At 41.2% G+C, this 72089-nt stretch overlaps 1 protein-coding gene across 2 annotated transcripts; it reads right to left on the bottom strand.

Moving 5' to 3' along the window:
- Positions 1-32625: 32625 nt before the first annotated feature.
- Positions 32626-43321, bottom strand: b3galt2 (UDP-Gal:betaGlcNAc beta 1,3-galactosyltransferase, polypeptide 2). Of its 2 annotated transcripts, none has more exons than XM_070960709.1 (2): positions 42373-43321; positions 32626-35035 (listed from the first exon to the last, which is right to left on the bottom strand). In XM_070960709.1, exon 2 carries the CDS (start codon positions 34681-34683, stop codon positions 33355-33357), a length of 1329 nt encoding a protein of 442 aa, XP_070816810.1. In that variant the 5' UTR covers positions 34684-35035; positions 42373-43321; the 3' UTR covers positions 32626-33354. The 2 variants fall into 2 exon arrangements, with proteins under 2 accessions (XP_070816810.1, XP_070816811.1); XM_070960710.1 differs by having other exon boundaries at positions 42957-43176.
- Between the last annotated feature and the right edge of the window lie 28768 nt (positions 43322-72089).

The following is a 72089-nucleotide window of genomic DNA, read 5'->3' as shown; positions in this document are numbered from 1 at the left end:
AAATGTTTGACAGATGAATTAATTCTTTTGAAATATCACACACTTTAATTCACCAATAAGAAATGTGAGAGGAAGTGGTTTCCATTTGACACGGGAGAGCTATTTGTGTCTACCTGCGCTCTATCTGAGCCAAAGTCAAACGAGGTGTGTTTTGTGTAATTTCGCTTTCACACTGAAGAGGGCAGAGTTGCTTTGTTGTACTGCTCAACAACCCAAACGCAATGACAAAGCCTGACACTGAATATTTTACAGGATTTAATCAACAGAGAAGTGAAACACTTTGCAGGAGGAACAACTGGCACTTTTGATCCTGTTGTATTTATCTATCCTGTTCATACTTCCAGTCAACAATTATTTGCTTTGCTTTAATGTTCCCTGTCAGATGCAGTATGCACAAACTGGGCAGAAACAGGACAATCGCTAATGTGGTTGTGTAGTGCACAGTGGTACCGCACATCAGGTGGAAAATGTAGCATTTATCTGTAATAATCCTCGACCCCTGAGGCTCAGTGGGCCAAGGTAGATAAGTAAACGGCCTGTCGCTGCCACTGTTCCTGTGTGGGTGGCCTGCAGCAATCACAGATGACGCCCTGTTGGCTGTGGAAGCTGGCGATCCATCTTCCCCCAACTCTCCCTTCTTCTTCTTCTTCTTTCTCTCTTATCTTTTTTTAAGAATCCTTCCTTCAGTGCAGTTTTATCAGCCAGCTTCAGAACCTCCAAGCAGAGCGCCAGGTCTCTATGTGTTGCTTTATCGGGAGCAGGAATTACGTTGACCTTGCGGCAACTTAAACACTTTATCAGAAGCACAATAATCTTCTCTGCCGGAAAGCGCATCAGCAGAAAAAAAATAAACGAGTTGCGGGCTAGCGGGTATCCAGGTCGGCGCTGTGGGGTTACAGTGCTGCTGGCCTGAAGTCAAAGACAGCGAGGATTCAGCATGCTGAGCTTCATTGTCCTCAAAGAAAGAAAAACAAAAAATGTGCTTTGTATAAGCAGCTATTCCATTCATCCATAGCTGCTTACAGAGGAAGAAACACATTCATTATTAATGTGCTCCATATGTAAGGAATCAGGTACTGGATATGTTCTGTCATTACTATTCATACTATTTATTCCCTTTGAAGCAAGTGTGTGTCTGACAGTAAGTCCTTTCATGTTGCCACAGAGCTGCACCTGTGTTATTTTTACATGTGGTGTTGAGGCAGGCTGATTTTCAACTACAGGATTTTAATTGTTTGATCAGAATGAATGGTCGGCACTGTCTGTTCCTATGCACATGGATGATTGACAGATTTTCTTTTTCACAACTACAGTTTTCTACAAAAGATGATGCATTTGTTACAAATTCTCTATGAAAATAAGCTGTTCCCCGTTGCATCCCTGAAATGAGTCTCCAGGAATGACAATTCACTTATGACTTTCGTCTTCATGGCTGATACTTCTCTTATCTGCAGACTCTGTTTATTAATGTCCTATCCCACCATTTTGTTGACTGTATTCACACTGCATCCGAAAGTCTATGCAACAATTTTTCTACCCAGGTGGCACACATCTGATGTTGCGGAAGCAGGATGTGTTGCATAAATTAAAAAAAAAAAAAGAAGAAGAAGTGACTCTGGACGAGCCAGCATTTGCATGGAGGACGTGATATGGAAAGACAAGCTGCCTTGATCATTTGACACCGCAGACTGCTGCCGAAATGGAAAACAATCAATCATTAAAAGTATTAAAAAATGTCTCTTTGTCTATTTCTTTTAGAATGACTTCTCTTTTATCTACCATCAGTGGATGTAGGAGACACCAGGAGCACTGCTACAGTATAATCACTTCTTTCTTTCTTTCTTTCTTTCTTTCTTTCTTTCTTTCTTTCTTTCTTTCTTTCTTTCTTTCTTTCTTTCTTCTGTGTGCTGCAACTGTGTGCTGGTATATTGTAGATAATGGATGGGTGGATGGAAACTGGAGATATTTGCTACTATTTTAGACATTTCCCTGTTTAATATAAACTGCATATATGGGTTGTGTTGCTGCAGGTAAAATTAATAAGTCAATTTAGGATGTGGTACCTCATCTGTGGGCAGTGCTCATGAATGTTAACCCAGGCAGATGATTGCTAATTTAACAAATAGTGGAAAAAACTGTGGGGTGCAGACACCTCATTACTGTTCAAACTTAAAACCACAAATTATGCAGTTGTGGAAACAAGTCAGAAAAGAGATTTCTAAACAAAAAAATCAACGCGATATGTAAAGTATGTCTACAGTTTGTAGGGACTGCGTGATGTCATTTTGGTTTTAGGCATGGTAATCAGCAATATTGCAATATACTGTACTCAAACAGAATAAAAAGGAAACTAGTGAATGATTCTCACCCAACAAACCACAGCTTCATGTTGCAATAACCTTCATTACTGTAATAACGGTCTATGGCCGGAGGGGTACGCCTTTGATTTTGTGCCACCTTGGTTTTCTTTGACTGCACATTATTTTCTTTAAAAAATGAAGTTGTTCTTGAAATGGGCCTGACTCATTTATGAATAAGGTGCACTGGATTTTTTTTTTAATGGAACGGCTTAATGTATTTTAATGCATATTTTAAAGAGGCACTCCAGCAATTTAGTAGTGAGCTTTCATAAAGGTATGAGACTCGCAAGACACAGATAATCAAAAGAATAAAAACTGGAGTAGAGGGCAGACACCCAGACTCTTAGTCCTTATGGGGTCAAGGCCCCAACAATGTTAGATCCCACCACTCCCATGCATGCACGCCAATGCATCTCAATAGCATAGCTTCTATAGACCCTCCCCGCCTCCCACCCATCTGCTTCAAACTTTAAGAGGAGCTAACACAAATGATTCTTTTGTTGCTGTAGACATAATCACATACTGTAGATTCTGGTTAACATATGAGGTTAAAACAGGTGTGTTTTTCCGACAGTTTTCAGTTAAAATGAATTCTCTACTGCTTCCCTGACAGTACCATAACAGGCAGGGCTCCAAGATCTACTATTTACATTGACCCCTCCAACTGTGGTAGCAGCTGTCCTGCAAAGTTTAAACAGCCAAGCTAACTGTAGCCTCAGTTTGTGCATCTTGCACTTAGCTGCTGGTAGCGTTAGCAATCCTTCACAAATGCCTAGACCTAGCAGTGCTAATCAATCGTACACATACTGGTAGTCTGCTGTTGCTTTTGTGTTTCAGGCACAAGCTCATTACACAGTGCAACAATAATCTTACATGAATTAAGGTGTTTACATCATAGTTTCCCAACTACCCACTTTTACGTGTCCACATGGAGTTTTGAAAAATCTGCACCTCAGAGGATGTTTTCAAAAATCTCTGTTATGGTGCTCTAAAAGTCTTCTGTGACAGTAAACACAATGCATGGCCTCAGCAATGACTGTTCTATATCAAGAGCTTAACAAGATATTCAGGGCTGATGAACAGTTACATTAACTGTGATAAATCACAGAGGCTATGGTATTGTACTGGCACACCCCTACCAGAGAGCCTCTTTTAAGTAGACGAGATATTGGACATGTACCCAGACAATAACTATCTCAAAGGGGCATCATTTAGCCTCTAGTGACTGTAGACATCACTACATTAATGATTTCAGACTTAACAAAGATCCTCCAGAGCAACCGGAGAGTCTTCATGATGTGCAACCAGAGCTTGAAGTTAAAATCTGTGAAGTGTTCCTTTAACAAAACACGAAAAAGATGCCTTGTACCAGAGATGCAATTTCAAATTGTGGATTTTAAAGTCAGCACATGCACGTTGACTAACACTTCATCCAGCACCAACAGTTAACCACACACTCGGCAGTGCGCAGCATTTTGAAAGAAGGCATGAAAGCCTGAAGTGTGACAGTGTCGCCTTTCAGACATGTCCAAACACAAATCATTCTACATGCTGTTTTCTTTGATCCTTCCCTTGGCGCATTAGCGTGCGCCTCTCTGTGTGTATATGAGCTGTTTTCTCACCCACCATGCCTTCACTTTCCATCCTTCACCGCTTCTTCTTCTCCATCATTAATATTCTCGCTCTCACACAGGGGATCAATCACTGGTTGCCATGGCGATGAAACCACCCATGCAGGTGTGCGTGTTAGCGTGACTCCCCCAGTGTGTGTATGTTTGTGTATTTGCTGTACACTGACTGTACCTGCTTCTCCGCCAGTCAGAGCGGTGAGGCCTCCGCCGGTGATGCTGCTCTCCTGCACTGCCCTTGCATTCAGAGTGGCTTTGACAGCTGTCTCGTCGAGATGCTCTCACCTGCCACACTTGGCCTCCTCTCAGCTCTGTGCAGAATAATGACCAAATTCAAAAGGAGAAAAAATACACACAGTGCTGTCAGGCTTGTTTTGTTTTTTCCAGTTAAAGGCACTCTTTGTGTGAAGGCTATTTATTGAAATATCTCTAAAATGCTAACAGGGCTTGAATAAAAGAAGGTCTGCAGTCGAGGAGTCTGTTATCATAAAACTACATTTTGAAGGAAGCGCAATGGGAGGGCCACCGTGGTTCTTTCAATATGTAGAATTTAGGTTGAACACTACAAAAAGCAGCTTGGAGGTTATTAATCTCTCTCCCAAAGGTACTGAGCTAATAATCACACAGCCCCTGTGTGGCCAGGTTGTTTTGAGAGAATGATGAGAGAATAATCTATTTTCCAGCTGAACTGATGCATTTTAGGAGCAATATGACTCTCATAGTATTCAGTGTTTTCATCATCCTCTCTGCCTCTTTCATCCCTTCTCTCAACTTGCTCTCCTCCCCTTGCCATGTCTTCCTCCAGATTTCACACCTTTACTTATCTCTCCCCTCCCACATGCTTTTTTCCTGCTCGCTTTGTCACTTCCTGCACCCCCCCCCCCCCCCCCCCCCCCCCACACACACACACACACACACACACACACACACACTTCTCTTTCTGTCCTGCTCAGCTCCTTGATTTCTTTGCTTTTCCACTTCTAACTTTCCCAGCCATGACAGATCCAGTGAATTTATTGAAAGGTAGACTGGATAATTACAGTAAATCAGGGATGATGGTGCATCCTTTTCAAACAGTTGAGTTTGTTGACCATCACATGCAAAAGTTGACCTTGTGAAGGAAAGGTTTCTGTGCATGGTAATGAGAATGAGTGTACAATAAGAGATAAAGGGGCTGGCAGAGACAGACTGCATCATATTCATCAGGCCTCAGGATGCACTACACCAACTGGGTTCCAAGTAAATTAATCATGATTTGTAATTGCAGGGAGCGCCCGAGGAGTGTGGTCATCGAGCAGTCAGAGGGATGTCAGAGGAGGAAGAAGAGTCTAAGAAATACCAGCCAAATATAAAGTAACACCAGGAAGCAATATGACTGAAAACAACAGTGGAAAACTGAGTGAAAGCTGCAGCATGACCCAACTTAATCTTTCCACATCTTTGGGTCGAGTAACTTCATTTGAAAAAATGGACCACGTGAAGCATCTTGTCAGTAGATAAACCAGAGATTAAAATCACATTAATTCTCTTCTTGACGCCTGTGGTTCTGCCATCATTTATTCATCGTCTGCTGAAAGAATGCATTTTTCAGAATTTGTGGTCAACAGAGGATTGAAAGAAGAGGAATTAATATCCCACAGCCTGCCCCAAAATAACATGACAAAAACAAACACACATACACACATAAGGTCTTCCATCAAAGGCAGCATTCTGATTTTATTTTGCATTTTGTCTGAAGACGTCTTCTTTTTGATATAATATGGAGCTTTGGAGAATCCTTCTGAGTTCTTAATGAAAATCAAGGAAGGAGGTTTGGGGAAAAGGCATAAAACAAGAGAGGAAATATAAATAAATAAAAACAAAAAACTCCCCGGCTGCAGGCGTAGGCTTCTGTTCCTCCAGACAAGTGCGATTGATGCCCCCTCCCTCCAGAGGGTAATATCGCCCAGACCAGGAACCAGCCAACCTTGAATTCCTGCATCACTTCTGAAAGTTGTGCCTTTGCTGTAGCAGCAGCTGCTGCAGTTGCACTTCATAAAATGTTTCAATGGATGGATAGCCAGTGAAGGATGTACTGAATAAAGAGTCTTTAGAGGTTGAACAGGCTGTTCTGCTACACATCAAAATCTCTCAAAACTCTCAGCCAATGAAGTGTTGAGTCTGTTTACCCAAACGCTACATGTCTATTATTTCTGCAAATCTCAACATGGAAAGCTCTTCCACAATATAGACTTAAATACACTTTGGTAAACAGTACTTTCTGGCAAGGCCATCAGGATTTGTATTTAGTTTTGCTATGTAATTTGTTACTTGCAAGTGAAAAACATCTGCTGATGGAGTGAAATAATTTCATGTTTTCTAATGCTTTTTGACCTATTTAGAGAATTTCCTTGAAATAAGTGCCTGTGTCTCTAAGTAGTGCAGCTCTCTCCACTGGCATCAAGATAACAGGGCTTCTTCAAGTCATTTCTTGAGATCAGAAAGTGGCAGATATAGATCACAGCTATAGTGTATCTAGGGCTTGTGTGGATACCAAGTTAATATTATAAGGAGAAGTGATGTGCAAAGTGTATTTTTTCTGTTCAGGGTTTCATGTGAAAGATTAAATATAATGATTACAGTTTTTTACATTTTTATGGCTTTAGCTACAGTTTAAATGAGCAAACTAAGAAAGAATGCTCATATTCCTAAATCAGGGCTCTAACTTGTAATTATTTTCATTACTGATTATTCTGTTGTGTGTGTTTTTTTTTTTAAATAATTTATTAATCACTTTGCCAAGAAAATGTCAGAAAATGTGACAACTTATCGTCACCCTGGCATCAAATGCTTGTCCTTTTGTCCGACTACCTGTCCAGAACTCAAGGACACTTAATTTAGAATGAATTAAGACTAAGAGAATCAACAGATTCTTACATTTGTGAAGCTATAGCCAGAGGTGGCACGGTGGAAGAAGTGGTAACACTGTCGCCTCACAGCTAGAAGGTCCCGGTTCGAATCCCACTGTGGCCGCTGGTGGCGTGTCCTCCACCATGCCTTCAGTGCCTGCTGCTGGAGGAAAAAAGGGCCTTTCTGTGTGGAGTTTGCATGTTCTCCCCCTGCTCACCCTTAAAAAAACCCCACTAAAAACATGCAAGAAGATCACCACCTTGGATGGCAGCCCACCGCTCCTGGTCTGCCGTGGAAGAGGGACGACCAGGATGGGATAAATACGGAGGACAAGTTTCACCAAAATTGCATGGCGTGTGTGTGCATGTGCATGTAACACTCCAATTCTTCTTCGTCTTCTTCTAGAATGGTTGGTGAATGTTGTTTGACAAAGTGATTTGTCAGGGTCCTAAATGCACAACACCAAACCATCAGCAGTAAGGAGGTTCAAGTCAGTTGCCTTGACCACATGCAAAGGTGGAATTATAGCTGAGCGTTAAGGGGTTAGAGCCAAGATTCAAAACCTATACCCACAGCTAAATGCATCTCCTCAGAAGTGTAGCCACATGTTGGAGCTACAGTTGCAAATGTGGAAACAGCAAACACTGGTCAGCTTTTCTGGCAGAGAGTTTCTGATGACACTGAACATGACTGAGAGTGAAGACAGAGATGGAAAAAAGACTCAGAAATCTGTTCTGTAACACACATCTTACAAAGACACATCCACCACTGCTCCCACTGATTGCCGCTGTGTATCAAAGTGAATGAGAGAACTTAAACATAGAAACTGCACGCCGGTAACCTCCTATTCAGTAATGAGACAAGGCCAGGTAGAAGTTACCTGGATGTAACTCCAGTTCTATAATGACGACAGGAGCCCACCGTCACTTAATATTACATCATGAAAGAATGTCGACTCCGTCAATCTCATTGCATTGTTACAGTGATCTTATCAGCAGATGAAACGTGACACTGTCCAAAAAAATCCAAAAACTGTCATTAATCTCTTGTGTGAGCTATAAACCAAGCTTAACTCCATTTAGCTGTACAAGGCTGAGGAGTAGACTGTAGTATTTCATGAATTTAAAGCTTATAGCCACATCAGGCAATTTGCAATGCAAAGCAGCATTAAGAGGAAGCTGTTAAGAAATTTTCATCCTCATTACCTAGAAATTATGTGAGGTAACGTCAGTAAACTGCACACAGCACACAGATAATTACCATCGCAGCTGGTTTGTGATGCTTGATGATAAAGGATAACATAAGCATGATTACGTAAAGATCCCATTTTCTGCTATGGCTGTGCTCAGAACTGGCTTATGCATACTGGCTTAATGAGACAACATGGAACGTTTTTCTTAAATGCAGCCTCACTTTGGGCATCTCGTGGAAAACAGGGAGTGACTTTGCAGTCCTGCCTGGAGTAGGAAGGTCACTCGACCATTGGGGGACCAGGTAGAACAGGTTTGGAGCCACCATTGGGAAAGGAAAGCTGCCAGTTATAACAGAGGGAAGAGAGGTGGTGTGTCAGGCTTGACCGACGCCTGGACAATACAAGGTTACACTTCCATTAGCACCAGGGTTTTGAATTTGATATGAGTAGCCACAGGGAAGAGAGAGTACAGGAAGAAAAAAAACTGCATCAGGACTTACAGCTGCCATTTTAAGGAATTACAATCAGAAACTCAACACTCAGGACTCAAGTAAAAGACTGCAAAAAAGAGAAAATATGAAGAAGGTCTATCTTCTTACCAGTTTTTATGTTAAAGCCTTTCACTTGTTTCAAGCTTGTCCTTCATTATTTTAATAAAACATACTGACACTTTATTACTGGTTCTGAGTAAATTAATGCTTGAAAGTATAATTTCCAGAAATATATAGCCGTTTGATCAACACTGACAAGTACAGCAGCTTTGTCAAAGTCAGGTTTCTTTTGGTATGCAGACAAATGTACTTGCTTTTAGTCTGGTCGCACTTCTTTTAAGATATCTTTGAGTTCTTTGACACTAAATATTTTTACTGGTTTTACAAATTTTGGTAAGGGAAATTTTTCCTGTTCTGTTGACAGATGATTTTGCTCAATTTAAGTCATATTTCCCTATTGCTGTTCATTTTTGAGAGCTGAGTTGTTGCAGTGTATTTGAGATACTTAACTGTTTTATTTCTATTTCATGCTATACTTCTACTCTAATACGTTTCAGAGGGGAATGTACTCCACGTACATAGCGTACATAGCATGCTCTGTGATCTGTGCTAAGTGGTATTTTTAGCCACTAGCATAGCATAAGCAGCTGAATGATAATTGGTCTTTTAACTTATGTTCTTGTGTTTCAGAATGAATGATGATAGTAAAACCAAGTCAGGCTTGTGGAAACTAACCTGGGAAAAAGATTTAGCTTTAAGTACTTGCTAGCAAAGACAAATATCTGTGTAGGTGAATCTATAGAGAGCTGAAGTCATGATGTCATGACGAAGAAGCTTGTTCCCGGGATTTACATGACAAATCAGCGACAGCACTTGCTATTAGAAACTTAAACTCTTGCAATTTTAATGGCTGAGCAGCAATTACTTCATGAGCATTCAAAAACCTACAACTCCCATGAATATTTACAAGCTACTTATATGATTGTAACCTGGTTTAATCTATGTTCATAAAATTCACCAAAGCTCTCCACTGAAGAAATTTTGCATTGTTTTCTTTTTAATCGCTTCTAGTCTGTGTTTAGACCACAGAGGTTTAGGACTTATGGGAAATGCTGTTCACTAAAGGCTACCAAAAAAATGAAGTCTTGAACAACATGTTTTAGTTCATGTAACAGGCCTATGTTAGCCAGGAAAGCTGTGAAAGGAGATTCATACATATACACACAACACGGTACATTTGAGCGTCTATTCTTTATGACAACTGTCAAGCTGATCAGATGACCAGTGAATTTGACTGTAAATCAAAGTTATTGCTCTTTGGTATAAATATGATACAAGAGGCACACACCGCAAACTCTTAATGCAGCAAGTCTTGATGTGTGTGAGTCACTGAATCAGTATGAAGAAGGATGTTGAAGCATTGGCAGTGGTCTACATGGAAAACACAGGAAATGAAGCTTCCTGCTGGCCCGGCGAGGACAATGGCTCCTTGGCAAAGTCGGTGAGAGTATTACTTACCATCAGCACACTTTTAGAGGACATCTTATGTATCCTGATGTCTTTTTGATGTTCCATCTTGTGATGTGTTGTTGTGGTTTTTGTTTTTATTGATTTGACCACAGAAGAATGTTCTACAGCTCTGTAGTGATTGTTGCAGAATCAATAAACATTTTGAAAATGTTCTCAATAATGGTTGCTTTTATTGTTGAATGTGGCCTTTAATCTGGAAGAAAATGCTCAAAATGCAGATGTTCATTTAAACATTTTAATGGAATACTGAGACAGTGGAGAACTGATGTCTGCTATTCATATCACTGACGCAGAATCTCTTACAGTGGTCATAATAGCAAGGTCCAGTTAACTGAGTTTTCAAACATAAACCAACGCCCCCCTTTGGGCTGCATGTTTTTAACACTGCTAGACCACTGCAACTGCCTTGCAGACTACAGCTGACATGACTCATCCCCTCATTACTGAATACCAGGTCTCTGTGTCAAACAAGTCAAGATGTAGACTGATCCCTGTGTGTGACAACAAAATGCAGGCTCTGTACTGTAGTGATCTTTTACAAGCATCACTGCAGCTCAACTCCTTCTTGATCAACTGTGTGTTAGACAGAGAAAGATCTGTTTGTGGTGGAAGAATCAATAAAAAGATTCAATGTGTAGGATTTAGGAGGATCTATTGGCAGAATATCCCTAATTATTTTCATTACTGTGAACCTGAAAACAAGAATCTCTGTGTTTTCCTTACCTTAGACTGAGTTCTTCATATATGCATTGAGTCTTGCATCGGCATGTTTCTATGGTAGCCCAGAACAGACAAATGAAACACTAGCTCAGAAGAGTGTCTTCCACATTTATTGCATTTTTAGCAGCCACTGTAGGCTGTCCGTATGCTTCAAATGGGACAGTGAGGGGACTAATGTACAGTTGGTCGCAACCTGCAATCTCACCGCGAGATGCCACAAAATCCTGCACAGTGGTCCTTTAAAAACACCCATGCAAGGAACAGCTGGGTTTGTTTGGCAAAACTTGTCTGTGACAAGAAGAAAAGACCTTCATGTGGAATTTCAGAAAAGGCAAAAACAGCAGTAATACAACAAAATAATGAAAAGTATCCATAATCATTATAAGGTTTGAAAACCAAACAGAACTGCCTTCCAAAAAAGTAACACTGCTGAATGACAGGATTTGTTTATTGGCTTTTTCACTTTTATTGACCCATTTTCAGTGGGCTTGTTCCAGCTCTTTGTGGTATAATCAGTGTTTGTTCATGTATTTAAACCCTTTGAATGCACAAGTACCTCTTCCTCTTCCCCAACAGGTCCCACAGGGTTAACTAATCTAACAGCTTGTCCAAACGTGTTTATTTACTTAATACACAATGGTCCACTGGCTCAGTCAGGTTTCACATTTATTTATATGCTGCATTCCCCAAACCATTTTTAAAAGTTTTGTTTGTGTGAGTGTTTTGACCTCCATCTGGCCCAGCTTGAAGCTAATCAAGTTGATTATCTCCTGAGAATTTCTCCTTGATGTGATTAAGACTTGGTCAGAGAATAGAACTTTCATTATTATTTGACATGCAAATGGAAAATGTTAAAAAAACAAAACAAAAAAACAAACAAAAAAAACAGTTGGATCGAAATGTGAGCAAGTTTGCACAATACCAGCACCCTGGAACATATGTTGTGGTAAAGTTTTATTAGCTTTGTTGTGAATAATTTTATTTTGCAATAACAAGGATTTGAAAAAAAAAAAAAAAAAGTACTTCACAGAGTTTTTTATGCTTTGACACAAAGGACCCACATTCTTTATGTAACAATTTGGTTTTTGGCTTGATTTTGGCCCCTCTGGCCTTTTCAGTTAACTTGTGGCCTTTGGTTTCATGTAGTACATTTTACATGTTACATCATGGATTTAGAATATTACCACTGAATGTCAGTGTACCTGACCCTTATAGAAGAGCCGTAGCATTTGCAAGTCTTGGCTCACAAATTAGTACTTAGAGAGTGAAGTCCTGTACACTGTGGAGACCAGAAATATCTCTACCATAAGAGGAGAAAGATATATGCTTTGCAGGACAGGTGCATAAAATTGCCATCATATATTGCTCATGTAAAATAACTAAAGAAACTGACAGCCTGAAATACAAAAAGAACTTCTGTTGCAGTTGGCAATCAGCCAGGCATTTCTTAGCTGATTGCTGGTGTTGCATTTTGAATGTATGGGTATGTGTATGTGTATACATGCATGCATAGATACACATCTATCACACTTAGGATATGACATATTAAATATCACATATCACTTATGTCATAGTGCATTGTATGATGTGCGGGTGTATGTGGATCTTGCATACTATATGTATGTGTATATGAATAGATACTTGTATTTACATACTATTTGAATTAAGTTACCAGATAAAATTTGGTTTGTCTGGTAACTTAAAGGTGTGCAACTTCTGTTTCTTTGCACTAAACTCAATGTAGAGCTGAGGCTGATGGGAATGTCATCGGTTTTGGAGGTATTTGGTCATAAATCAAGCACTGAACAATGATAATTTTAACCTGATGGTGGCACTAGATGAAAAGTCATGGAATCACTGAATCTTTTACAATTAATCCTGAGACGAACATGAATGTTTAGACCACATTTTGTGACAATCCAAAGAAATGTTATGAGATATTTCATTAAAAATCAGAAGGATCAACCTCATGGTGGCCTCAGAAAGAAGTTTCATCATCAACTTTCTGTAACTGATAAGCCGAGGCTAACAGCTCAGTGGACCCAGGCAGTGTGCTCCGTGTAGGTGCTGTTCCTCATGTGATACTTTCAAGTGTACATTTAAGGAATGTTGTGGGAAGAAAGCCTCAGTGCTCAGCGCACATGAACAATGTGAATGTTGACTTTTATTATCAGCGTCTGTGACAAGAGGAAAAGACCTTCATGTGGAATTTCAGAAAAGGCAAAAACAGCAGTAATACAACAAAATAATGAAAAGTATCCATAATCATTATAAGGTGGACTACATTTTAACCTGTGAAAACCAAACAGAACTGCCTTCCAAAAAAGTAACACTGCTGAATGACGGGATTTGTTTATTGGCTTTTTCACTTTTATTGACCCATTTTCAGTGTGCTTGTTCCAGCTACTGGTTCAGCTGGCAAATAGGGTTACCGCCATCAGTCCTAGACTACCAGGATTTATCCAGATTCTTTCAATTATTCAATTTTTTTTTTTTTTTTGGTTTTATTATTATTGTTAGTCGTAGCAGTAGTCTTTTTCTGACCATTTATTTCCAGCATTACTGCTTAGAACGTGCATATGCAGAAAGATATCTTGACTTCAAAATATGTTGAATTGTAGTCTATTTTATGTTCCAGACCATACAACTGCCAAGAAATCATTATGTTCAGGCCATTAGCTTTTACATTATGCATTTATTTTATTTATTCTTGTTTTTTTTTTGGCAATTATTCAACTGCTCTATCATCTCTGTGTGATTACTGGATCATTCATCTGAGCAGTTATTCAACTGTGCATTTAACTCTGTACATCTCCTTTTTATTTAAATTCTTTGGAAACATTATTGTAATGTAACAGCTGCTCACTGCTAAACAGAGCTTATACTCTTCAAAACTCAAAACCGACTATTGTGCCGGGGGGGGGGGGGGTAAATAATTATAATTATAAATAATTTCTAAATTAAAATCTGGTAATTCTATGTGGTGACACACAAGTTGGAACAGTGAAGGTGTACAACAAGAAAACAGCTATTTGATTTGAGCAAACAAAGTTATGTTTACTGTCAAATGTCAAGTCCATTGCCTAATGAAACACTTTCAAATACAATCAAAATTTGTGTCTTTTGCAAATATTTAAGGTGACACTTTATCACTCCGTCACCCTTTTACTGCATAATCTAGTTACAGCAGGTGTCCTTGACACTGAATATTATGAGAATGTTGGTCTGTCACAGTAGAAAAAATATACACAAAAGCTCCTTTCCTCTGTCTTTGTTCACATTTTTTTTCTTTTTTTTTGGTAGCTCAAGAATTGAGAAGATTGAGAATTAAGATCATTTCAAGAGTTTTAATGTTATAACACACAGCTCCTATGAACAACAGTCAGTCACTCTTGTGTGATGACATGAGTTTCAGTACTACAGAAAAACATGCTTTGTTCTACTTAAAGATGAATGTTAATAGGTTTTACATAAGATGCAACTTTGGTCCTAGTTTTTTTCTGTGTGCTTAAGCATTAAAGTTTTTCACTTATGTAAAATGAAACTTTGTCAGAAAAAAGGAGCGTTTGGCATGTTGTCACCTCAATATTGTGTTTTCCTATTATTGCCTTGTGTTATGAGCATTCATCTGAAACAACAATGGCGGACTACTGGTTAGTTTATATTTGGTCAGCACTGCTAGACCATGTGCCAGAAAGGTATTAAATAACTACAAAAGAAAGTATTATTTCCAAATTCCAATGTTGACAGCTATGCAAATCACTTGCTATCACTGAGTCCCATGTCATTGTTTACTTTCATCTCCATGAATTCTTTGAGACAAACTGACAATTTGGATCAGTTTTACTGTGTCTGGTTCTAACAGTTCTGCAGTGGCAACTAGGAACTTCACAAATTCTTCTTAGCTATTAGCTTGCTCACCTTAAAACTGCATAACACTGTCTGTCAGTGGTCTTTTGAAAGCTGCTTGATGAGCATCCAAACTCCACTGAAAGCATTAATTTACCCAAGCACATTTGTCCTTGCAACTCGTCCAGTTTAGCATGTTTCAAGCTGTAATGATGCTCAAGATTGGCGTTTTTCATTACTGTACCCACAAACTAACTTAGGCACGTTGGCTTGACAACAACATAACCGCTAAGTGCATGTGGACCACCTGGAAAGACGTTGTTAGTGATCCCTTGAGGATACGTAAAATAGGCAGGGTTACTGTTGCCACAGCTCAACAAACTTTTCCTCTTTCGTTGTCCCACCTGACAGCAACAACCTCAGTATCCCTCCTCCTCCTCTTCACCATGGTTACCTAACTGCGCTCTGGAGAGAGCAGCTGATTGGTAAATGCTCGTTCATGTTGTGGCAGATGTCACACTAAACGTGTCAAGACAAATTAATTCTTTCCGCCTGCAAGTCGTGGGGCTCCCAGATGCCGAACGACAGGTCGTTTCACTTGTAACACTACGGCAGTACGCGGCTGCGATTGTCATTCACGATCGGCCACAACGCTGGTAATTGGTGGGCCTTGACTAAATCGTCTCAAAATCGGGCTAGATTCATGTAGACTGACCCAGCATTAGAAAACAGTAACTGCTGTAATTGTTCCCCACCCCTGAATTAAAGCAAAGCTTGGAAAAATGCAGCAGAAATATCGCAGCCTCCTCACATTTATGTTGCAACCATTGGTTTAGTGATGTGGTTATAGACTGATGGTGTGACAGACATGTGATATGAGAGAGATCTGCCAACAATCTACTGTACTGTATTCAACTTTATTTCCCACTCAAAACTTTGTCACAGATGATACCAAACTATCGAGCAACGGAAAGTGAGAAAAGCCTTCAATAAATAGTTTGTCTCAAATTGTCCATTTTAAGAGTTAAGTGAGAACTGGGACTTAAAGCTGCTCCAATTTCAAGGCTGCCACTTTTATTTAGGCCCCCTGTGCCGTTATCTTGATTCCTGCATTTCGTTTGGGTGAAACTTAGGATGCTACGAGTTAGTGCACAGCATCAATCACCTCAATTAGGCAAGAGGGAGCTTCGGTTATAGTGCGTGCATCCTTTATTCCTCTGTGTGCGTCGTTTGGGCTGCACAGACGTTCCTTTAAAATAAACTCAGCTTAAAGATGCTCTAAATCTTGATGTCCTATATTCACTTATTTTGCATATGTACCTGCTGCTTCATAGTTTCAACACACACTTTTTCAAATGTTGGAGATGCTGTATTTGTTTGTCTGGATCTTGTCATAATATCTATTGTCATTTTTCATTCAGTGCTCTCATGCATCTCTTCTGTTTTCTACCTTTTCTTTGTTGCTACTGTTAACCATGGCCACTGGGCAGATAGGAGACATGAGCACAATGTGACATTATCAGACCTGTCTGCCATCTGCAAAGAGCCTTGTCACAATCTCTTCTCTCAGCCATATATCTGGCCCTCCTGCAAATGGCTGTATCCTGGACTGTGTTACATCCAGCCGCCTGTATCCACCAACAAGGTCTCCTGAAGGTCTCATGAAGGAGACAGCTGCAGTTCTACAGTAGGGTCTGCGGATTAAAAGTGTGTGAGAGAAGGGAGGACTGAGGTGTGTGTCTGTGTGTGTTCTTGTGTGTGTGTAGAGAGAGATGAACGAATCGCTGCCAAGCTGATGTCAGCGTTAAGACTTAATCTAGCAGCTATTGGCAGAGTTGGGTGCCAACACTTCTGATCACTGAATTTGACACAAAATAAGTTGTATTGTATAGATAGAAATGGTGTCACATTTTTGATTCATTTATTTAATGCTGGATAATATGTGCATATGTTGAAATGCCATTTAAAGCAATAACTCAACATTTTAGGAAACACACCTATTCATTTCTTTCATATCACTCATATCACAGGACTGGAACAAGGGGAACAGCTAGCCTGGCTCCGTCTAAAGGTAAAATCATCAGCCTACCAGTACCTCTAAAGCTCCATTTCCATGGTCATATGGTCCGGAGCAGTGATTTCCAGAAGCCTTGTGGTCACTGTGAATTTGCCCGGCAATGCCCGATATTTGTGAACGTGGTTGCTTGTAGTGACAAGCCTGAAATGAGTGCTAATGTTGCTCTGAATTGCAAAATTTGCTCCATTAACTTGATAAGATAATAATAGGGCAACGCTGTGTTTGTAGCCATTTCCCATCTCCTCCAAGTGACCAAAAAGTGTGGTAATAATAATGTGGTACAGGGTCAGCAAAATGAGTTGAATGTCTACAGAGAAACAGGTTATATTGTACATTTTGGGGACATCACCAGCTTGCTGCACAGATTTGATCCTGTGGAAGAGTCAGACTTGTCTAAGTTAATTAAACTATTATACACTAGAACCAAGGAATTACAACAATCGATTGTTAATCTGTGTGGAAGGTCACTGCAAATGATGAACCGACCCACTACAGCTCTAATACTTTCTTTGACATTGGATCCCCTTGTGACACTGCAGCTGTGTCCCAGTTCTATCCCATTTAAGTATGCACTACACATTCATCTGCAAATGTTTTGGCAGTTAAAATGTCTACAAGAAATTAGTGTAGTTTGCTGCATCTAGAGAAACTAATGTTTGTTCATCAGATGACAACCAAACTATGACTTTAGCTGGCCGTGTGAAATTTGGAAAATAAAAGAATTTCTTCTCCGAAGCACACTCAATAATGCATCAAATTTTTAAAAAATCTTTGCCTTGTAATTATAGTTGCTTTCGTCAACGAAAATTATGTCTAAATATCGTCGTCAACGAACCTTTATCATGTGACGAAAACGAGACGAGACATAAATGCTGGTCATGTGACGCTAACTACAATTAAATACATAATGCAATATCGTTGACGAATATAAACGAGACTAAATGTGGTTTACAAACTAAAAACTCTGCTAAAATGTCTCTGAATGAAACGAGACGAAATGTTCTAACGTTATTTCGTCTCGTTTAGTCGCGTTGTTATTATTTTTTTTTGCAGTATTTCTGTTTCCCATGTCTCATCTCAGGGGCTTCATCAGGTCGCACTGCGCAGTCGCAGCGACGTCACGGCAGGAGTTCCCAGTCGTGGCGTTATTTAGAAGATGCAGCTGCGGTACGTTAACGTTAAGGACAGACAGCTGACACAGAGAACGGGACCGATGGCGGCCAGCTGGCTTTGGTTGGTAAAATAAATATGTTGTAAATTCAAATCAGAGCGTCTTCGTGTCTGGAATGGATGTATTCTTGAGTCTATAAGGTAACAAATAAGACAACCTTGTTTGAATTGTGAAATGGATTCGACTAAAAGGTTTCGTCTATACTACTAGATACTATATTGACTGGGTTAAATAGAACTGCATTACTAAAAAGAGACTACAATATTCATTGACTAAAACTAGACTAAAATGTCATCAGTTTTCGTTGACTAAAATTAGATGAAAATAGTCACAGATAATTCTGACTAAAATGCTCAGACTTTTAGTCGACTGAAACTTGACTAGACTAAAAAGAGTATGAAGGTGACTTAAACGAATAAAAACTAAAATGACAGCTTGACACAAAGACTAGACTAAGACTAAAATTAAAACAGGCCGCCAAAAACAACACTACTTGTAATTCTAACCAGTCTTTAGCCATTTTCTCCCATGAACTCTGCAGTTTACTTTTTGCGCCATGTCCTACATCCTGCATGCTCTACTCAGGCACCACCCCTCACCTAAACCAAATGGTGTATTTCCAGCAGAGAACGCATCTGACAGAGACAGACTCCTGTTGTGAGCTACATGATGGAAATCATATGCACAATTCATGTGAGAAAACATCTTTTAATTTTCCTAATTAAAATGGGCACCATGCCACAGTTTCCAGAGGCGTATCACCAGAAATTTGCCTCAAGCACTAAGAAGGAGTGATACATAGCAGGAGCTCTATTTTACACTTTGCCGGATGACACCTCTGAGATTCTCCAGGAAAAAGCATCTTGTCAGGCCTATTTTTTACGGGCACATAACCCAATAACCCTACTAATGCACTCTTGGCCTGAGATTTGTTCTCGTTTGTCAGTGTAGAAAGTGCAAGGGTAAACACCGTACTGAAACATGAGCCTGGCAGAGGTGGAGGAGCTGCATTGGCCGCTGCCCTCCACAACCTCCCATTGGGGAGAGGGTGGACAGGCCTGAGGAGAGATAATTAGTGCCCCCTTCATTGATTTGTGTAGATTAATGTACTTTTAAAAAAGCCTTGATTCTATTTTTGCACACTGGTAATGGCACACAGTTTCACATTTTTCAAGGATTAATATCCACTATCAAATAGTGAAAGGCATACTTTCCAATGGCCAACAAATGGAATTTCCTGCATAGATATAATAAAGTATATATAATGAACACAGTCACTCAATTTTTCAGATGCATTTGGAAGCTCAGACACGTAAATGAATGAGTCTGTATGGCATTGCTGTGGTAATGCTGTATTTGAGCTGCTTTTTTTCTGTTGTCACCATCTGTGGTGCGAATCACTCATTGCTGTGGTGTTTCTGCACTGCTCCTGACAGTCAGAGATCACCTGTCAATCAGTGTGGGTGCTACTCTGAAGTCTCCTTTCTTGGATTTTCACAGTTGATGAAGTTTCTCTCTTTGCAGCTGGTGCTCTTTTCCTGCTACAGTTATACTTCTGTTTATTCTGAACAAATGGGAAACATAAATCTCTTCACTGCACGCAGACTGGAGAGTTACTCACAGATCTACGAGACTTACCAGATTGCTTTCTACAGAGGAATACAGGATATATTATACAGTTTGGTTTCTAAGTATTAGAGCAACAAAAGTTTTATTGTGGTTGCTCTGCAGTCCAGGATATTAGGTTTAAAATTAAACAGTGACTGTGTAGTTGAAGTGCAGACTTGAAGCTTTAATTTGATTGTTTGCATCCAAATCAGATAGAAAATGGAAGAAGTGTTTTGAGTTTAAACTCATCTCATCTCATCTCATCTCATCTCATCTCATCTCATCTCATCTCATCTCATCCCTTTCCCGGGCCACATTAACCAGCTCTGACTGGGGGATCCCGAGGCGTTCCCAGGCCAGTGTGGAGATATAATCTCTCCACTTAGTCCTGGGTCTTCCCTGTGGTCTCCTCCCAGCTGGACGTGCCTGGAACACCTCCCTAGGGAGGTGCCCAGGGGGCATCCTTACCAGATGCCCGAACCACCTCAACTGGCTTCTTTCAATGCAAAGGAGCACTGGCTCTACTCCAAGCCCCTCATGGATGACTAAGCTTCTCACCCTATCTCTAAGGGAGACGCCAGCCACCCTCCTGAGGAAACCCATTTCGGCTGCTTGTACCCGTGATCTAGTTCTTTCAGTCATGATCTAGCCCTCATGACCATAGGTGAGAGTCGGAACGCAGATTGACTGGTAGATCGAGAGCTTTGCCTTCTGGCTCAGCTCTCTTTTCGTCACAATGGTGCGGTAGAGTGAGTGCAATACCACCCCTGCTGCTCTGATTCTCCAATTCTGGGTGTTGTTCACTCGTGAACTGCCGAGTACCCGAACACAGCTCTTGCTTTTGGCATATAAAGATTGGATGGCCCTGAGAAGTGACCCCCTCACCCCATATGCCCGCAGCACCTCCCACAATATCTCCCGGGGGACCCGGTCATATGCCTTCTCCAAGTCCACAAAACACATGTACACTGGATGGGCATACTCCCAGGCCCCCTCCAGGATCCTTGTGAGAGTAAAGAGCTGGTCCGTTGTTCCACAGCCAGGATGGAATCTGCATTGCTCCTCTTCAATCTGAGGTTCGACTGTCGGCCGAACCCTCCTTTCCAACACCTTGGAGTAGACTTTACCAGGGAGGCTGAGTAGTGTGATGCCCCTGTAATTGGCACACACTCTCTGGTCCCCTTTTTTAAACAAGGGGACCACCACCACAAATTTGCCACACCTTAGGCACTGTCCCAGACTTCCGCACAATGTTGAAAAGACAGCCCCTCAACACCCAGTGCCTTCAGTATTTCTGGACGGATCTCATCAATCCCCAGGGCTTTGCCACTGTGGAGTTGTTTAAATACTTCAGTGACCTCCACCAGGGTAATTGATGATGATCCCCCATCAGCTTCCAGCTCTGCCCCTACAATAGAGGGCGTATCGGTCTGATGCAGGAGTTCTTCAAAGTGCTCCTTCCACCGTCCGACTACCTCCTCTGTAGAGGTCAACAGTGTCCCATCCTTACTGTACACAGCTTAGATGGTTCCCCGTTTCCCCCTCCTGAGGTTCCGGACGGTTTTCCAGAAACACCTTGGTGCCGACCAAAAGTCCCTCTCCATGGCTGCTCCGAACTCCTCCCATGCCCGCTGCTTTGCCTCCCCTATGGCGGAAACTGCTGCACGTCGGGCCTGTTGGTACCTTGCAACTGCCACTGGAGTCCTTCGAGATAACATATCCCAGAAGGACTTCATGCGTACGGCTTCCCTGACCACCAGTGTTTAGCAATGGAAGCGTTGAACATCGCCCACTCAAGTTCAATGCCCCCAACCTCCACGGGGATGCCAGAAAAGCTCTGCCGGAGGTATGAGTTGAAGATCTCTTGGACAGGGGCCTCGTCCAGACATTCCCAGTTCACCTGCACCACACGCTCAGGTTTACACTCATGTTAACCCCTATTTTATAGAACCAAAATTAACTGGACAAAACTAACGAATTAATTAACCTAAAGGCTCTATGTGCAGTATTTACATAGATGCCCATCTCTCTATCCTCCCATATGGATCAGACCTGCGATCATTGATGTTAATGGGCTAGAATCAAGACTGTGCCAACATATAATGGTCATTTGTAAAGATTATATAATAGCAATTGAAGTCATAGTTGATATTAGATGTCAAATGCAGTAAGTGCATCTACTCTCTAGTTTTACTTCACCACAGATCAGAGGGAAATATTGTACTTCTCACTTGAGTATTGTTAGAGTTCATGTCTTAATAAGCTACATACACATGGTAACACAACCGACATGCCATGTTGGTTGTGTTACCATTTGTATGTAGCTTATTAAGACATGAACTCTAACAGTATGTTTATGTGACCGCTTTGGATACTTTACTTTGCAAATTATGATTGTACACACAAAAAATATAAAGAGTTTATGAAATAAAATTCTTTGCTCAAGATTGAACAATTCAACCATTTCTAAAAGTACAGCTGCATTTATTAGCTGATAAATTTATCAGTCGAAAAAATGCAAAACATTTCATGATTCCAGCTTCTTAAACCGGATGATCTTGCTTATTATTATTATTATTATTATTATTATTATTATTATTATTATTATTATTATTAACAAGTATCGTGAAGACGCCACTTTGAGCTTTTGGCACTTTTAGTGTAATTTCTCACCATTTTCAGAATTTTTACAAACCAACAATCAATAGATTAACAGAGAAAATAATAAGCAGATCAATCCAAAATCAAAATTAATAATTTAATAATAAAATCATTAATTAGCTAGTTAACTCCTGAGAAGGTATTAATATGGTATTAGTAGCTTGCCTTAAATAAAGGATCTGAGAACTTCACCACACTTTCCTGGTGAGACTGTCCTTCCCTTGCAACTGCTTAGTGCAGCTAATGGCCACAGTGAGATACAAACAGCACCATACGTCTTCAGAGGGCCCTTCAAAGCGCTAACAGGGTTGGATTTGTTTATCTGTGCCCTGGCAGGTTGGATGTCCAGCAGTTCTCCTGCAATGTGGAGTGTCACTGTCAAATTACATTTATAAATAGATTTTGGCTCAATGCTGGCACCCTCCCATTATCAAGTCCTGGAGTCCTGGCTGGAATTTGCCATATGCCTGAAAGCATTTGAGAGATCTGCCTCAGCTGATGGAACATAGCAGATGTTGCCTGTGTCCTGTAGAAATGACTGCCTGGGATTTGTTTGGAGGTTGCTTTAAATAGGTGGATTTGCCCTACAAAAGGTTGAGGATTAGGCTCGAGAGGCAAACTGTATAACAAGTGATTTAGATTTATTAATTATACATTACATGTGATAGGCCTACTTTTGGATAACTGTCAGTGGAAAAAACAACCAAAATGTGTTGTTTTAACTTTCTTTGTTGAAGAAAATTAGCTTTATTATCTCTGGATCAGAGCTTACATGGAAAAAGTTCTGTTTCAGAATGCATCTGTTCTTTTTTAAGAGCCTATTGAGGTCTATATTGAGATTACTAATTAACCCACAATACAGTATTAATTAGCGGTGTCAATCGATTAAAATATTTCATTCACATTTGAATGAATCAAATCTCACACAATTTAACACTGTCAATAAACAGATGACCAAAAAAAAAAAAAAAAACTTGGTTACAAAAAAGCCCCTTCAAGAACCCTTTCTAAGAGATCAAAACAGGGTGATCCAAAATAAAGTTTCAAAGTGCACATCATTGTAAACTAGGACTCTATAGTGCAGTTAAACCATGGTTTAAACTTTCCTTTCTTAAGCTTCCTTTGAACATAATAGCATCCATGTGCCTCTGTCGAAAGCCATCCATTGTCGCCTGGTTTTGACAAGAGGGTGGCAGAGAATTCGCATTCGCCATGTGGTTAGCCATCATATGGTATTTCAAACTGGATGTGCTACGTTGATAATTCAGTTCACACCGACAATACGCAGAGAAAACTTTGGTCTTGTCAGTCGACCCATCTGGCAACTGTTTGAAACTAAACTTTCTAAGACCAAGATGGCGCCACAGACAGCTGCCTTGGTGTGTTGGTGCACGTTGTTTTGTTTTGTGTGTTAACTCTGGTTTTTGCGATGGTACCTGGAGCTCTTTCACCAGATATGAGCTCATGAACATCAGGGGAGCAACACCAGAGGATTTATTTCCTACTTTCCTACTCCCAACAGTGGAAATTTTGGACATTCTGGTCAAAGGTGCATTCACCTTTGCTCACGCAGTGAAACGCTGGAGGAGAGGTGAAGAAAATGGGCCAGTATGCACAGCGTTACCGGGAATATTTCTCTCTAACATGTTCACTGCCCAACTGCTGTTGGGTAGAAACAGGGAATTTTCGTCATCTGCGGTTTTGTGCTTCATCGAGACGTGGACCTGTGGATTAATCCCAGACTCTACACTGCAGCTGGCTGGCTTCCAACTCCTCCGAGTGGACAGAGATGCGGAACTTTCCGGCAAAACTAAAGGTGGAGGAATCTGTTTCTACATCAACACTGGTTGGTGCAACGACGTGACAGTGATCCAGCAACACTGTTCTCCTGACCTGGAATCTTTCATCATAAACTGTGAGCCTTTTTATTCACCCCGTGAGTTCGCTTCATTCATTCTGGTCGGCGTTTGCATCCCGCCGCAGGCCAGCGTGCAGGACGTACAGAGTATGCTGGCAGACCAGATACTGCATATGGAGCAGACCAACCCGGACTCTTTAGTTATTGTCCTTGGCGACTTTAATAAAAGGTAACCTCACCCACGAGCTCCCTAAATACAGACGGTTTATTAAATGCCTGACCAGAGAAAAGAATATTCTAGATCACTGCTACACCACAGTCAGGGATGCTTATCATGCTGTCCCCCGTGCTGCACTCAGTCACTCTGACCACGTCATGGTCCATCTGATTCCTGCGTTCAGGCAGAAACTATAGGAACTGTTCCCAAGAAGCCAAGGACCACAGGACTTAATGACTTCAGACCCGTCGCTCTGACCTCTGTGGCCATGAAGTCCTTTGAGCGCCTTGTGCTCTCACACCTTAAATACATTACCAACCCTCTCCTGGACCCCCTGCAGTTTGCCTACAGAGCCAACAGGTCTGTAGACGATGCAGCCAACTTGGCCCTCCACATCCTCCAGCACCTGGACTCCACAGGAACCTAGGCCAGGATCCTGTTTGTGGATTTCAGCTCTGCCTTTTACACCATCATCCCAACCCTGCTTCAGGAGAAGCTCTCCCAGCTGAGCGTGCCTGGCTCCACTGGCAGGTGGATTACAGACTTCCTGTCTCACAGGAAACAGTGTGTGAAGCTGGGGAAACACATCTCCGACGCAAAGACCATCAGCACCGGATCCCCTAAGGGCTGCTTTCTTTCTCCTCTGCTCTTCTCCCTGTACATGAACAGCTGCACCTCCAGTCACCAGTCTGTCAAGCTCCTGAAGTTTGCGGACAACACCACCCTCATTGGACTCATTTCTGATGGCGACGAGTCCACCTAAAGGTGGGAGGTTGGCCATCTGGTGACCTGGTGTAAACAGAACAACCTAGAGCTCAAAGACAGTGGAGATGGTTGTGGACTACAGGAAGAGCTCAGCCTCACCTGCCCCCATCACCCTCTGTGACTCCACTATTGACACTGTGGAGTCTTGCCGCTTCCTGGAACTATCATCACCCAGGATCTCAAGTTGGACCCGAACATCAGCTCCCTCATCAAGAAAGCTGGCAAAGACAATGATGGTGCGCTTCTACACAGCCATCATTGAGTCCATCCTCAGCTGCTCCATCACCATCTGGTACGCTGCTGCCACTGCCAAGGACAAGGGCACACTGCAGCATGTCATTCGGTCTGCAGAGAAGGTGATCGGCTGCAATCTCCCGTCTCTCCAAGACCTGTACACCTCCAGGACCCTGAGGCATGCAGGAAAGATTGTGGCTGATCCCTCCCACCCCGGACATAAACTCTTTGAGACACTCCCCTCTGGCAGGAGGCTGCGGTCCATCAGGACCAAAACCTCACGCCACAAGAACAGTTTTTTCCCGTCTGCTGTCAGCCTTATCAGCAAGGCCCGGAACCCCCCCCCGACACTCTTCACACTCCACCTCTGCCTCACCTGTCACATTGACATTGCCATAACTCTATACGTTACATTAACACTCTGCTTGGACTTTCTGGAAAAAGAGACTGTGTTTTTTTTTTTTTTAAAAAAAAGAAAAGACTTGTGCATCTATATTTATATTGCTATATTTTTACTACTTTAACAGCTAATTTTTACTAGATGTGTCATGCACCAACTTCACCAAAGAAAATTCCTCGTATGTGTAAAACCTTGGCAATAAATGCTTTTCTGATTCTGATTCTGATTCTGATAAATTCAGAATCTTGTTTGCCTCCATTTCGGCATTTCACACTTGACATCCTCACAAACCGGTAGCCTACTCCTTTACAGCTAGCGAGCAGGCAAGACCAAACACGTGCGTGGGGCTGGCTGTTGTTTTTCTTCCGGTTTACAATCGGATCCTGTAGTTTTTCTTACGTAGCAGTGGCCACAGCTTAGAAAAAACTACAAGTTCATTTGGTCACAAAGAGCGTTAATCTCGCGATAAAAAAATGACGGCATTAAAATTGATTTGCGTTGACGCGTTAACACGACATTTTTGACAGCACTAGTATTAATACATGGTTAAGAAGTAGGCTTAGCTTGTATCAATCATATTAATTCCTTAAAGTCAAAAGCTGATATGGCAGTAACTGTGCTAAGCTAGGCTAGTTGCCTAGTTGCCTTAGTCAGACTGCACCTTTGGAACCCTGAATTGTCGTCCAGGGTGACAAGAAATAAGGTAGGGATTCATCCCATACTCCACCACCACCGTCTTTAAAGAAGTAACAGCATACAATACAGCAGTCAGAAATGCCAGACAATCATATTTCTCCGAACTTATGAACAAAAATTGTAACAGTCCAAGAATTCTTTATGACTACTATTCAGATCACCTAAGTAATGAAAAAATGCAATGAATTTTCTGCCTATTTTACAGATAAGATCGTGGACATCGGAACAAGCATTACTGGAAAAGGATGGATGAACCACGCAGTTTTACTCAAAAAAAAAAAAAAAAAAAAAATCACTATGCACCGATTTACAGCAATGGACTTGGAAATGAGATTTTAACATTAATTAATCACTCACTGTTCACAGGCACCTTTCCTACAGCTCTACAGCTCAGTGCTTAAAACTGCTCTAATTAAACCCCTGCTTAAAAAAGACAATTTAGATTGGGCTGTCATCTCTAACAACAGACCAATCTCCAACCTGCCTTTTCTGAGTAAGAGTTTAGAAAACATTGCTTTTAATCAGCTGAATGATTTCCTCTGTGTGTTTGAAAAATCCCAGACTGGTTTTTGGCCCCTGCGCTGTACAGAAACAGCTCTAGTCAAAGTTGTCTATGACCTCAGGATGAACAGTGATGAGAAAAAGCTTGTCTGAGCTGGTCCCGTTAGATGTCAGTGCTGCATTCGATACTGTAGATCATAACAGACTTGAACACTGCATTGGTCTATCTGATACAGTTCTTAAATGGTTCAGGTCTTATCTAACTGGTCAACAGTTCAATGTGACCATGAATGATCCCTCCTTTAATAAAGTAGATCTGACATGTGGTGTCCCTCAGGGCTCTAATTAGGTCCAGTTCTTTTCTGTCTCTATACAGACTTGGCAATATTATTAGAAATCGTAACATCAATTTCCATAATTATGCAGATGATACCCAGCTATACATCTCTGTAAGCTCAAATGACTACAGTTCTATCATCAACTTAATTACATGTATCTCAGACATCAGCTTGTGGATGACTCAGAACTTCCCACAGCTAAATCAAGACAAAACTGAGATCCTTGTTACTGGAGCAAAAGCTGAGAGAGAAACTGAACACCTACTGTAACTCACACTAAACTCCAAGGAACAGGTCAAAAACCTTGGCGTTATTATTGACTTAGACCTCAATTTTGGAGCATCATATTAGAAATATGACTAAAGTGTCCTTCTATCACTTCAGGAATATTGCCAGGATCAGACCATTTCTCTTGCGGGCAGACATGGAAAAATTAATACATACCCTTTTCTTCAGCAGGCTGGATTACTGTAACGCTCTTCTGTCTGGTGTGTCTGAGAAAGCTATTGGTCAGTTACAGCGCATACAGAACACAGCAGCATGTGACAGACAGCCCACATTACTCCTATCTATCTTAAAACCTTTACATTGATTACCTGTCTATCACAGATATCATTTTAAAATTATTCTATTGGTTTTTAAATCACTCACATGGTTAAGACATATGTGCTTGTTTGGTCACTGAGATTATTTATTTATTTATTTATTTATTTATTTATTTATTTATTTATTTATTTATTTATTTTCCCCTCTTGTTTTCATTGTTTTGTGAAACATGTCATTATGTTCTATTATGTTAAGCACTTTGTGTAGCATTTTATGCACAAATTGTGCTATATGAATAAAATTCATTATTATTATGATTATGATTATTATAATTATTATTATCAAAGTTACCTTTAGCAGGACTAATTCAGTTGATATTACTTAAATCTATTCCTCTGTCTACCACTGAAATACAATGCAATTAATTAATTCATATTGTCACAGTTATTCTTCTAGAAGCCATGGTGGTTAGGCCTATTTTTACTATGCTGAGCTATTGTTTCCTTTGAGCTAGTTTAGCAGGTGTTGGCTGTGTTGTAATAATCTAAATTACCAAGATATGAATTCATCAAAATTTAAATTGTTCAATGGCAGGAAACAGTAGGGGAATAAATAAATAAATTTAGTTTTAGCCAAGGCTAGCCATGGTTATTGCTGCTAGCTTTTACCTAAGCTGTCTTATGTTACAGTGTTTTAAGATTTGTCCACCTATATACTCCAATTATTACATTTTTGCTGTGTAAGGCAGCATTCATTGTAACACAAAGCCATTTTCTGTTCTTTAAAACGTTTTATTTCGCTGCTATGGAAATGAGCTAATGGTTTTTCAGTTGCAGGAGGTGACGCTTTTCATTTCCTTTGTCAAATTCATTTATTCTTCACCTAAAACTTCCAGTGGGAGTCATCAGTCATGCCCACAGAGAGGTATTAGTCGGGTTCCAGACCTGGTTGTTATGGAAAGGTCAGGAGATTTGTCTCTTCCTCAAGTGTATTTTCTCTTCTCTGGTTTCAGAGGAACAGTGAGCTGTGATGTTAAAGCCGGGCCACAGCCTCCACTCCATCATGGCAGACATCTCAATCCGTTTCCACAGTTAGCCTTTTATACCACGTTTACAACAGCACAGGTTTTCAATACCGATCAGTCACTGCTCCTTTCTCCTTCATTCATCACTACCTCCTTCCTGCTATTTTTCTCTTTTCTCCTCATCCTTTTCTCTTTTATAGTTGCCTGCCATCACTCCCTGCTTTCCTACAATGATTCTTCCTCTCTCCAGTAGCAGACCAGTCTATCTATCTCTGCCTCAGCTTTTCCTATCACCTCTTTTAGCCTTCCCTCATCTTTCCCCCTCCCTTTGCTTTCCCCCCACCCTTTCTCATTTTCATCATTTGTTGAAAGGCTGACTGCGGCCGGATGCTGGTAATCTGGTGCTCTGATTGCATAGGACATGCATGAATGATTCCAAACCTTGTTCCCAAAATCCTCTTGCTTTGAGTCATGACTTTAATCATTACTAATGGAGAGTGATGATTACCTGGTACCAGCTGAGTATTTCATGAATTGCATTGTCCTAGAATGACATAAACTTTGAGATAGAAATTGGATTTCCTTGTTTCTCTATATGGTGACTGCAAGTTTCAGTTAAATGTAAGACCGAAAGGCTGGTCAGTGTAATATTAGTGACACCTGAAGATTTTTATGATTTACAATGTGATTTAAAGCAGCACAGCCATGTCAGTAAAGCAAAGCTATTTATAATTTGGTGAATAAAGGATCAGGACATTTCATAAATGGAGCATATTATATTTGTTAGAATTACCTGTAGGAAACTGGATATGTACAAGTATGTAATGAGCAATGTTAATTATGATTGGGCAAAGCAAAGCAGGGGTACTGCCTGTTTGTGTGTTCAGGTGAAAGCTTCAACATGCCTCCTGTTGTATGTTCCAAAGACATAATGTGAGTGTCCCACAGAGAGAAAAGGGAGTCTGCATTTGGTATGACATTATGTTCAGGTTGTTGAATGATGCCCTGTGCCCTGGAACAGGTGGTGTGGCATAAAATATTTTCTGAATGATGGAGCTGTGTGTTCTGAAAACAGTATAGCAGACTCTGCTGTCTACTCCATGTGGCTCTTTTTTACATGATCGTACTTCTGAAATTCTTCAATATCAAACCGAACTTCAGGCAACCGTGGTATTACTATTAGCTAGTTAGTACAATGGTGTACTCTTGTGGCTCAGGAGTTTCACTAAGCAGAGGGTCGGTTTCCTGGCTCCTCCATTCTGCATTCTGTTGAGGGGTCCTGAGGCAGGATACTGAACCCCAAATTGCACCAGATGGCTGTGGCATCAGTGTGTAAATGAATGGATGTGACGTGTTGTAAAGCACTTTGAGTGGTCGGTATATCAGGGAGGCACAGTATAAATGCAGTGAATTTGAAAGTACAAAGTACAAGCACAATGATATGACATAAGTTTAAAGTTTGTCCCAGATTTTTGTGAACAACTGCTTCCAGTCTATGTAGTTCACTCCCGCCTTTCCCGTTCTTTTCTTGTTTCTGGCAGTTACACCGTGCCACTTCCTGTTTTGCTGAACCATCAAGATGCTTTAACTTATGCCTTTAAGTCCTGTTAAACTTTAAGTCCTGTATATTATACGGTCAGAATTTACTTTGCACCAACGTAATAGATCAAAAGGTACATGCTTAAAGGTCCATCTGTGAGCAATCTTCATTTCAATACAACAGTGTGCTTCTGTTGGAGTCTCACACCTCTAACTAAACACTAAATACTATAAGTATAACTTTCATGACATTTCTGACTCTGCAAAATTCTTGCCACAACAGTCAAGAGATGCTAAAGATCATGTCACTGACAGTGAGTGTTGATGGATATTTCCAGACTTATATTTAAAGATTGTTTGCCTACCTCACGCAACATATACATCTGACAGTTTGCATCTTGAAACTGTTTTGAGATAATGATGTCATGTCTCCCTAAAAATCTTCTCCAACTGTAGATAGCTGTCAAACTGAGGCTGATATGATGGTATAAACTCTTACATGGCTGCACACACATAACAAATGAAGCTGTTGTTTCCTCGCCTGTGGCTCCAGAATCAAATTCATATTCTGTGCACTGTGCACTTTATCTAAGATGAGCATATTGATATCCTCTCCCTCCAATGTCTTTACCTTACAACGTCCTCCTGGCTTAAGATGCTTCTGCTTGGTGATTAGTGGTTTTAAATATACCATGGTGTGAACTACCCTAAAGAGAATCACTCAATCATATAGGTGATTAAAACAAGACTTACAGATGTGTAGTGAAGTCTGTGGAAGTGCACAGGCTCCTCTCCATTAGTTTATGTGGATTACCTTCATATCTGATACAGGCTATTTAAAATCATCATCCAATTATATATGCTCTTTTTGTTGGTGGCCCTGAGCACTGGAGTGTGTATTTATTTATTGCCTCCATTCTGCCCAACACTCACACACATTCGAAAACACACAAACACACACGCGCGCACACACACATACACACACATACACACACACTTTTATAGGCTGAAAGTTCAGTTCCATCTGGAGTGACACTGGCAGCTTTTCAAAATCATATATTCATTTTTAATTAAAATCTAAACTTGGGTGTTTTCCTGCGGAATATTTCATATTCCCCGGGGACCTTCTTGAGTTCAATGTTTAATTCATTTTCATCAGTGAGCCTTGAGATTGCTTGTCTTCACATTGTTTCTAGCTGACCTGAACTTCTCTGAATGTTTTACTTTTCTATTTGGAAATTAATGGGTTTCTCCAAGGTCCACTGAATGCAATATTACCTTTTATTAACAATCAGTTGTTATACTTGTAGAAATTGCACATTATTTGCCTGGTTCGTTCAGAATTCTGTTTTCAGATGGCATGATTGTTCAGTAACAATGGTATCACTAGTCATATAAGAGGGGGGAAAAAGGTGAGAAGGTTGGGCACTAAAAATAAGCTTTGACCGAGCTTTGACCGGGAATGCTTTGGATCACACCCCAAATGTAAAGGACCTTAGAAGAGGTTGAAGTGACTACTCATCAATCCATCACTAAGGTTGTTTGACTTAAGTGTAAACTGGAACTATAGCTACCGCCATCAAATCAAACGCAGCTAACTATGCACACAGAAGGTCACTGTAGCAACACAAGCTAAAGCTGGCATAATGTTCTGTCATTTGAATTATATTGTGTGAAATGTAATTTCAAATATTCCAGGTTGACATTGTTGTTTAAACACCTTTTGAGCAAGTGTCAGGTCAGACATATTGACCATTGCACACTGCTGTTTACGCTCCAATCAAAATGGGTAAATTTTATCAAGCTAACAGCTTCTTTAGCCAGCAACTAGTTCAGTTAAACGAGTTCATTTGCAAGTTAAACCTGACGTCACTGGGTATAAATCTTTCATATAACTCTAGTTTGTGTGGTGCAACCCATTTCAAGATTTTAATCTCCACTTAACGAACATGTTATAACTGAGCTTGGATTTGGCAGCTGCAACAAGTTCCTGGATTCCAAATTAGCATTTGCTGCCAATAATCACAACATGGATAAAAGTATTTGATGTTTTGTGATTGATGTTCAGTGCAACTTGATCCAATCACTTGGATCCAAAGCAATACAACTTGTTTTCTTAGATCATAATTCAAATTCAGCTCAAAATCATTGATTTAAGGGGTGCCCCTATAGCTCAGGGCCCATGTACTAAGTTTATGTCCTCACTGCAGTGGCCTGGCTAGAATTCCTGCTGCATGTCATCACCCATTTGCCCATAGCATGTATGTTACTAAATGTGCTTGCATTTGTGAATCAGCCCCAGATAAATCACACACACAGCTGTAGACAAAATGAATTCAGTACATTTAATTGTTAATTGATTAATTGCACATTTGCTCAAGTGCAGAGTCATACTCAATGTAAAGCTTTAAAAAATACAATCTCAGTCATCTCTGACATGATTCTGAGTGCATTAATGTTGATTTTTTAAAATAAAATACAGTATATGACAGATAAACCATCTTTTTAGAGTTGTATTCTTTGATAAATCTGTAAAGTAAACACTGAGAAACAGGGCAGCATAACTGGTCAACGTCAAAGATACTTTCATTCATATTTAGGTAGTGTAACTGTCGACATAATACAAGTGCATTTCCCTTTGTCCGTGTAAACACAAATTGTGTCTAATTTTTTTTTTTTTCTTTTTAGAGCTGTAGAGTGCGACATACTGTACTACCCTTTAGAGAAGAGCCCTCACATTAACAGTAGCTTGAATCACCATCTTTCTGTTGGCACCTGAATCATCAGAAACACCAGTCCTGAGCAGCAGCACTTTTTATGCATGCTCCATAACGCACATCCTTCAATCTGCCTTTCAGTAATAGCTCAACAGGTTTACAATACTTAACATTTTTTCCTCAAATTAAAAAAATAGTTTGAATCATCAACTGTACACAATACCAAAAACAATGTGCTTTTGCCCATATAGTGTATAGTGCTTAGTTCAATATGTCCTCCACCAGCTGTAGTTATAGTATACCCATCTCCCTTGTTTGAGGCGGGTGGTCATCACAGGATGCATCAAGGAGGCCTCTCTCCATGAAACTTGCGGTGTCTGTACCTGCCGTTCTTTTCCTTGGCCACGTTGATACAGGCATTGTGCTTGTTGCTCTGCAAGTGGTTCCAGTACTTGACGAGTTCATTAGGTTGGAACTGATGGGATGTGATCAGGTGGCTGTACTTACAACTGGAGTAAGACACCCGCCAATGGTTGAAGAGGAACTCGTTGGGAGGGGGCACTGGGTCAATGCGCAGCTTGGCCAGGCAGATCCCCACATAAACATCCTCCAGGTGCAGCCTGCGTATGCTGAGTGATGCCTGGTAGATCAACTCAGCCATGTCCCCTGAGAACACATACCCCGTGCCCGAGCAAAATATCGGGTAGCGCTCGCTTGGGTACAGCTCGGGAGGCATATACCACTTGCTGTCCTTGTTTCGGTTTGGTGCATAGCCCCTCATCAGGTAGCCAGTGAAATACCTCTGCTTGGGAGGCAGATCTGGCTTCAGCAGCTTTTGAATGAGATACTCAGTATTGACAAACATGTCGCTGTCTGTCTTCATCACATAGGAGGCATGTGGACAATAGGTGGCCACCCAGTTCATGCCCATCAGGGTTTTGATGGTCAGGTTGTAATAGGTGTCCTGATAGTCCTGTTGGATGATGTCATGGTAAACACGGCTCTCGTCCTCTATGCTGCTCTGCTGGAAGGTGTCTGAGCTCTTTCCTGTGCCAAGCAGGAAAAGACGGACAAACCCCAGACCCATTGCTGTGCTCTCATTCCCCCACGTCTGACGGATAGCATTGCGAGCATCGGCCTGGCGGCGTTCTACAGCAATTAGAAGGATGAGGAAGGGAGTGCTGTCCCTACACTTGAAGGGCTCATTTAGGATGTAGCGGTAGGGCTGAGCGCTGAGTCTCCCTCCCACACCCATTTCCATCTGTAAACTGTTGTTAGTGCTCATGGAGTCACCAAGCCCCATGACGCCCATCCTGGCTCCTCCTCCTCCCCCTCCTCCGCCTGCTGCCTCTCCTGCTGCCCCATCCGCCTGCTGAGAGCTGAGGTTGAGCAGCGGCTTTGGGGCTACATACCCCGTCTCCCTCCACAGGCTCCTCAGGGAGCTGCTTTGGTTGGCTTCTCCCTTGGGGCTGCGGAAGCCCCTGACGGTGTAGGTGAGCGGGTTTTCCCGGGGCCCACTGCGTCCCGGCAGCCAGTCCTGGTGGCTGAAAAATAAGAAGAGAGTGAGGAGCAGAGCCAGCGAGAAGAGGCCGGCCACATGGGTTCGGAAGAGCGAACGCTTGATGGTCCAGGTCATCTTGATGGGACAGCAGTGCCGCCGTCTCCACTGCATGATGCAGATCGGGGTCGCAGGAGGCTGCTGCTGCTCGAGAATGGGCGGCGGCGGCAGTCAGATACAGTCACCTCAAACATGTGGTTGCCAACAGTCAGAGGGTTATCTGAGCTGGCAGATGGGTTGGAGTGAGCCTCCTGGTGGAGTCAGGGGAACGTTTGAACCCCTCAGTGCAGCTTGGGGAAGGGTTAAAAGGGCTCCTGATGGAGCTAGGATGGCGATGAATCTTTAGCCATGGAGCCTTCTCCCTGGCGCTTCTTTGGCACTGTAGACAAACACAAGATCACGCTCTATGTCTCGTCTCCTTCAGGATATGATAAGGGTCACCTCCTCCGTGTTTGCTCTCTCTAATCTGAAAAAAGGAAAAAGAAACAGAGAAAACAGTCTTGACAGTTGTCCGAAAAGCATTTCCTATTCACTGCATTGAACTCCATGTCATTTGTCTCAGTTGCCCATGTGTTTTTATTCTACTTGTGGGGACAACCAAGCTTGTTACTTACTCATTTTATTTACAGTTTGTTTTGACTCACTCAGGGTAATTCTGAAGTTATTTGTCCCAAACGCAAAACCCCAATTAGAGCTTTCTAGGGATGCCGTGCCAACTATGGTAAATGGCACTTTTGGTAAGCTGACATTTTGAAAGGAAGAACCTGAATCAGTATGACAGCATTGTAGCATCTTTGAACATGGACAGGAACATAGAACACAGAAGGCTTTGGGGATGTGTTTTTCTGAGGAAAGAAATTGGAAGATTTAGAGAATGCTGTTGAGAGCAGGTCAGCGGCAAAAGAGAAGACTGCTGCTGTAAAAATGACTGTGCATACAGTGCATCTGTGTGGTTTAGAAAAAGGCTCACCCAGATGTGTAGCTAGTTGCTGAGGTACAGCGTAACACCCATTTTCAGAATTAATCAATATCAAAGTAAACACGGCGGACTAAATGAGCACATTTTCCTTTTAGTCTACACAATGACAGAAAATAAGATCATCAGAAACTCATCTCATAGTGAAGACCTTCTAAAAATAGTGAAAGATAGAAAATACTCCATAAAGGTCTTTGTGGAAATCATGCGCTGGATGTCTGGTGCTGGGCACGGCGAGATGGTGGTTGCCTCTTGCATGTCATTATTCAGCTTAATGCCTGGGGCACAAGTATAAATTGCAGGTTTGCTCAACGTGGTGCCGGCTAACGCTACTCTGAGCTGCTTGGGCGAGCGAGTGTCATCAGCCCCCCACTGCGTGTCGACAGCTAGGGAGGAGATGCATCTGTCAAAATGAGTTTTCAGGGTCCAGCAGGCAGTGGTGCCGAAGCCTGAGCCAGCCTCTGGTGATAACAGCCTTCATCCGCCATTCACCTTCCACCTTCAGCTTATCAATGCTGTCTACTTCCTAGCTGAGACCACCCAGGCTGCTCGATCCTCTGGGCATATATACAGGACATGCAAGGAAACAGGCGCATAAATGCACACATGGAAACATGCAACAACACAGAGAAAAATGTGACATGAGTGATTGCATCTGTTGCCCACAGGGAGCTGTGCACCGAGGGAGGCATCAAAGCGATCACGTATGCAGACTCTGATTCTCTTACTCACTAAGGGGAACAATCAGTTTGCACAAGCACAAAATTTACAGTGCATTGCACATAATCATATGCACACCAAATACTGCACACATTATCATTTTTTGTGTTCCCAGACCCACTAACACAAAATCTAATGCAGACCAGACTGATTGATATACAAAACAAACATACTTCACACATAATCACTCCTGTGTCTATAGACTCACACAAAAGATGTGCACATCACACACAATTATGGACACACAGGCAGACACACACACACACACACACACACACACACACACACACACACACACACACACACACACACACACACACACACACACACAGATCACCAGAGAAAAAAGAATATGCCAGCAGAGACTTGCAGGTTGTCCTAGACTCTAATGAATATTAATGTCGCAGCAGTGTAGTCTTGAATCCATCCGTCCTCCTCCAGTGTGTTAATGTACTGTACCTGTGTTGTCTCTTTGTTTATTTGTTTGCATACTTGCTCTGTAATAATCTGCGGACACTGAACAACACAGCATTATTTGGTGCAAATGCTACATGCCACTTAGTGTGAGGCAGATTTTCTAAACTTCCAATTTTCATTTCCTGCTATGTTTGCTCATTCATCATGACAACTGGCAAGGAACACGATAACCTTTTCAGGCGAGTGTGCTTACCCAGCGCAAGCAATTACAGGAGAATGAGAGGGGCCAGGGCCGGCTTTGTTTTAAAGGTTAACACACTTTACATCGAGGCATATCTAGCGCTTGAGAGATTTCTCCTGTCAACTAAATGAACATCTAGTTACGTGAGCTCTGATGAAGTGTGCGGTGTACAGAGGGGCACGCATACACATAAATACACATGTAACACAGAGGTACACACACTTAATGGGTGCCCACACACACCCACATCAACCCACCCACATGCTCACACGCAGACAACCATGACTGGTTGAGTGTATGACTGTATTTTTTTTTTGTTTCCAATGTAAATACCAATTTCAATAGGACATCAGACATCCATTTCCACTTTTTAGCAGTTCCATTTTATCTGCCAATGCCTCTCCTCATTAATTCATTTTCTTGCCTCCCATCAATGTCACTTCTATGCAAGCCAATTAGTTACACTAGCACTAATTAAAGCCCCAGCGATTCTGCAGCGGTCAATAATAAGAACGAAGGCTGGGGGAGTGACACAGTGACATACTAGGCATACATTATAGTTTTGTCTCTGTCACGGCACCGGCTTCAAACCTAGCGGAAAAAAAAAAAAGAGCAAACGGGGGAAAAGCTTTCGACAGCCAGGTATGAGCAGCATTCTTCACAGTTTGCTTTCATTGTTTCCATGCCCCCATAAACAGGCTAGCCCATTTTTGGCTCCACAATGTGTGTAATGCATGCAAAACAAGCTCTGTTGATGTCAATGAGGATATGACCTTCATTCAGTAAAACATTGCACTTTGTGATAGTGACACATTTTCCTCAAGAAAAATACAGCTCCCATTTGTGAGCCATTTAGAGTGGCTGTTCACTGAAGCTAGAGGTTAAACTCAGCCTTATTGGAAGAGGCCCTGCTGATTATGTGGCTGACTAAGGTTCTCGTTCCATCTAATAACACTCCCTTGAAGCAACAGTCCTCATTCCACCACTGCATTTATGATTTATTTCAGTGTTTAAGTGGGGTTGTAGCACATGGCCTTCATCAGGCCAAAGAAAAGTCTAGCTTCTTAAAAAAGTCGCTGATGAAGGCCACATGGGCTCATCTTAAAAAGAATCTTCTTGGGAATTCAATCCCAGGCTTTGTTCAGAGCGGTCACTTGAAAGTAAGGAGGCTGCTGGTGAGTCCACTCCCCCCCCCCCCGGTGCTGCTGTGGTCTCATCTTAATCCCTCCTCGTCCTGGTGGCTTTCCTCACCTCTGTTCAGCCGCACTCTTTCTCAACAATCTGTCATTTTCTGACTCTTGTTTACCATCTGATTGCAGTGGAGAGTTCACAAAGACTGCCAGGAAAACAAGTGAAATAGAGGTGAGGGGTTTTGTGGTTGTTGGTCTTCCTAACTTTCACTCTCTCCGGCTGATTTCAGTGTGGGTTATTTGACAAGCTGGTAGTCCCAATTCTCCTTTACAAAAGTGAAGTATGGGCTTTTCACGATTTGAGCAAATTGCAATGATTGATAAAACATGGTATCATATCAGAGAGAGGTTCCCCACTGTTTTTTTTTTTTTTTTCACATCCCTGCAGCCCTGTTAGATGAACTAAACTAACCATCTATCCAACACCAGCCATCACGTTTCAAATGTGTTCATTTGAATTTATTTTAAACCGGCTGTTATTTAACACAATAAAGTGGAATAAAGTGGATATTGTTACATGTTGTTGCATATCTGCAATTGTACAGCCACTAGAGGAAATGAGACATTTCAACCACTAGGCGTTATTTTTTTTGGCACTTTCAACCATTAATTACTGTCAGCTAACTGTCCAGCAGTTTCACATTAGCTCCCTATTTGTACTGTTCATCTAATACGTCGTCTATTTATCTGCCACTTCTGGTATCTGCTGAGGAGACTCTGGTCCTTTGGAGTACAGTGGGCACTCCTGAGGACTGTTTTTGACTCTGTGGTGGCACCAGTCATCTTCTATGGAGTGGCCTGCTGGGACCAAGGATGCCCCTTCAGTAGGAGACAGGTAGAGTAGGAGAAATGAGGATGATGGTTAAGCTACCGTCCCTGATGAAGAACACATCCTACAGCAGGACACCCTGACAACACGGGGCAGCTCCTTCATTAACAGGCTGCTTCAGCCACAGTGTATGAAGGAGAGACACTGCAGCTCCTTCCTTCCTGCTGCTGTCAGACTTTACAATCATCACTGCTCACAGTAGACCTCACACACCTCAACTGACTAATTCCCTCATGTGTGATATCAGTGTACACTAAATGTCAACATGGCCTATGTGCTATGTTCGACCACTGTCCATTTTACTCTGCTTTACTTATTTTATTGTTTAGTGACTTATTACTTATGATGGTTCAGGTGTTATAGCTTATGCAACAATATGATTTAACAGTGTACATCCATATTATTTCCACGATGCCCCTGGCAACTGCAGAGTTGGAAAACAGTGGTATGGGAGATATGGGTTGGATACAAATATAAAATAATGGCTACATTGAACATTTGTGCATTTCATTGAAATTATGTTGTTGTTGTTTTTTTTAATTAAACTACTGGGCAATAGGTGGCACTGTCCACTTATTCACTCCTTTCTGTGTTGAGAGATCTGCCTGAGTTCACTAAAAAAAAAACAAAAAAAAAAACAAAGCTTTCTTGCAGACTTATTGTGGTTTGTTTAGTTTGTGATGCTCAAAACTGCATAGCCTTCATGAGGACAAATGTTCAATCCAAGAAAAAGTCCCAATAAAAAACTGAAAGAAATAGTTAAAATGTTTTGGGGGTATTTTAGTGAATAACCCCTCTAAAAATGCTGTTTGGTGTATATGTGACTCAACTAGGATAGGACCGCTGGGAGAGGGAGGGTTGCGTTCTTGTTAAGTGTTGCAGAGCAGATGAGTGACACTGGGCAGCTGTTTTTTTTTTTTTGTTTTTTTTTTTAACCCTTCGTCACTAGAGGCTGGTCAGATCTGGGCCAGGCCACTGGAGCCCGCCGTCACACAGCACAGCCATATCTGCTCCTTAAAGGGTCAGTTCAACCAAATAACAAACAACAACAACAACAACAACAACAAAAAAAACACTACATTTTCTCACTTACCTCTGATCTTTTCCTTAACCTAACCAAGTAGTTTTGGTGCTTCGACCAAAACAAACTGCAATCATTTCACTACTTTCATATCTTGAGGACAAAGGTCTGTCGTTCTGGCAGTCATCCTTGTGGATTAGGTATGAGGATATTTATGTGTGACAGTAAACTGAATATCTTTGGTGTTTGGACAAAAAAAGCGATCTGAAGATGACACCTTTGGTTGTTTTTGAAAAAGGCAGAATAATCAAAGATGAAAATAAAGATTATTCAATTTTTTTTATTATTTTTTTTTTTTTACATGCAACTTTTCCATACTGGGAGCACCACATAAGTAATCCCTTTAACCTACAACTCTAATGGGGTGGAGTGTGAAAACTTTATCAAAACTAGTGAGAAAATGATTTTCGGATTTTGTATGAAGTGACCTGTTAACGTGCAAGTCAAAGCCACATAATGCAACCTTTAGAGTCATCTGACCTTTAGATATGGCTGTTAAAAGGAATCAAGCAGCGTTGAAAAAGTGGACTTTGGCATCTAGGAGCTGCTGCAGCTATAGGAAATTATATGACAGTGATTTTATTCTGCTCGATATGAGCGATGTCCAACCCTTCCCATTGTGCTGCTGTTAACACTTACCACTGGATTTAATTCTAGCACTATTTCTGTTTTACTTCCTTATTCTGCTTGCTTCCACTCTTTTCAGGGATGTCAGTTCAGGCACCACAGCAATAAATTATGAGGTGGTTTGAAAATTAGACCCCATTAAAGTTTAATTGTCTAGCGGGTAATGTGAATATCCAGATGGTAAGCTTAGCTTTTTTTTTTTCTTTCTTTTTTTTTTTTTTTGTTTTGTGTTTCAATGTCCTCCCCTCAGTTTGCAGATATCCCTAAGTATGCGCAGGCTTCAGTGCCAAATAGTTCAGGCAGCTGTGATGTGTGTGATGAAGTGGATAAAAAGCCCTGTTAATTGAACTGGATCAATGGGAACTCCCTGGCTTACACTCTTGGCAGGTCCAAGAAGGGCTTTCCTAAACTTGAATCTATGTAAACAAATACAGAACGGATTGCTGACCCCCATTTGATGACAGTGATTGTAGGAAAAACAACAGCTCTGGGCATGGAGGAATCAACCAGGGGCATGCACACACATTTTGGGAGGCGGGGGCTCAAGCACAAAAAGGGGCACTCACCCCACCCCCAAATCTTCTCTATTCCCTCCCCAATGTTGTTAAAAGGTCATTCATACTGATACAGAAACCACAAAATTGACATGTTTTCATGAAATTCATTCACTGACTCAGTAGTGTAGATCACATTAGATCAATGGTCTCTTCCAGAAAGGAATAGCAACAAGGATGCAATTTAATGGCATGCAAACAGGTTTTCAGTATGCATAAGAGCCTGACTGATTTTATTTCTGTCAGAGAGAAAAAAACAAAACAAAACAAAAAACACAGTGCCTCAAGAACTACTTTTAGGAGAGTTGTTAGGAGGGAGAGGACGCAGGCAGTTTTTGGATGAAGATGCAGTGATGACTAACGATGTTTTGAATTCAAGGCCAACTGGTTTGACGTTTATGAAGCTATGGAACTGTGAGAACCTTGTGCTGGTGGCATATGAACTGAAGTGAAGGCATGCTTAATTGAGCAGTAACAGAGGAACATCACTGGTTCTGCTGCCTTCTGATAGCTGGAGGAATGTAATTAAAAGGCTGTCACACATCCTACAAGTAGCTGTGGAGGATAGACACTGGTAAAATCTTACATCTAACCCAGCAGAGAATCAATTTTTATTTCTGATTTTTCTACTGAAAGATTTTCCAGAGTGGAGTAGCCTGGCTTTAAGAATGTATTATGTATATTTGTGTCGATACTTTACCCTCATTCTAATGACTGAAAAATAACAATAACAGCCTAATACAATTAACCAGGTGAGCCAAGAGGGCATTAGGATAGGGGCTTAAGCCACCTTTGGGGTCTACGTGTGCAGGAGCCTGGAACGAACTATCATCAACATTCACCGTTAGGGAGTGAACTAACAGTGAAATCTAAGTATTCCTAATTTTCCAGTGTACCTGCCTTGAACACCTGCCTGAGGGGCCCCCGAGTGTCACTACAACATTTTAAGAAGCTGCTGGGGGTTCAAAAAGTGCCTAATGTAGAGGAGATGCATGATGCTGGGACAGAGAGGAAAGGTATAGATGGGCAGATGGTTGGATGGATGGATACAAGTCAAGGCGGCTGGGAAGGGTGGATGGCTGGATGTAATGGAGGGGAGAGGAGGGCGGAGAAGGCTAAATGAATAATGAGGATGAGGAGGACTGATGAGACGTGTAGTGCTGCGTACCTCCTCCTCCTCCTCATGCTGCTGCGTCTTCTGACAGGGCTGCGGTCGGCTGACAGAGTGTGTGGACCCCGCTGCCTTTGCCCGCCATCACCGCCTCCTTGGACTGGAAACAATCTGTGCTTTAATGGCTGGCTTCTTCCAGCTCCCTCTCCGATAATCACACTAACACCTCGGATGTGCTCCGTCCCTCCACGTCCTCATGCCCACAGGCTCAACAAACCTGCAGGTTTTTGGTTCTCCTCCTGCTGCGACCCCTCCTCTCTCTCTCTCTCCTGCTCCTTGTGTTCGTTATACACCACAGCGTCCCTCTACTTCTCTACTAAATATTTTGCTCGCTCTTTCACTGTTGTTATCCTAGTTTACCCCCCTCTGCGAAGACGTTATTTAAGGTAAGTTGAAAGAGAAAACACCACAGCATCCACACTCGTTTATCCGGAGCCCTTCCGCTGGCAGGAGGGGAGCGCAGCGGCACCAGAGCAGCAGGAGTGCGGCTGCTCCTTCACGATGCTCGGCAGGCTAATGTACAGTATCAGCGCAGTGAAAGCGACTGAGAAAAACAGTCAAAAAATACTATCCTCACCCACCTCTGAGTCCAGTTACTGCCCAAACATGTTCCACGAGTCCTGAAGGATAAACAAAAACAACTAGTCGTCTCTCTTCATCTGCCTTGTCAATAATCTGCTCCTTCTTGTTCTTCTCCTGGATCTTTCCGACGCTCCGTCTTGGACCGACCCCTGTCGATTTTCCCAACCCGGCGAGGCGGATGCTTACCCGGACAGGCTGCCTGTCTGACACCGCTACACTAATAGAACCCCTCCACGTCACTGCATTATAAACGGAGCATCTCACGTGACCCAGTTAGACGCTCATGTTGCGTTCATAGGGTATGGGTGAAAAGTCCCCCTCAACACACACACACACACACACACACACACACACACACACACACACACACACACACACACACACACACACACACACACACACACACACACACTCTCTCTCTCTCTCTCTCTCTCTCTCTATTCAAATTCAAACTCAGATAGCTTTATTGGCATGAACAAAGACATATTATTGCCAAAGCAGAAGTAGGTTTACATATTAAACATTTAAGAAAAGATTCACGCATTAAACATTAAAGAGAAAAAAAATTCACCTACTACAACTGAAGCAAAGAGATTCATAAACTAAACATTAAAGGACAATATTCACATATTAAACATAAAACACAAAGATTCACACATATATGACATATTTTATACAAAAACAGGTGACATATATCACAAAGAAACAGCCCAGTGAGCTGTACGATCTAAACCAGTCATACAGATGGTCTCCAAACAGTGCTGAACAATTCGTACAAATTTTGAAATCAAAAGAAATAAAACACGTTATAAACTTGTTCAACAATTCACTCTATCAAAATAACTCTGAAGGTATTAAAAAAGCAAGAGAACGCATTGACCACATCTTCAAAAAAGCTGCATTAAAGGCAAAGCTTGATTGATTCAACCTTGAATCAGCCATCAAGAATAACCAAAACCCAATAACACAAAAAGAGTTAACAGACACACTGAAAATTCTTCATTCAAAAAAAGCTTGTGGAACGGACTGCATCAGAAATGAAACACTGAAGAACAGTACCCCTGAGCTACAAACTGCCATTGTTAAACCGTTCAACATGGTGCTGACCACTGTCTGCTTTCCTGACTTCTGGAACCAGGGGCTGATCACCCCAATCTATAAAAGTGAAATTGATTAATTATGAATTAATTACTTGAACCTAACAACTACAGAGGGATCTGTATTAGCAGCAACCTTGGAAAAATATTCTGCAGTATCCTAAATTCCAGAATACTAACCTTTATTAAAGAAAAAAACGTTTAGTAAATGTCAAATTGGCTTTCTTCCAAATTACAGAACCTCCGATCATATATACACCTTAATTAATAAACATGTCCACCAAAAAAAGGGACGGAAAATATTTGTTTGTTTCATTGATTTTAAAAAAGCTTTCGATTCCATTTGGCATGAAGGACTTTTCTTCAGACTCCTTCAAAGTGGACTAGGTGGTAAGGTATATGATCTAATCAAATATTTGTACAAGCACAACCAGTGTGCTGTGAAAATTAATAACCAAAGGACAGAATATTTTACTCAAGGACGTGGTGTCTGTCAAACAAGAATGCTGTTTAAGTCCAACATTATTCAACCTGTACATCAATGAACTGGCAGACCCTGACAACAGCCCCCTCAGTCAGCTGATGGTGAAGCTAACCAACCAGACCCCCATCAGCACTGATTCAACACAACACAACAGAATTAAACAAATTATGGCTCACTCAAAAGATCTATATTTAGAACAAAAGCAGACTAAATTGTTATCTAACTAAACAGAGAATATAAACTGGCTGAATATCTCCAGTCTGTCAGAGATACGAAGCAGAGACGGATCCTGACCAGATACAGGTTCAGTGACCACCAGCTGGCAGTAGAAACAGGAAGACACAGACAGACATGGCTGCCCAGAGACAAACGTTTATGTGTTCACTGCTCGACAGGGGTGGAGACAGAGATACACTTCCTCCTCCACTGTAACAAGTTCTCTGCAGTAAGAGACTTCCACTATGGGAAATAGCCAAGGAAATACCAGATTTCCTGATGCTGACCCCAGAAGGGAAACTCTGCCCTCCTGGGTGAAGGGACAACAGCTCCTCTGGCAGCCAAATATGTCTCTGCCTGCCACAGCCTGAGAGACTAAAACCACCATAAGATCCCAAAATGTAAAGAACTGGACTGTATAACAATGCACTGTTTTTCAAGTGAATATTGATCTGGCTGTGATCTGAAAGGGGGGTTTGTACTCTGACAGTGAAGGTACTGAATGAAGAGGGGTCCATGTTTGAGATGTTATAGTCAACAACACTTGTCCCAAGAGCTGAATAGTAGGTGTATCGTCCTAAACTGTCCCCTCTGATCCTCCCATTTAATATATACAGACCTGAGGCTCTGCAGAGATGCACTAACTCCTTCCCATTTCTGTTCATTGTTTTGTCAGGGTTGTTCCTCGTGGCTGTGGGTGAGGGGGTCAAAGGTGACTCTCTGAATATATGTTTATCTCCTGTGTGGTCTATAGTCAGGTTCAGAGCTTGTTTGTGCATTGAAGTCCCCACCCAGAAGTATTTTACCTCGGGATTGAAAGTGACATATCTCTGTGTGTAGAGCTGTAGACTTCTTCTTCATGGTATGGTGATTCTGATGGGGGGCTGTATATTGCACACAGATATAAATCTGTCTCGCAAATGCGTATGTGTTTATTCATTTTTAGCCAAATGTGGTTTTTGCTTTGTTTTATGGCTGTGATGTGTTTGGTGAGATCAGTTTTGAGCCAGATCACCATTCCTCCTGAGTCTCTACCACGGCGGACTGTGCTCAGTTTAGCTGAAGGCACCGTGATTTCACAGTAGCCTGAGGGACACTGAGTAACTGCATCAGATCAACACCACATTTCTAACAGAGTCAAAATATCGGTATCCTTTATGTTATTTAAGAAATCAGGGTCTGTGGTCTAAAGACCAAAAGTGCGAGAGTACAAACCCTGGATATTCCAAAGCTTATTACGAAAGATTTCATTTGTCAGAAAAAGAAAGAAACAAAATCAACTAAAACATGAACAAAATGAAACGGATGAAACACCAGTCTGGTGCAACCAATTTATAAGAGAATCAAATATTTAAATTAATTGTATGTGTGTGTGTGTGTGTGTGTGTGTGTGTGTGTGTTTTATTTATTTGTTTCTTTTTTTTTATCTAAGGTACCTCATGTCTGCAGTGTTACACAGAGTGTGGAGCATCTCTTTGATTGCCCCTAGTTCAGACATTGGTGTAGTGGGTAGGAGGGGGGTAGGACTGTTCATCATGGATGCGTAGGTCATTTGTTGGTGATGATGATGGGGGAGTCTTCTGTGGCTGGGTGGGGCAGGAGGGTCAGATGTAGGATGGGGATGTGAGTGCTGTAGGGGGGTGGAGTGCTGTCGGGTGGGCGTGGTCTTGCAGGGAGGTGGGAGGTAGGGTTCTTCTGACTTTCTCGTATGGGCGGGGCTGTTGGGGTTGCGGCCAAGAGTAACATCCTTCAATGTTTTTGCAAAGCTTCTTACCTTGGCCTTGTTCAGATGTAGCCCATCATAGAGATCCCATGTTCCAATGCTGGTGTGATGGGCTTGGTGGATATTTGGGAGGGCTGCATAGCTCCTTGATTTCCATGTTGATTTTGTGGATGACATGTGGAGAGGTGTCTGTCGTCGAGAGGAGGGTAGAAATGATCACCTTCCTGTCCGGGAATTCTTTGGAGGCCTCTCAGCCATCTTGGTCATGGCTTTAGCAGTGCCCTGCTGTAGGGCATGGAGGTCATTTGTGCCTGTATGCACAACGATGTATTGGGGGCTCCCCAAAGTGTCCTGTTTAAGCAGCTCCATGGCATGGCCTGTGTTCCGGCAGTGTTTGGCTGTAGTGCTGAGGCCAGGGAAGAGCCATTTGGTATCCAAGTAGTTTCCATTGGAGTTGGTTGGTCTGTAAGGGTTGGGCTCTGTGCTAAATAGGGACTATGCAGTAGGGAGGGAATCTATGTCATGGGGGGGGTCTCTGGGTGTCAGGGTCAGAGTGGTGGGTAAAGGCTGTGGGGGGGGGGGGGGGGGTAGCTGCTGGTGTCGGAGGGAGCTGGTGGTTTGGCAGCAGGGGACAGGGTAGGTGTTGGGACAGCGCCATTTGTGTTGCTGGGTGGAGACACATGGCAGCTCTTCTCTTGGAGTTGCTCCCTCATCTCCTGTAGCTCTCTGCTGAAGCCCAGGTCTCTGTTGGCTGCACCCTCCTTTATTTTCAGGGTCTGGGCTCGTAGGGTGCTGTTCTCCTCTTCCAGCTCACATATGGTCTGTGTCAGCTGTCTGAGTCGTCTCTGGGTCTCCTTCAGTTCTGAGGTGGTTTCCTGGTTCTCCATTCTCAGCTCTGCTATGGCCTCCTGGCTGCCCTGCTTTAGCTGCTGCAGTTCATGTCTAAGCTGTTGGGTGGTATCAGACTCGGCTAGCCTGGCTAAAGTGAGCTCCCTGAACTCTGTGAAGTCCAGCTCTAGGAGTCTCTTAGTTTTTGGAGGAGCTTGGGGGGTGTTTGAGGGGTGGGGCCAGATGGACTGGTTGTTGGTTTCAGGTCTGGCTCTGTGACCCCTGGGACCTCTGTGTCATCCCCCTCTTCCTGTTCTGATGCAGTGTCTCCTCCTACTGTGCTGCTGCTGGTACTGGGTCGGTCTCTCTCAGCTTTTGTCTTCATCTTGGGGAAGAGTTTTTCAAAGGAGTTAAGGCTTGCTTAATTTCCCTGTACGAGCACTGTACCTTTTTTAGTGTAGTAGGTAAAAGTGAGAAGAGGGTTGTCTGTGTCTAGGGTTTCATCCTGACCCACAGTTAGGTGACAACCACGACCAATGCCTTCTTTGGCAATGTGTGTGTAGTTACTACAAATGACCTGCTTCCACGTGCTGATGTTGTCCGTATGGAAGAGGACGTTGTCTTTGATCTTCTTCCTGTTTCATATGATGTAATGAGAGAACAGCTGTTTTGCATTGGACAGAAGTGTTACCTCCTTGTGTTTCTTCTGGGCTTTAGCACTGCTACAGTTAGCAGGGTGTTCTACCTCTCTGCTGGAGCTGTTGTTGCTTGGTCCTGTCTCCATGGTGACATCTGATTTCAACATTCCGTTTTAACTGTCAGAGTCACAAAGCCAGCTAACTTTTCCATGTTTGAGGCCAAGAAGTCTCTTAAAAATAGATCATTTCTTTCTTTTAGTGTTGTAGATGGACTGCCTGTCTTCTGTCTCTTTTGTCGTTGTTTTTTTGTTTTTGTTTTTTTCTTCAGCTTCTTCTCTTCTCAAACCTGTCTTCCAGGTTTGTGTCAGGCTAGCAGGGTCAGTTGGTCTGCTCTTTGCTGTTTTTCACGTTTACTTGTGGAAATCTTTGTTTTTTGGTGGTATAATAGATTCTTTTGTTGATATTTGTCTTTTTTTTTTTTGATCTCTTTACCTTTAGGTTGCTGTTCACAGGTTATCGGTTTCCTCTGTTTTCGTTCCTTCATCCAAAAGAGTATTTCAGGAGCTAATTTTTTGTGTGACCTCTCTCATCACACTCACACACATAACACGGCCCAGCTTAGAGTGTGGTCCAACCAACATATGGTGCTATAGTTGAAACTTGCTGAAGGTACAGCCCTATTAATACTGTTATGATATATTAATTCACATTCATAGTTATTTGGATAAGACAACACCAAAGTTACAGTATATTCTAAAACTTATTGCAGAGATATATGCCCATCCAGGCCAACATTTAACGTAAAAAATTTCGATCTTGAGATTTGTTAATATGTCATGTGTCTTAATGCACTGTGTTTTGTGACAAAGAAAATGAGTTTCAAGTTTTTACATTACAATAAAATGTCTCAAATATAAAACATACCTTCATGAAATGGTTTATATGTTACTTGGTTAAACATGAAAAAAGCCACCTGAGGAAATTTGTTTCTCCCAGTTAAAAAAAAAGAAAAACTCATCTGATTCTGACTCATCCTGCACTTGGGGACATGTACTAATTTTATGTCCAATGAAACACTTTCTGAATTTTTATGACACTACCATGGATGTACAAAGAGAAGGATGCCGCTGTTGTGGAGCGTTTCTCAGGGCCATGCCTCAAGCATTTTTGCACAAAACACAACTGTATTACTTTATTAACTTTGGCTGAAAGTGGACCATATCTTATGGAGAAATCAGTTTCTGTTTTTCCTTCTGATGTCCTGACAGTTCTGCCTCAATTCTGGATAAATAGCTTTTCTCATTGCCAAGGTACCAGCGAATTGCTGCTAACTAGCAGCTCTCCCAGTGAACACGATCAGGACCACACACAGCCTCCAACACAAGAGATTAGTTTGACATGAGCTAGCAATGCTACAGTGCCTTAGTGATTTACAAAGTTTCCTGATGGACAAGCTTCTTGTTGCTAAAGTACCCGCAACAGCTGCTAACTGTAGCTGCTGTTTGAAGGTCCATGTGCCAAAATCTAGTAAAAAGAAAAGCAGAGGCTGTTAAAGTAGCAGATAAACACCCAGTAACAAACACATACAGGTGTGATGTTTGAGTGTCTACATACGTTTGGCCCCTCATCCATGTATTTAATTAAAACTGTACGTCCAAGCAAACTAATTCCTAATTTACTAATTGATTGTTGATTTTTATTTATCATATTAAGTGATATTTTGGGGGAAAAGTGTGAATAAAACAAGCTAAAAAAGAACTTGTATTAGATTAAAATGTTAATATTCATTACTGAGCAGTAGTATCTTATGAGAAGTGGAAATTATCCTTTATTGTGCATATTGCTTCTTCCTTTGGTCCACCGAACAAAACAAAGAGATTCGGCAAATTTGAATCACTATATTTTTGGCATACTTTTGTGGATGTAATGTCATAATGTCATAAGTCATAGTAGACGGGTTGATGATCCAAACATCTGCAGATTAGAGATATAATCATCAGAATTCAGTCGGGTAGCGGCGCTATCACACTCCATTACAAAACATAAGACATTTGCAAGCAATGTCTCCCACCTAAAAGCTCATGTGTATGGTATTTTGATATGGGAATCTCATTCCTCCCGCTTTTCCAGGATATGCATGAATGCAGCATCACTCAGTCTTTTCCCTCCTCACCCCTCCTCCCAATCCAACTGACCTGCTCCCCCTCTGTGGGCAGAAAAAAAAGGGATTTAACTCCGTAAGCGCATGGTGGCCAGTGGTTGTCTGGTAACAGCTGGATTTGCCTCCATTGTGCTCTTTGTTTAACACTGTCTCCAACATTTTTCACTGGACAATACCATTTTAAAACACATCTTTTGCCCTGTTTGCTACATTACTGATGCATCATTATGCACACGTTACCAACTATATTTAGCATGCTTTTACATCAAGACTGACAGACGAAAAAAAACATGCTTGAGGTCACTGACAGTGCTGACTCTCTCCCTCCACAACAGTATGATGATGAAACCCTACCTGGCTCATTAATGACTTAAACACAAAGCAAACCCTTTATCAGCCTTCAGTCATGTATACACTCATGCACCTCCAGAGACCAGCGTGTTTCTTGATAGGCGATGAAAGCAGCTTGTCTCTTTCTCTCTCTCAGCAGAAGTGGAGCAGATGGAATTATGGCTCATGCAAAAGCAGCTCGCCACTTCAGGGACAGTAAGCCAGTGGGAGAGCGGCCTCTTGCAACACTGTAAATATTGTAAGGTGGCACCACAGCATAGGAGCACAGGTGACTGAATAATTAATAGGAGCTGTGTCTTTGACAGATATACTTTGGAGGCCATTAGCTCTGCTACTTGGCCAGTGAGAGCATATTTGTCAAAAGAAAGTAATACCAGGGAGGTGATTGATTTCCCGTGGCTGCCAGGTTAGAGGGAGTGCACCTCTGTACATTAATATCATGTGGCATCTATTAGATAGGTGACTTCCTCAACTCGTTGAGCTTGGCTGCCTCGGCAAAGACCTGCGTATCAAAATTTAAATTGTCATCATTAATTGCTGGTGCTCTGGGAGTGTCTTGGAACACAACGTCTGCCTCTCTCGCTGTAGCTCGCAGTAACCCAGTCTCCTGCACACAGACACATACACGTATACACAGATGTCCTCATGCACAGAAGACAAAATGCACATGCACGCGAACCCATAAACTTATTACTTTCCTTAAATTTCATAATGATTCCTCTGCAGTCTTTTTTTTTTGTATAAACCGGATTGCAGCCTCTGTTATTTGATCTCCTTTTATCTCGCAAACTTTAAACACCCATGCCTTGAAGTGAGAAGTCAATAAAAGCATGTTTGTGCTTTGGCATGGAGTGAGGTGCTATTTACAAAATGTGACTGCTGTGAAAGAACAAATAAAGACAGAGACCACATTTCTTTCTTTCTTTATTTTATGTTTCAGACACACTTCTAAAAAGTGAAAAAGTATGACAGTACAGCGCAGTTCCCTTTCTCTGCAAAGCAATAAGTTCAAACGCAAATGGTCCAGTATTTGCATAGCAACCTGGAAACCCTTTCACATTTGAATAATTTCTAATTTCTATGCTTTCAGTCATGGTCAATTCGCCATATTGGCAAGTTCTGAAAAGAAATGCCAACTGTCAAGGCAAATAATGCAGTTATATCTACCTAGTCACATTGCGAGTTTACCCATTTGATAAGTCAATTGTTTATTTCTTTGTTCTAATTCTTTCTATTGCATATTTTCCTCCGGTTGTTCGTACTTCCCTTTCTCTTTTTCTCTCACACACTGCTGGAGGAAGGAAAGGTTGGTTATCTCAATGGTATGCCTTTTAAGAAATGCAGTTTCAGATGAAATGCGAGCTGTTATTGCTTCTCTTAAAGAGTGCAGTCGCAATATCCTGTGGCAGAGCCTCAAGTGCAGACAGGGATGTCTCTGTGAATATCTTTGCCTTCACTCAGACTCAGACCTCTGTACAATGGACAAAAACAGAGGTCAGTTCTGTCATAGAAGAGGGCATCTTATAAAGCATTAAGTATTCATTGACTTAATGTCACAATCATAGTTGATTAAATGTGACTTTCATCATTTAAATAATAACAGGACACACTAACAAATGTATTATTTTGCTGATAGGGACTACCTTTGCACCTGCAACCAGCACATATTAATTATCTGTGTGCAAATTGTGTGAAGTCACACACACAATGGCACACAGGAGGAATCATGAAAAATGCCTGAAATGTCATTAGATATGCATTCGGCAACATTTATGAAAATATAATGCATGTCAGATGCATATGGAAATATGTTTTCCTGAGCAGATCCAATCAGAAAATGCATGCAATCCAAACAGTTGGCAGGCAGTTTGGATAGTAGCATGCCTGTCAAAATGGATTGTCTGGATTCTCACAGATGGGCAACAAGCGGCACAGTGTTTACTGTCAATATATAGAGATAGAATAATGAGAACTAGCACACATGCATGTGTTTCTTCACAGGAAAGAGAAATCTGATTTCAGGCTGTGTACAGGCAACAGATTTTAATTCCATGTGTTAATCCATCTCAACCAAATCCAGACACATCTGGACACAAGACACTTGTCATAGCCCGGACAAAAAAAGAGCCAGATCTGTTTGCTCATCACTGCTAGATATACTGTAGATGTGGTCAGACAGTCTGACATCCAGCCACAGTGTACAAATGAACAATGCAAACAAGAAGAGCTACATAGATGTGAAAGCAGGATGTCATGTGATAAATTACAAGGGAGGCATTACATTCCTTTTAGTGCAAGAGAATACTGTGATATAATCTCAGAATTATCAGTCTTTACAAGCAAATATCAAGAACCATATTGACACGACAAATAGCCAACTCACACGGAAAGATTCAAAAACAGAGACTACTTGTCACGAAGTGGGTTTCAGACCCAAGTGCAGAACCACCACGGGTAAAACTTTAACTTTTTAACCTTAAATTAACAGGACCAGATTAGCAGCAACAAGTACAGTCTCTGGTATTATGCAGGGAATAAAACATCCAGCAGTCACAGGCAGGCAAAGACATTGGGACGTGCAGAATACAGAGTGTTAGAGTTTCTGTAAGTGTTTGGTGTGGCAAACACCAAACACTCAAGCAAACAATATCCAGGAAACAAAAAGCAAGACTCGGAGTCAGGGACAAAAGGCTAGGGTAGTTACCGGGGAACAGGAGAACAGATGTGGTTGGAAAGAGGCAGGGTCAGCAATGGGAGATCAGTCCATGAAATTTAGCTGGAGAGTCTTGCGTGAGAATAATGACAGTCTGGCAGAGTGACCCTACGTTTACATGTAGCAGGGTATTTTGGAAAACAGATATTTTGGCCCCTCCGTTTTCAAAAATAACATCGTGCACACAACATCGTTTTCAAAAATGTTGTTGTTTACATGAACCCGGATAAATACGCTGTTGAGCGCATCATAACTATGCCAAAGGTGCAAGTGTAAACATAGGTCGCTCACATGACGTTAAGTATTTTCAGTCGCATGTTATGACCGGCATTTTCAGAAATCTCCACTTTGGCTGGAGTTTTTAAAAATGATCGTTTTCCCTGAAAAAACCTCTATTTGCATGTAAACAAGAGGCCAAACCGCTTTTCCTTTTCCCTAAGTGCAAACGTAGGCTGAGTGTGGCAGAACAGCTTATATACTGGACTGATAGCGATGAGTCTCAGGTGTGTGATCAGGTGAGCAGGCAGGTGGGCGTGGCTGAGGGTGGAAAAGTACCGACGGCACCAGTGAGCAGATGAGGAAACAATGGTAGCAGGTAAGAACTGAATATTGTGACACTACTTCTTAAAACAAATATATATATATATTGTATGCTGTAGATACAAGAAGGAAAGCAGCTAAAACAGACTTTGTTGTCATTATCAGCAACATAAACTTAAAATGTGAAACGTCCAATCTTGAGAATCTGAAACAGAAAATATATATACGGGAACCAGAGCTACTGCTGAAACTTTTTACAGGTGTAGTCTCATGGCCACTTTTTCAATTGTTTTTGAATTGTTATTTTTGGCACGTTGAACTTAATCTCATCCAACTTGTGTTGTCAAGTAAACCACTGAATCTTTTCCCGACAAAATGTTTAATCCCAGCACAATCCATTACAGATTTCATGTCCTGTTGCATGTTGCAGGCTATTACATACTATTAATACAGTAAAAAGTTAAGTTGCTTAATTGGCTCTTAAAAATAGATGGAATCCATTATATAACTCAGGTTATAGTATGTGCTATACCGTTATCCAGTTTGTTGTTATTAGTATGCTTTAAAGAGACATAGCATGTAGAAGGGATGCAGAAAGGTGGAGTAGCTACAGAGGCTGTCCATCAATCACACAGCTAGGCTTTTAGACTGCGTGTGGGCCACCTGGAAGAAATGTACTCAGCCAAGACACTGAGTGCACACCAGCCAGCTGTAAGATGACCTCTGACCTCTCTGTGAAACAGTAGATACAATTGTGGAAATATTTTTACTATCATCTGCAACCCTGAGAATGTTCTTCATAAACAATTAACTGATTGTTATCAGTGTAGGTTGTTGTTAAAGTGACTAAAGTAGTCATCAGTTTCTCTTATGATATGATTGTTACTGCAATCAGTTCAGGACCTTTCATTGACGGCCATCGTTCTATAAAAACACAGAGAGCAGTGAGTGTTATACTAATGGATAACCATTAAGATACTATATCTGTAAACACCCACTGTACACACAACCCACCCAACGCCAAACAACACTCAAAGTGACTAGCTAGTTGAACAAAGCTAAAAGGTGAGTTAATATTAAGTGTTAGCTTAACTGTTATAAGTAGCACCTGCAACTGCACACAACCTCCTGCTGTTATGGATAGCTACAGTTTAATTTGTGCACTCATTTGGAATGGTGGTTAAAATGCTGAAGGGAAAATATTCAAAATGACCTGTTTTGAATGGAACCGGCCTGCCAATCAGAAACCATTTTTTCCACTGTACAAAGGCTGTTATCTCTGAATGTTTGAGGGACAATCTGACACTCATGGTTGGACATATAGCATATTTTAAACAGAACATTTGTGAGATAAAGGAAATTTTGTCTACTCATGTCCTTGGGTTCTGTTCAGGTCCAGGGCCAGTCAGTGAACCAGAATTGTGCCATGATTCAGCTAAATGTCTGACCTACAGCGCCAGACACTGGGCAGATAAGAGATCAGTCACTGAGTTTTCTTGTGGGTTCATTCTCCATTAGCGCATTTCTGCTTAAATGTTTATAATACCAAAAGGTGTTCAGTTGACAGTGTGGTGCTGGTTTGGAGAGACAGCCTCCACAGATGTTCAGGGATAGTGGAGATGGAAGCATCCAGCCAGATGCAGCATGCACCTATATATTTCTGATCATGTAAACACTACTGAAAATGGACATGGCTCAATCACTCCTCCAGACTTTTCTATTCCAAACTTTCTTTTTTTCCTTTAACGGTCAAATATTTCAATATTATTAAAATCTCCATCACGATTGCTCAGAACAATCTCGTTTTTTTTTCTTACTAATTTGGCTAAATATTGATTCTTTAAAAGTCAGTGGTTGATGATAATACTGACTAATACTGACTCTAGAAGTATAAATACCACATTATAGAAAATTGCCAGTGAAGTCTCTCCGGGGATGGTGGCGTTGCCCTGCATGTTTGCATCTGGGGCGTGCGCATGAGCAGTTGGAGGAATCGCCGATCGATTACTTTCCCCTGTGACTTGACTGTGACTCAGTGACGTCATTTCAGCACTTTTCGAGTCGTACCCGTAAAATTGAATTCGTATTCACAGTGAAGACTTCGTAGTTGTAGAAAAATGAGTCGTATTCTCAAGACTTTGCACTCACAGCTTTTAGACTCATACTCATATAAAAACAATCGTAACCCGAACCCAATTTCACAGACTCACGTATGTGACAGCAGAATTTTGTGTAAAACAATTTTTATGACATACCAATTTATTAACTTTACAAATACAAACATTAAAATATGGACACATCTTTTTGACAGCTATCTTACACCATACCAAACCCAAAGAACAAGTTCAAGTAGTGCACGCCCAGTGCTGCCATCCAGGGTGTCTGTGCTGTTTTTCGCGTGTGCTGCACTGAGCAACTTCCGGGCACTGAGCTGCCACTCAAAAACTCACTAGCCAATGGCGACGCACCCCGGACAAAGTCCACCTACGTGAGAGGTTTGTGTCAGAATCGCAAACAAAAAGTCAGGGAGCGCAAACGAGAGAGTGGCAGCGTGACTGCAAAGCTGACGGTGAGAGCAAAAGTCTGAGCAGTGAGAAAGAAACAGAGGATATGACAAAAGTAAAAGACCAATAGTTTACTCAATTGCACAAATAATTTGTTTGCAAGTTACAAGTTTTACTTTTGAGATGACATTTATTTGCTTCAGTGAGTTTTATTCTCTCTCAAATTTTTATTTTTGTTTGATATTGAAGAGGTTTTGTTTGATTATTTGACACAAATCTGATTCCATACTTGTTCTGCAAAAAAAAAAAAAAAAGCACTCTGGTGACTGAGACATTATTACATGATTAGATAGTTACTGTGTGTCATCATTTTATTACTGAAGCTGGTGGAGCTCGTTTCAGTTGCTCTATACACAGCAGGGTGTTTTATGTTGAAAGTTACTCTCCTAAGGTGTCATGTTTTGTTTTACTTCCCATCTTTGAGTATTTTCCTGCCTGTTTTCTCTGTCACATGTTTCACCAGTTAATTAGCCTCTTGTGTATTTAGTCCATGTGTTTCCCCTCTCTCAGATGTCAGGTGGTCTGCGTTAGTCGTTTGTGTTCCTCATGTATTCCCCGTTTGTTCTTAGCTCAGCTTTTGTATATTCCCTGTGTTTTTGCATTGCCTCAGCCCGCTCCCCCTGTTTTTGTTGCTTGCCTATTAAAGCTTGCCTTTTGTTTCTTCTACCTGTCTGCCTGGTGTCCTGCCTTTGAGTCCTCGTTTGAAGTGCAGAAGACATCACACTCGGAGGTTGTGAGATGATTAGTAAAAGGCAAAGTTATGCTGCACAATTTTTTAGGTAAAATGTCAGAACTTCTATCAATTCAAAGACATCTGAAATGTGTGTGTCTGCTCGTCACGGCTCTTTTCTCAAGGGTTGCAAGTGGCCCAAAGTTTCTCCTGAAGTCTACACCATGATCCATAGCTATATGTGGCAGTGCAAGATCTGATAAAATAACACACAGGATTGGTATGCAGGCCTGATTGGCCACATACAGATTTCAGTATCAAGAGCTGAAATGACAGCCGGGTCGACTTAATTTTGCGAATAGCCGAGGAACAGACAAATCGTCTCACTTGACAATAACAAGCTTTCATTGGAACACAACTGCATTGACTTGAAGTAGAAGATCAGAGCAGGGATCTCGTCTAAATACTGTATGTCTCTTTGTGTTTGTTATCTTGTTCCAGATGGTTTTGATGTAGTTTGCATTGTAAATGAAAGACTTCGTTCGAAGGACGTGCAGGCTCCTCTTGTCTCATCCAGAACGCATTAGCACTCATATTCTGAGGATGCGGCCATCAAAGCATTTGTGATTAATTCATGTCATAGCCCCACTACTTTGTTTGTGATATTTTGCCTGGCACCTTATCTCTAATTCCCTTCATTAGTGGAAATGTGATACAACCTTGACTGAGTTACAACTTCATTATTGCTGTCAAAGCAGCACAAGGAAATGTTGCACTTAAATTTTAACAGTTTGACAGTAAATTGACTTCTTCACCTACACATTTTATAGTCAATAAATCTCACACTCCTGAGGAGTGTGAGGAGTGAGGAGTGAGGAGTGACTCCTCTGACCTGAAGTACAAAGTGCTGTCAAAACCCCAATACTCTTGCTTGGCCTTGCTTTCATTACTTCCTGTTTTACTTTGTTGCTCATTGTAGTTTAGGCTTACTCATGAGGTGGTATAGTGGAAAATCTGTATTTTATGCATGTGGGCTGCTTCTTTCTTTGCAACACAAGCGCAGATGCATGTGCTAGCCTATGTCTGTCTTGTGTGTGTGTGTGTGTGTGTGTGTGTGTGTGTGTGTGTGTGTGTGTGTGTGTATGTGTGTTAATGTGCAGGAGCATGGACACTGTGGCTGTGCTTCTGGATCTCTTTGTCAATGTGCTCTTTTCAGGTTTTTTTTGTTGTTGTGCACATGCACGTGTTGGTGTGGGTGTTACATTTACCAGTGTTTGCTCGCCTGTGTGTAAGTGAGCATGTGTTTGAAAAACGACGGCCGCTGTGGGCCTGTTGGCGGTGGGATGGATAAAACGCAGAGGTCAGCTATCACTTTGAAACATGCTGGTCCTTATCTCTGTCACGAGGCCTAATAGAGTAATGAATCAACATAAAGCCCGGGACTCTCCTGACTGGGCCGCTGCCTTCTCCACCCAACATTTGTGCTTTACTTCAACTACTGCCTCTGTAAGCATCTTTTGCCCTCCACTGTTGTTTATGGGCAGTTTTCAAAAGCGTCTGAATTGTGACTACCGTCAGAGGTGTATTCACACACGAGCAGCCCTGCTGCCTCATCTTACACTCAGCCACAATGAAATAACCCTGGCCACGGACAAATGGGATGGGGGGCCTTTTGGAGATCGTCTTATGATCTCATCTCATGACTAGTGCCCAAACACTGACTACATTCATTATGAGTTTTGTGAATTATCACAGAGAAAGGTGGGAGAAAGCACAATTCACAGAGGAAAAAAGGTTTTGTTTTGTTTTGTTTTGTTTTTTTGAAATGATGACAGCTATCTGCAAAGCATAGATGAAGTTTGGTTCATGCATTCAATTGGCAGAAAGAAAAGCTTTGAATGAGACTTATTGGGTTTCCAAAGCTTCAAATGCTGCAGCTGCTATTTAGCCTGTAGTGCAAAGCAAATGACATTTTTCTTACAGTGACAGCTCCAGTGAATATGTGTCTCACAGTATCATTATTAGCCCATTTATTGTGATTGTTGAGGCTACACAATTTCAATCAATTTTACTCCATTATTGAGAGTTGCACTAAGTCCAGCCTTGATATTCACAAAGTATGAAAGAACTATACAAGCCAACTGTACAGTATAATCCAATGCTGTTCATTTTCAGAAACAGCTTGTTTGACCAATATTATATAAGACATCCATCCATCCATCCATCCATCCATCCATCCATCCATCCATCCATCCATTTTCTATACTGACTATCCCTTTCGGGGTTGCGAGGGAGCTGGAGCCTATCCCAGCTGTCAGTGGATGAGAGGCGCAGTACACTCTGAACCGGTCGCCAGTCGATCGCAGGGCAACATATAGAGACAGACAACCATTCACGCTCACACTCACACTTAAGGACAATTTTAGAGTCACCAATTAACCTAATGAGTATGATTTTTGGGAGGAAGTGGGAGTGCCCGGAGATGCATGGAAGTGCATGTTTGTTTTTTTGAAAGTTTTAAGACACATATACGTGCCAGGGGCCTATTTCGATTTTTCAATATTCAAGCTGCCACCTGAGATTATTTTCTCTTGTACTTTTTATTAATCAGAACATATGACAACAACATACAAGAGCCCTATAGAAATGGCAGTTTTACCCGCAGTTGGCCATTGCGCTAAATGCCTCCCCCAAATAATCATTGTGCAATCACAGCTTAGCAACAGTGACTAAGCATAGCAGGACAAGCTTTTCAATTTTGCCTCAGGTTGAAGCAGTGTGCATGGGGCTGTAGTAGTAAAGTGTTTATACACTAATGAAAACATAGTGATGAATATTATATTAAATATCTACGAATAGATCCCCCTAAATTCTACACTCTGTACCTTTAAGCCTTTCTAAACCTTGTAACACTATAGTATCAATCAAGCATTTGCTGAAATTTGGTAACAGTAGCTAACGGTGGGGGGGCTTAGCAACTTTTGTGAAATGTGACAGAGCGACAATCTGCAATCTACACGCAAATTGCAATTCCGAAGCAAGCCCCAGGCTTGAATTGAACTTAAATTTGTTGTATTTATTTATCTTTATCAAAACACGTTAAAGGCTGTGTCTATTCTAATGGACAGACTGGCCCAAATGAGCTAACGCAGAATCAGTCAGGTGTTGCCAGAATCAAGCAAATAATTAAATAAATTTTAATCTGATTAAATGTGCATTACGCTACAATATCAAGAAAGAAAATGATATGCTAAATCCCATCGAAGCATAATGCTCATCAGCACCTTGGTTGAACCTAGAACCCCACACCTCCTGCACACACAGTTAACACCAGCAATTATTCATTACACAGTCTACAACCACGACCACAACTGCTCCACTTTTCAGGCAGTCTTAATTTGTCTCTGTGGTACACACCTCAGAGACACCTCCTAAAGTACTGATTCCCCATATGGAGCTGACATCTGATCACTCTGCCTCAAGAGGCTCAGCGGATCTACTTCATACCAGAGAAATGCACCTTCTGCTTTTCATACATAATGCTTCTCATTCTATTATTTCACTTGTACGACTGTATATTTTTAGCTCATATAAGACAGCATATAAGCATATAAGATAGCACATGGACATATGCTTCATTCTTGCCCTCCAGTTATTTGATGGCATGGCATGTGCTGAGTCCATCCTTGCTCACTCCATCTGCATGATGATATTTTTATGGTACAGGTTTGTATCTAAAAGTAAACCTTGGCACAAATTGGCCAGGTTACCAGTCTTCAAAGAGAATAGATTAATCAATTTCCATTGGCTTTGAAATGGAGGTTATCTGTTTGAATTCTGCTGGTGCTCGTAGACTGAATTTCTGGATTTTATGAATCCCTCTCTCTCTTTTTCCTTTCATTCTTCTTCATTCCCTTTTTCTTTCTTATATTGCATTTCTTCATTTCTTGTACTGCAAAGAACATAGCATAGGTTATTTTCATAATATTTAAGCAAAATCTATCCTCTGGAAATTTGGAGTGTACCTTATTGCATGGAGGTAATCGTACATATGTAGGTGCGTTTGGAGACAAGAGCTAAATTGTTCAAAATGGCCACAGTATATCTCAGGCTCAGTGTGTTGAATTTCATACCAAATGATGAACACAAATCTTCATCTTCACTGACATTTTCCACTCTTTAAAAGTGCTCTAATCACATTTTTACATTAATAATGGATCAAACAACAGTGTGTAACATGAAGAGTGCTGCTCATAGTGACAAATCCACAGAGAATCATCACTTGATACTGCGGCACCTATCAAGTTCACCAATTAATTTTTCAAGTCATCACTTTGTTTTTATGGCCTGCAGCTTAATGTGTGAAAAATTTACCCGTGAAACAGTTCTTTAATATAATTTACTACACAGCAAATACATCTTCTCTATTGCCTGTATGTTCAACTGCTCAGCAATGGAGGACAGACCAACCAAAAGTATTACAGTATAGTCAAAAACACAAAATGTTCAGTGTTTTGCTTGGTTTGGATCTCTGTTCTGATTACTTGTTTGCCAGTCTTGTGTTTCCTTGTAGCTGCCAGTAGGAAATAACACTCCAACATCACCTCTTTAAGAATGAAATAACTGTGCCATGAGTGCAGTACAATGTCAAAAACTCCACGCTCACATCACAATGCTCTGATTTGTTGTTACTTCTTGGCTGTGACATCTCTGAGAAGAATTACGGAGATTCCTTAACGTGATGTTGACGCTCACAGCAGCGCCACTTAGCCCTTGTCAAACCTAGCAATGCCTTTGAGAGGAAAATATAATGCTTCTCATTTGATTGTTTTGTTTTGCCTCTGTTTAACTCAGAGGAGGCATGCAGTTTGGCATGCACATCCATTGGCTTCTCTCTGTGGAGCAGACACGTATAAATCCTTTTACATGCAATCCTGCCAAACTACCCTGTAGGCAGGCTTTGCATTTGAAATGTACAATTAGTTATCCCTGTTTGGTTTCAATGCAACATTTCTGAGACATCAAGCCTGGGGCAACACGGAGAATGGCAGCAGCGACCCCATACATTTTACCTCCTTGTTGTTTATTCTCTGTCTTGGTGCCTGTCTCTGAGTCGCTCCTCCCTTCTATTCATATTTCCTCTGCCTTTTTCCAGTCTTAGTACACAGTCTGTACTAAGATGACGTGGGATGTGTGAGATGTCAGCAGGGCAAAGGGTACGGTGATTCTGCAGTTATATGTTTATGGAGGCTTCATTCACTGCAGATTGTGTTGGCAGGAGCACAAACATGTTTCCTGAGCGTGCTGGTCAGGGTTGAGGGAGTGGACGCGATAAACGGAGGTATTCAATTTAATCAGCAGGGGCAGTGGTGCACTGTAATGCCAGCTGTTGGCCAGAAGTGGGTGGGGGCAAAAATCTGCTTGTACTACCTGCGTCTAGCAGTGACCCCTAGCGTGCCCCCACGCTGTGCCTAATCTGCAAGGACATTAATACAGGCCAAGCTGACTCATAACAAGGCTGTTAGAGGAGGCTTTTTAATCTTGCTAAGTGTTCTGCTGGCAAATGGAGAGCTTTTTTGTGAACTCCCCATGAAGGATTAAAATCTACTTCAACATGCTAAATGCTTGTGTTAAAGGAATGCATTTTTAGCCCTGTGTTCCTCATATTTTTTTTTTTTTCTTTTTTTCCCATTTTCTACATCCTCCTACGAGGCCTGATGATTTTGGAGCAGTTTAATAGCAGGAAAAGCTGCATGGAAATTCCCCAGAGAATCATGTTTGATAACATATTTTCTGCCAATAGCCAGTCTTTTATCAAGGCCAGAAGAGGCTTTGTAAGGTCAGGTGGAGCCACCTACGCATCTCTGACAAGCACAGATTTGGAAGCACAATTGGGGGATGTGTGCTACGCCCTAGCTAAGCTGATAAATTAAAGGGTTTTGTGAGAATGGACCTGTGGCGTCATCTCTTGTCACACCAATGCAAAGCTTAGAAAATAACATGTCATTTCCTTCTAAAAACTAAAGCCACTGAATTCTGTCAGACATCTGTTGCAGTAGGGATGTGACACAAAACTGTGTCTGTGTCTGTTAATTTCACAAAAATGTCTGTTTGTTCAAAGCTTATACTTAACGTTTTTAGAAATCTATGCTGCTTCATTCCTTGTGTGATTACTTTATTTTTTATTTACTCTGTGTCCAAACTTAGCTGTCCACAAAAATATACACAATATAATTTCTTACATAATGATCTACTATGTAAATATATTAACAAACCAATAAAGCATGAATCATATTTTAATCCCATCTTCAAAAAAGAGTTCAGATAAAAGCAGTGCAACTGGTAAGGGATAGTTTTTCCTCCAACAAATAAAGAGTCTGACCAATCAGCTGTCTGAAGACTGAGATCAGCTAATGAAATGAGTCAAGTCTGGTGTGCTGCTGCTTGGTTGGAAAGAAAACCTTCAGCCACTTGGCCCTTTGTGGAATGAGTTTGACACCTGTGGTATAGATAGTACTTTAATAGTAAATAATGGAATAACGGCTTTAACAGTGGGAAACTACATGCCAGAATTGCAATTGGGCCTTACCGCATGATAGATACTGGAGTTTGTGTACAAAATACATAGAGGTCCAGATGAAGAAATTGAAGTGCTTGACAAATATTTGAAGCACTATCATGAGTGTTTTGACTTTTGAGATGGTCCCTAACTTCAGCTCATCAAACTTTCGGTCACACAAAGGGGCTCACTGACTGTGAGGTAAAAATAACACCTGTGCAACATCAGTCAGGTTTTTCAAAAAGAACGAATATTACTGCAAAAGTTTGCATGCGGTTCATGTCTTTTCATATCTGAATAAAGTATTCATATTTTTTAAACCATTATTGAGCAGAGCTGAATGCCTCCTTCTAAATGGTACAGACTAAACATTATTATGCCATTTTGCCATATTTTACATCCTAGTAATGTCTGGGAGTCAGGGCTCCCTCATCTTAAGTACTTGTGATGACAGACCTCGAGTAGGTTGAAAGTTTCTTCTTCTTCTTCTTCTTCTTCTTCTTCTTCTTCTTCTTCTTCTTCTTCTTCTTCTTCTTCTCAGTTCACTGATGAAAACTGCAGTGCCATTGTTTTGCACCTCATTTTCGACACCGCTCACACACACACACACACACACACACACACACACACACACACACACACACACACACACACACACACACACACACACAGCAAAGCAGCAAAGCAACCACTCATGCTTAAAACTGGATCGACTCCATGCTTTCTGCTCACATATCCTCAAGGATACTTAGTATATTCATGGCCTCTTATCCCCATGGAAAAACACATCAGGAAGGAAATGAAGCTGACTGAGGGGAAAAAAGAGGAGTATTTCCCTTATTTGTTATCAACAGTCCACAATGGGCAATGAGTCAATGAACAAATCCTAAACTCCTTCAATATGAGCAGCAGTGGAACTCTTCAGCTCAGATTCCAGTGTGTCTGACTGACTGAGCCGCAGATATTAAACATTATTGAATCTTTCCAAAGACCTGGACTGCAGGGTTTTGAAATTTGATACAGCTAATGAAAGCTGCACTGAAAATTGGGAGGGAAGTGCTTCAAATGTTTCAAATCTCTGAGCTGAAATGAATCTGGTTTTATCAGGTCACCGAAGCATTTCCCTGGCAATCAGAGAAAAACCTTGAACTGAAATCAAAGCATCAAAGAGGATCACAGAGCCTCACCAAGAGCAGAACCTGAAGATACATTTCATAAAGCTGATATCATTTCTTAAATAATCTTCTTAAGAAAATAGAACTTAAATGTAAGCTATAGCATGATTCTATGGGGAAAATGTCTCCCCTTTTAACAGTAAATTTGTTGAAAAAAATGGGGAAAGAGGAAGGGAGTGAGAAAAATACTGAATAATTGGTCAGAGGTTGAAAGGAAGCAAGTCCAGACGCAAGCACATACGTTGTTTTAATGAATCAGACGTGATGAAAGGCAAGCACATTTTCAAAGGCATACATATTTTAATTGGAGTTTTCAGAAGCAGCTTTCATCTCCTCCTCTCCGTATTCATGTTGTTTCATTAGGGTGGCATAAAGATATCCCACAAGGTGTGTAGTGTTGACAGTAATCCTATGATAAACCCATATGATCCCATATGATGAAAGAATGGTCATTTTGGGGCATCGGCTGAACTGGACTTAGACTACTTTTCTGTGTAACCAGCAGAAGTGGAAGAAATTTAATAAAGTAAACTTGATGTGAATGTGCAGAGCAGTGTATGTGTATGTAAGAAAAAAAAGCATTAAGCTTCTATGCAGTTTCTGTCAGAAAAAAAAAAAAAAAGTATCTGAACACATGTCATTTGGCTTCAATTATTGTCTTTTTATGCAGCTTTTCAATATAGGAACTGCTATTTTTCCATTCAGTCAAATGCCACTGCTGATAAAGGTGCACAGTGGAGCAGCAGTAATGGCAGAAAATGATTCATTTTCATCAATGTGTGTGCAGACGCTTTCTAAAAGAGCTTGAGGAGAACATTCAGCAGTTACTTGTGAAGTGTGATTCCTGTAATGTCACAGTTCAAAATAAATGAAATTGGTCATGCTAAAATCTTCTTTAAGCACTAATCTCTGTGTTGCTGTAAAATGTGCTCTAATTCTACCAAGAGGCATTAGTTTGCAATTACTGCAGCTTGTTCGAGCAGGAAAGGTTTTGACTCTGCAGCAAAACTGAACAGTTTTCAACATTTTGTCAGCCAATGAAAAACTTCCCCTGTCCTTTTTCCTTTTGTTTTCCTTTCCTTTCCTTTCTTGGTAAAAATCTCTTCTTTTTTTTTTTTTTGCTGAAGTAGCCTGATTCCTCAAAAAAAGGGGGATTGTTTTGGCCCTGAATTTCTTGAGCTGCATTAAGTGTATGCACACATATGGTGTAGACATACCTGATATACCTGTATATACTCCATACCCCATACAATACTCGATCACTTTGTTTTATTGCAGAAGGAAGTCTAATAAGCCTAAAGCAACAGATATTTCTGAAGCCAACAATAAAAACAGCATTACATGACATTATCATAGCAGTATATTTGCTTTGTTTTACTCAGGATGCAACACAATACTACATACATCAATAAATACAATTTAGAATTGACTCTTTCACCGTATTTCATTCACACACAGGCTATTTGACAATAAAGAAATTTTAAAAAAAGCATAAAAGTGCCTGTCTTTTTGACCACTACTGGCGTTGGAGAACAGCATTGTTATGAACAATGCTGTGTGCTTTGTGTTATTTTGTATCTGATGCCCAATCACAAACATTACGCATTTCTAATAGTGCAGTTGGCAGTAACGCATATTAATGTATTGTTGGTTATATGCCATAAAATGTATAACATGCCAATAAATCAGGCAAGGAAAAACACTGCAAAAAAAAAAAAAAAGTACTGTAACCAGATGAAGAGACGTTTTATGTGGTAAGAAATGCATTAAACAGATTTGTAAGGTTTTATGGATACAATGCATTTTTGTGAGAAACGTTGAATGTGAACTAAACTGTTATTTGTTTACAATGAAAACACATGTACAGTGTGCAGAGAGTGTGCATATCTGTGGGCTAACACCAGAAAGCCAAGCTGTTTGGGTTGCTGCATCCATCCAGCACTGCAGAAGAGAGTAAATAAAGTAGATGTTCTTTATGTTTTCTGGTAGAAATATAACATTTCAGTTAGAGATACAAGCATGATAAGGATAATGCCTCTACTGAGCATTGTAAAGTTGTGTGTGACGTGCCAGTAATTGTGGCTAGAATCTTGCCATCACTGTGAGGTATGAGACAGGGGGTGAGAGTGATTTGAATTTGCATCATGCCTAAGAAAAAAGTGACTTTGGCATCTTGGTTTGCTGATCAGTTATGGATAATTATTGATTTGTTGTCCACAAAACTGAACCTTTAGAATTTGATGCATTTTGCATCTGAAATTACAGACTCTCTTGTCACTGTAAGTCAGTCAAATGAGTACACAGATGTTATACACAAACATTTGGAGAAAAAACATTAGGTCAAGAAAATGCTGTATTTTTCCATAGTAATGTCAGTGTGTGTGTTGGTACTGTGGGCGCACCAAACAGATGACATCAGTTTTGTCTGTACTGTCCCCCTTGAGCCATGTCCACCACATAAGATCTAGGCGTTGGGCGTTGCGGCGCAGTAGGGGGAGGTCGGTCCATGCCGGCGGTGTAAAAGTGCACTGAAAACTCGCCACCCTAGACCTGGTCAACTCTGTGCACCAGTGGCGCACCGCTGGGCAAGTGGATTTTCGTAAACCGGTGGAGTCGTGCGCCCACGTCACCAATACCTCACAGGCAGGTTTCCACAGTGTCTGGCATTTCACTGTGATCAATAATTAGCAACAGCCACAATTCAATGCAACTATCTGAGTCAGCACATACAGTCAGACCTAAATTTATATATTTTGATCGGTATCTCATTGACCACATCGAAAGCGCGTTCGGCACGCGTTGGTCACTCAACCTGACCGAATGTACACAGGTGAAACAGGGATGTCTGGTGATCTGTGACTCAAATTGCCTGGTGACAAACGTGTATGCCACTTTCACCGAGTCGGCACATGACTCGTTCATCCTGGCGAATTCTAGCATCCCTACAGTCTTTCAAGGGGACACCCCTCTGGATGGGTGGCTGCTAGGTGATAACGGCTATTCACTAAAAACGTGGTTGGTGGGTGAGACTGAGATGAGAAGGGGGAGTATTTGCGCCCGCTGCGCAGTGCACAAAAATACCAAAGTCTGTGCCACCATGCCCCATCAGTGAAGCGGACCTGACTTTGCACCGCGCCTCTGCCGCACCGGAGGCAGGATCGTAAAATGGAGCCCCTGGAGTTGTCCATTGTTTCTCATGGTCCAGTTTCATGATAACATGTAGTGGTATGCTCGCCTCTGGTTGGCAGATGCATCTGCTTGTCCTGATTCTTTTCTTGTCTGGTCAGTTTGGGTTGCAGTTCTCAGACAGGGTGGGTAATTTTCTCTGAATGTTCTTCCCCATCAGAGCGAGGAAGGGATTCCTGCCAAAGAATCCCTTTTGCTTCTTGTACAGCCCTCTCAGCCTATCAGCATAATGTGGACTAGATGTTACATGAATAAGATCCTATTTCTCACTGTACTGTCTGAACTCCTGTAAAACTATGCAAAGTCCGTTATAGGACTAAGAAGTCCTGTGAAATACTTTGACACCACACTGGGTAGTTGGTTCTCTCTGGTCTGGTTCTCTTCTTCACTAACCCTTTTTGACTATTGTGAATCCTTCCTATAATCTTTGTTCTCATCAAGGTGGGAATCACAATGCAGTTACCTCTGACCACTAAATCTTCTTCCTCTGTCAGCTTTCCTCTCACCTTGAAGAAGTCTCAGGTATTTTCCTTTCATAAGATGGCCAGTCTGACAGGATAAACTGCCTCAATACCCAAACCCGGGGGTCTGTGGCTGTGTGGTCTCTGATCTCGAACTGGTGAACTTGCTAAAAACTTGTGCTAGCGTCAAGTCTGCAGTAAGTTTGAACTTCTGGGACAACTCCTTATGAAGCAGAATTTCTTATTTCTTAGTTCCTCCTATTCAAACTTTGACTAGCTGAATGTCTTTTCGGCTTTGCTGCCAGGTTGGTGGCTGTCCTGAAGTGAAAAAATCTTTGCTTCCACTCCTGCAATTCTCTCGGGCTGGCCTGACATCTAACTAAGTAGAGGGACACTCAGTAAACTCGGAACAATCAATGACATTTATCAACTGTGCAGCATACTAACAACACAACAGTCCTTCATACAATACAAAGTACAAAGATCTTGGTAAAAGGTACCATGGATAAAACCACAATGACTGGAAAAAATCAGTGGTGTCCTGTCTCAAATCCAACATTTTGTTTACCCATCAATCCCATCATCACCTTCTGCAAACCTTGTGGCTCTATAACCTCATGCTCCATCCTCCTTTGATCCAGACAGAGTACAGTCATCATTTGTAGCTGGTGTTCAAATCAAAAACAGGCTGTGCATTACAACAATGGAAGAATCTGGGGCTTGTGGGGGTGTGTTGCTTCAGGTACTGATGGGATAATGACATACGAGTGAGTGAGTGCAGACTCACAGCTAACTTAGTGACTGTTTGCAAGAACCAAAAAACAAACATAGTAAGCCTGTTCTTCTAAGAAAGAAAGAAAGAAAGAAAGAAAGAAAGATGAAAACCAAATGAGTTATTAAATCCATGGAAATTTGCTTGTCTCATCGCCATGTTTTTATATCCCTTTAACACTGATGTTCTCCTCTATCTATCGAGACAGTCATATAGAAATAAGCTGTGGGTTGAACCCTCTTAGACATACAGGGGAAAAACAGTTGCATAATTAATAAAGCTTTCTTATTATAAAGTATTCCAGAACATAGTACAGCTCACATGCCAAATTCTAGCACTTCTGAGTAACCAAGCTTAATCTGAAATAAACAATGCACGGCTTTCCTAGTTTATGTCAACATGTAGCAAGTGCAAAAAGCCTGTAAATAAAGACAGTGAAAACAAAATCCATCCATGCTTACATCCTTTGCAATCTTGTGTTTAATTCCCTCCATCATGAATTTGACATAACTCAAATAAAGCTGGTGTGTGAACAAGACAAATTATATTGTGAGCAGAATGTCAGTTCAACAGGATAAAAACATCTCTTTGGAACAGCTTGTGCACCACAGAACAACTTACCAACCACTATGAACACCTGGTCTATTATTTAAAAATGCTGCAAATAAGTCATGTTTCATCATTTATCATTAGGAAACATGGATTACTGTAAAGCTCCATGTGCTCCCTTCTCACCGCAAGATAATGGCCTAAAAACTGACTGTTATAATGAAGGTGTGATTTTTAAGGGACAATTATGCTATAGCTCCATGCTGAGCTAAGTACAAATTAATTCTTTACAACTCTATTAGTCAGTGTGAGGCTAAGCTTCCTGCCAGGCTTGCTGGATAGTCAAATTCAGTTTTGTCACTCACGTTACAGACTTTTTTGGATGTTCAGAGTGAAAATGTGTCAGTCCTTGAATGCGATTTTAAAGTGAGTTAGAAGTCATCAAAGTTGTGATGGCTTTCATATCTCTACATTTTAGACTTGCTCTGGAGATCGGCTCTGGAGATTTCATTTCAATTCCATATAAGACAACTTTCTGGTACATTTTTGATAAACACAACTTTCTCTCTCTTAAATCCACTTTGAATGCAGCAGATTCTATGATCATAGAGTTTTACTGCATTACTTTAAACATTTAAACTATAAACATTGCTTATAAAATTGCTCCTGTCATTCTGTGGCACTGCAATTTCTAAACAATGGTATAAAGAAGAGCAGTGGAATAGTTTCAGGAAAGCAATTACGCTGAGTCTTGGCATTGCTTGTTCTTCTGGTGTTGGGTGGCTCTGGGGTGTTGATTCTCTGTTTCATCCTTGTTGCTTGTATGCCCTCTCCTTCCTTGTTTACTGTCATCATCTGCTGAGCTGGATAATGAGTGTCAGTGTCCACACACAGACCCTCTCCACTGCCTTATCAACTGGTAAAGCCTCAGCTCTTTGCCCCCTGCCCAGCAGGCTCCACCACCACTGGAGTACAAGATAAACTTAGCAACAATACTTCATATCTGCACCATTAAGCTTTTGAAATTATTATTGTTATTATTTCTTTATTTTGCTTAAATTATTTGCATAAGCCACAAGGTGCAAAGGTTTCAGGCTGCCTTATCAGTAGAGCTGTATGACTTCTCATAAGATAACCAGCAACGAAATCTTCCATAATCCCAAAATAAAATGTGAAAGTGAAAAGTGAAAGAAAACATATTAAAACATAGTATCAAAACAAAACAAAACAAAACAAAACATCAAAAAATCATAACTACCCTGCAAGAATATTTTAAGTTGAAGAAACTTCATTTTATTTTAATAATTTCATTTCATCATTTGGTTTCTGGGTTGCAAATCACATGCTCGTTGAATTTCACCAGGCTTTTCTACTTCGCACACTCAACAAAAGGACCAAAATACCGTTTACTCTTACAATGAAGCCAGATAAAAGAAAACCCCTAATTGTTGCTGATTAATTCTGTGCCAATTATAAGAGCAGTAGTTTCCTGTTCAAAAACAGATTTTGTATTATAAATATGTGTTGATGATGCACATAACAGATGTATAAACAATATGTCTGCATAGCAAATTGCATATGCAATTTCATGAAATTTGTGTGTCTATATTATTTGGTTTGATATTTAATGTCCTTTTACTGATACCCTCTATATTTGCTATCCACTTTTTGCTTCTGTAATACCTGAAATTTCCCCACTGTGGGACTAATAAAGGTATATCTTATCTTATCTTATCTTATCTTATCTTATCTTATCTTATCTTATCTTATCTTATCTGTCCAGCATCATAGGAATTATGTTCATATTGGACAATTCTACTCCTCACAGTTCATATCGAAAGCCAATGTTCAGTGCCAATGCAGGAAGCACCGTAGAGGTAGGTACGGTGGATGTGCATGTAGCAATTCAATAGCAATCTTTCCCTTACCATAATCAAGTTTTTTAGCTGCCCAACCCTGACTATAACATACCCATAATCACAGCCTTTCATTACCCTGAACCATCTTGGCTACTATACAAAGATATTGTAGAAAGCAAGAAAAACTTTGGCACTGGGCATTAAAAAAAGTCATTAAAAGTAATACAGGCTTTTGCAGAACATCAAGGTTCTTGAGTGAGTACTGGATTGCACATCCCACACACAAATTAACAAATAAAGTGGTGAGAATATGCTCACCTCACACACTTAATTCAGTCCAGGCAAACACATGGTTTCCTAGAGGGAGCTCTGTGATACAGAGAAAACTACGTGAGGGATATGTGTGCTCACTTTTGTTATTGTTTTTATCATTGGAGTAACAATTTTATCTCTCTGTGTTTATATGCTTGTTTGTGCATGCAAGTTTTAGTTGGAAGCTTTCAAAAAGAGTTTTATTCATGATGAAATTAATCTGTAAAGTGTGCAGAGAGGTGTCATTGCGTAGGGTTGGTGCATAGTTGAGGTG

This window comes from Chaetodon trifascialis, chromosome 4 (genome assembly GCF_039877785.1).
Source record: "Chaetodon trifascialis isolate fChaTrf1 chromosome 4, fChaTrf1.hap1, whole genome shotgun sequence".
NCBI lineage: Eukaryota > Metazoa > Chordata > Actinopteri > Chaetodontiformes > Chaetodontidae > Chaetodon > Chaetodon trifascialis.
The sequence above is the reverse complement of the archived record's forward strand: the minus strand, read 5'-3'. Positions and strand labels throughout refer to the sequence as shown.

Coding starts and splice junctions, on each gene's coding strand:
- b3galt2 (XM_070960709.1), bottom strand. CDS start 34,683: ATGCAGTGGAGACGGCGGCACTGCTGTCCCATCAAGATGACCTGGACC.